Source organism: Diabrotica virgifera, chromosome 1 (genome assembly GCF_917563875.1).
Source record: "Diabrotica virgifera virgifera chromosome 1, PGI_DIABVI_V3a".
Classification (NCBI taxonomy): Eukaryota; Metazoa; Arthropoda; class Insecta; order Coleoptera; family Chrysomelidae; genus Diabrotica; species Diabrotica virgifera.
In genome coordinates, this window is record NC_065443.1 from 18,523,142 (window position 1) to 18,595,230 (window position 72,089).

At 33.1% G+C, this 72,089-nt stretch overlaps 2 protein-coding genes across 2 annotated transcripts in view; both read right to left on the reverse strand.

Annotated features, from left to right (window-relative positions):
* Window positions 1–14,300: 14,300 nt before the first annotated feature.
* Window positions 14,301–46,591, reverse strand: LOC114330277 (carboxypeptidase N subunit 2-like). Its single transcript, XM_050653638.1, has 3 exons — window positions 46,458–46,591; window positions 35,787–36,405; window positions 14,301–15,973 (listed from the first exon to the last, which is right to left on the reverse strand). The coding sequence occupies exons 1-3, from the start codon at window positions 46,589–46,591 to the stop codon at window positions 14,822–14,824; spliced, it is 1,905 nt and encodes a 634-aa protein (XP_050509595.1). The 3' UTR covers window positions 14,301–14,821.
* Window positions 46,592–70,412: 23,821 nt separating this feature from the next.
* The window catches only part of LOC114330278 (uncharacterized), a 10,359-nt gene continuing 8,682 nt past the window's right edge, over window positions 70,413–72,089 (reverse strand). The window contains exon 2 of the mRNA XM_028279604.2: window positions 70,413–70,636. Coding sequence (XP_028135405.1) covers window positions 70,465–70,636 — 172 coding nt within the window. The 3' untranslated portion in view covers window positions 70,413–70,464. The remainder of the gene's footprint in view (window positions 70,637–72,089) is intronic.

Sequence of the window (72,089 nt, forward strand, 5' to 3'; positions counted from 1 at the left end):
ATGAAATTTTCAGAGCAGTTGTCTCTAAAGTCCGAATAGCTATGAATATTGCCCACCTTCGTCGCGGAGAAGAAATATTTGTTGAGTTATTGGTTATACATACTTACTTAATATTGTTTTTATATAGTTCTTCTTTCAGCTTAGTGAGGCATTCTACAGTGAGGGGATAAAGTTTTACCTTCTCTGTTAACTCCATTATTTTAAAGATAAAACAAGATTACTCAGTCGATTCTTAACCCTAGAAGCACAACCTGAAATCACCGCTGACCTAGCCGTTTCGTTTTTCCTTTCAATAAATGTGTACGCGGTCTAGACCTCGGGCTGTGATTCCTCGTAGGTTCAGTACTGGTTAATAGTAGGTTTGTTCTGGCAAACAGTCAAACTAGTCAGAAACCGTCAGCAAACAGTTGGTCAGTGAGAGAAGATAATACAGTCACAGCATAATAAACTAAACCAGCAAGGACACTCCCTGATGCCGCCTTTGAAGTTGAAAAGTACAGGGTCGCCATTTTTCGCGTAGTACATCTCGGTGGTGATGTGATGTGTTGGTTCATCAGTGTTGCCGATGTCACCAACTTTATTACCCGTAAGAGATTCTTTTTGAATAATTTCTGGAATTTATGCAAAAGATTAACAATACAATCGCCATTCATCGTCAATATTTTGTGTTATGTCCCAATTATTGACATAATTCCCACAGGCATACGTATAAAATTATGTTAAAAAATATGAATGTCATAAAAGTTGAGTAAATCTGATAATTATGTACAAATCGGCAACACTGTCGATTTTCTACATTGTCTGGTACTACGCACAAAATGGCCGACGATCTGCGCAGTAATAGTGCGCGAACTTTTCCCGCCTACTAGTGTGTCACTGCTGTTGCGTTTTCTATGCTGTGATACAGTCATCAGTGCTATCCCCTCTACTCGCGCTGGTCGACTATTCGCTGATGGTTTCAAGCCGTTTGAAACTGATGCTAGAACAAACCTATAGTTACACCGCTGACTTTATCAGACAGTTCGTTGCCATAACTGTAAGATATAAATCATCCAGTTTATTTTTAAGCTCGCGGCAGATTATCATGCACGAATCGTTTCCAGCACGGAGCGTAGTCTCCGAAAACCTGATTTTACAAAGAAGTGTCTGAAACGATACGTTCCAGACAGTGTGAATTGTTCGTATTTAAAATGAAATAAAAATGTATACCATTTCTATTCAGTTGCAATACTGTCAAGGGAAAATTGTCTTATTTTTCACTTAGAACAGAGAGCGCAAGCAAGCACTCTATTTGGAGTCATTATCAGAGAGGCGTAGGCCTGATACTCTCTGCCCCAAGTTACGAAACTCCGAGAGCTTATCCCCGTATTGCAACTGACGTTTATGGAGTAGGTGTCTAACGACATCTGGTAACTGAAAGTCAAAGTTTTAAAGTTTTCAACCTAATGGAAATGTTAAAAATATTGAAAAATATTAAAAATATTCCTAAAAGATATTTAACTAAAAACTTATTGGACCTTTTCCTGGTAACACCTCCATGGCTTCTAAAAATTGCAAGCCAGATAGATGCTGAAAACTTTAAAACTCTTTGACTTTCAGTTACCAGATGTCGTTAGACACCTACTCCATAAACGTCAGTTGCAATGTGGGGATAAGCTCTCGGAGATTGGCCACTTGGGCAGTACAACTGTACTACATTTTCAGGTATTGCCTTGAGAAAGCTCATTTCCCAAACAACTGGAAACATGCAAAGACGATACCTCTCCTGAAGCCTAGAAAAGATGGAAGAAGACCAGAAAGCTACAGGCCAATCTCACTGCTGGAACCCTTAGGAAAAATCCTGGAGAAAATCATATTCAAGAGGCTCATCAAACACGCTGAAAGAAGAAACATCATCCAAGAAGACCAATTCGGATTCAGAAAAGGAAGAAACTGTGAACTACAATTCGCAAGAGTTGTCAGCGACACCAAAATCAGGTTCAACAGAAAACAGAAAACAGGGATGGCAATACTGGACATCGAAAAGACATATGACACGGTCTGGAAGAAAGCACTCATCTTCAAAATGGGCAAGGCTAGATTACCACATTATATAGTTAATATTTGTGACACATATTTAACTAATAGAACTTTTCATGTTACAGCTGACAAAAAGATGTCCAGGATACAACAAATTCAAGAAGGGATGCCACAAGGCAGTATTTTATCTCCTATTTTATATAACATTTTTGTTTCAGACTTACCAACAGATGCAAGAACCAGTACAGCTTTGTATGCAGATGACACAGCAATCTACACTTCAGGCAAACAGGACAGAAGGATCATCCAAACATTAGAAGGGCACCTAGAGAGGATTGCAGAATTCACGGATAAATGGAAAATCAAGATAAACGCGGAGAAGACAGAGTTCACCATCTTTACGCAGCAACCCAACCCACCAGCGGCAGAACTAACGATGAGAGGAAACGTTATACCAGCCACACCATCAGTGAAGTACCTAGGAGTCCACCTAGACAGAAAAATGAACTTCTATCTGCATACAAAGCAAATTAAGAAGAGAGCCACAGTCAGTAAAAAACTAATTCTTCCTTACATTTTCAGGTCATCACCACTATCGAAGAAGAAGAAGATCGAGCTCTATCAAGCATATGTCAGGTCGACTATGCTTTATGCAGTCCCAATATGGAGTTCAACCGCCAACAGCAACTGGAAGAGACTAGAAGCAACAGAAACGTCATGCTACAGGATAATCGACGGTACAACATGGCAGGACCGGGTGACGAATGCAACCATCCAAGAAAGGCTCCAGTATACACCACTGAGGGAGGTGGCCGAGAAAAGGACCCAGTACTTCTTCCACCAGGCCACAAGAAGACTCCTAAAGACCAGGAACATCCTCGAGAATAACAGGGCCCAGAGGATGTTTCGAGAAACACATCGTCTGATCGACCATATGATCAGACGATAGCCAGGTGGTTGCAAACCGGTCAGGAAAGTCGGTACAGAGCCAGATAAAGTACCTACAGAAGAAGACGTCCAGGACACAACAAGAGAAGAACCAACACCGAGAGGATGAAGATCAAAGGAGATGGTGCAATCGCGGAACTTCTAAGAAGAAAATAAAATATCTTAAGGTTGAAATGTACATATAAGTTAGGGCAATAAACGTTTTTATTTTTATTTTTTTATTTTTATTTTATTATACTTGGGACAGAGAGCAGCAGGCTGATGATGACTCCAAATAGAGTCGAAAATCGTCGATTTAGGGTGCTGGCTTGCGCTCTCTCTTCTAAGTGAAAAATAAGACAGTTTTGCCTTCGCATTGCAACTGAATAGAATTGGTATACATTTTTTATTTCATTTTATATTGGTTTTACTCCTTTGAGTAACTAGGTCCATTTTCCGTTGGAATTTACCAGCTGACAGACGTGGTCGTAAATTGTAAGTTTTTTGAATTTCCTCTTGTCTTCTTCGCTTTAGCATTCATCTGGCTTGCAATTTTTAGAAGCCATGGAGGTGTTACCAGGAAAACGGTCCAATAAGCTTTCGATTAAATATTTTTTAGGAATATTTTTAATATTTTTCAATATTCTTAATATTTCTGAGTGTGTGTGTGTGAAAAAATGACTTGGATGCGAGTCCGTTAGCCACAGATTTTTATTTTATTTTTACCTCAATTTAATATTTCTATTATGTTGAAAATTTTAAAACTTTGATGTTCATATTTAAAACCATTAAAATCAATATTTTTCGGAAACTAAACACTACGTGCTGGACACGATTCGTGCATGATAATCTGCCGCGACCTTTAAAGTGGATAAATTGGGTTAATCGAATAAGAAATGGAATAGTTTTACCAGAATGAAAAGCAGCACAGAAATAACAAAAACAAGAAAAATTCGAAAGTTAAATATTTCGGCATTGAAATAAGAAATCTAGGGAGGTGTAACCTTCTTCATCTCATAATAGAGGGCAAGATCGCCGGAAAAAGAGGCCCAGGCCGAAGCAGAACATCCTGGCTATGAAATCTCCGGAAGTGGTATCAAGAGAAATCCGCTAATCTGTTTAGAGCTGCCGTAGAAAAAGTTATTATTGCCAATATGATCGCCAATATTCCCGGTTTAAAACCGTCCACGCCATTAAAAAAAGTATTCTTTCTAATTAAAATAAATTTCAATGACCTCTTATATTAAAATACTAGAGGTAAAAATTAAACTGAAGAAAAAGTAAATGTAAAAGACTCACAGTTGCCATATCGTATGAACGCTCTATATACCGCAATATTAATTCTCCAACAACGACAGGGTAGAAATCTGGAAGAAACCGTTTTTATGATTAAGCCTCTTAACATTTTTTAAGAGGTTACTACATATGCCTTATCTCGCATTTTTCACAAAGTATAAAAATATGTTTTCAATTATTTTTTATTTGACTTGGTTCCGAAAGATAAAAGGGACATCAAAGTTTAATAGCTATAAATAAAATTCATCCAGAAATATTTTCGTTCCAGAGTTTAACCTTTGCGGCTCTACTCGTAGGCCAGTCGAATTTGGTGCTTTCCAAAAAGGCGGGTACTTCTTCAAAATGTATGGATAAAATTAATACGCAAACAAATTTTTGTAAAAAATAGTTTATTATAAATCGATATTTAATTTTTCTTACTAGTATTTGCACTGTTTGTGATTTTTAAAGAATAATGACAATATTTTTTTTTATATTTAAAGTTATAAAGAAAAATTATACACACCAGGGAAATAAGCAACAAATACCCTCTTCGGGACGGTGACAAATCCAGATATCTGATTTTTAAAAGTATTATAGGCTTAAAGTATTTAGGTGTCCCAAAAGTAGGGAAACGGTCGAATATTTCGCGAAATGAACATCGGATCGAAAAACTGACAAATACGTATTCAATAGTTTTCAAAAATACATCGAATGACACTAAACACGACCCCTCACTCCACCCCCTGGAGGTAGGGTGGGGGTAACTTTAAAATCTTGAACGGAAACCCCCATTTTTTATTGCAGATTTGCATTCCTTATATAAAAGTAAGCAACTTTTATTGGAGACATTTTTTCGAATTATGGACAGATGGCGCAATAATCGGTAAAAAAGATTTATCGTCATATAGGTAAATTACAGTAATGGTCTGATATCTCAAGAAATACACTTCCAAATGAAAAACAAGAAACCAAATCAAACCAAGGAATCCAAAATTGCAATAAAAAATGGGGTATATATATTTAAGATTTTAAAGTTACCCTCATCCCCGCCTCCAAGGTGTGGAGTGGGGGGTCATGTTTGGTGTTTTTCGATAGGTTTTGAAAAATATTAAACACGTATTCTTTGGTTTTTCACTTGAAAGTGTATTTATCGAGATATTATACCGTTTCTATAATTTACCTATGGTATCACCATAAACCGTTTTTACCGATTATAGCGCCATCTATCCACAATTAGAAAAAATGTCTCGAATAAAAGTTACTTAATTTTACATAAGGAATCCAAATCTGCAATAAAGAATGGCGGTTTCCATTTAATATTTTAGAGTTACCCCCACCCCACCTACAGGGGGCGGAGGGGGGTCGTGTATAGTGTCATTCGATAGATTTTTGAAAAATATTGAATACGTATATTCCGGTGGGTGTGTTGCTGGAATTAATTGAAATGAATATAATAAAACGAACGGTAAATATTTATTTATTTTCGTAACAAAAGCTATTTGCGCTTAGGTCTCTCTCGAAAAAGGACTGAACGATTTGTGTGTGATTCGTTCACCCGCTGTGTCGTGACTCAAAAGAAAACCACAACGATAATTTGTTGATGTTTCTTCCCCCTGACCAGATGACAATAAATCATTTAATCTGGCGTATACTTTGGCAGTTTTAAGAAAACACCCTTGACTGCATTAGTGAGTTGTTTACATAATGGTCTGATATGGTAATTAATTTATGAGGACTTCAGTTTGTTAAACTGCCACTCCAAAAACATATGGTCAGGGGATGCATTCGTTTCGTAAAACCAGGTCTTTCTTAGCGTCTGTTTTGTATATTAACGGTGACTTTATATGACCCATATTATTTCGTTTGGAGAAAAAATATTAAAATTAAAATTAGCAAAAATAGCTATTAAAGCGTATCGCTATAACGTATTTGACCGTTCCGCTACTTTTGGGACACCCTATAGGTATAAAGAAAACATAAACGTTGTCTTCATATTTTTCAGCGTCTTCTTTTAATTATTAACAGTTTAGTGTAAATATTGCCACTTTTCAATTTTTTACTTACATACTTTTAAAAAGCTTATTATTTGCGGTAAAATTATGAAACTTTATCTTTTTAATATAAGTAAGCTTTGAAATGGCGGCTCGTAAAATTTTATTCAAAAGCTGCAAAATAAGGCAAAAAATAGATATTTGTTATTGCGCCCAAAGTTGAGTATTGTAGCCCTTACTCTTAAAACTCTAAAATAATTTTCAGATTTATTGTTTAGATCTGGGACTTCTCATCTAATTGGAAGTATAGGTATCTCACCTCTGGTGAAATAACTCATCCACTCATAGATGGATCATTTCTGAACTGAAATGAAACATAATCTGTTTTTAATTTGTAAAATTTAATTTGATCAATTAGTTAAAAATATATATTAAATTAACTCAAACGCGGACAAAAAAACAGTGCACCAACGTTTGTGAGAGGCGTTATAAACAAAATATTATAGAAGCTTTAATTTTAGAAAAATCTTTATATAAGATTTTTTGTGTAAAATTTTCTGAACTGTTCAATGGTCAAATCAGTTTTTTTCTAAAATTTATATTTTCGTTGGTATTAAAAAAAAACAATTAATTTCGCAGTTCATTTGTTTTATAAAAAGTTAAGCACCACTTTTCAGGGACCGAAAAAATCTATCCTTAGCAAAACTCGAAATCGTCAGATTAAGATAAGGTAAGTTAAGTACATGCAAAACAGTGTATATTTCAAAAATCTGACGATTTGGGCGGAGTGTAAGGAAATGGGTGAGTCACAAGAAAAAATCGAATATTTCCCTAAATGAACGATAGATCTAAAAACTAAAAAATACGTTCTCTATATTTGTCAAAAATCTATCGAATGGTAACAAAGACGACTCCCCACGGAGAGGGGGGTAAATTTAAAATTTTAAATACGAATACCGCGATATTTCGCGAAATGAACATCAGATCGAACAACTGAAAAATACAATTATTCAATATATTTGAAAAATCTATCGAATAGCACCAAAAACCACCCTCCACGGTGGGGGTTACGTAAAAATTTTAAATAAGTGCCCCCATTTTTATTGCAGATTCGGATTACCTACGTAAAAATAAGTAACTTTTATTTGAAACATTTTTTCGAATTATGGACAATTGGGGCTATAATCGGAAAAAACGATTGTTGGAAATGGAATATTAAATTAAAGGAAAGTCGCTACTAAAATGAAAAACTTTACTTAACTTTTTTTGATTTTAGAACCTACTTTTCACAACCCAATAGGTCCCCAAAGCGCTCGAGTGACTGCACATTCAGCCTACTTTTCTCCCCCTACTATAAGAAATTTATTAGATTTTTTATTAGCTTCAATTTTAGTAATAATAACCTTTTTTGTAAAAACTGATAATAAATTTTAAATTATTTATGAAAAACCGTTAAAAACATGAATAAGTTTTACGAAAAATTGAAATCTTTGATCCAACTTAAAAAGTATTGATTTATTTTAATAACTTAAAATAACAAGTTTTGCTTAGAATTTGTCCATCTATCGATTTATAGTGTTACTTTTAATAAATTAATTTTCACCCGCGAAAAGGGGTGGCATCCATCCTTAACTTAAATCATTAATTTTCATGAAAAATAAATAAAATAATTTTGAAGAAAATCGTTAAGGGTTCAGCGAAATAGGATTTGAAAACCTTCAGTGACTGCACTAAAATGCCTTATTTCGTAATTTTATAACCAAAAAATAATTTTATTTTACCCTTTTTTAATCGAAAGTTTTTTCATGTTTTAAAAGAACACATTCGAAAGAAGTTTTGTAATTTTACCGCAAATATTATTATCAAGATATTTAGTGGTAAGCAAAAAATCGAAAAAATGGCGTTTTTTACACTAAAACACAAGAATAACGCAGAAGATTAGGAAGTAAACGCATAATAACTAAAAAAAGCAGATTTCTGGATTTGTCACAGTCCCGAGAAAAATCTTATATTTTATAAAAAACATTATCTTAATGAACAAAAATAATAATAAATAATAAAAATCATCATTATCTTATAAAATATCCGTTTACAACAAAACAAACTATTTTTGTAACAGACCAGAGCCGAAGCCTTTGTAAATGGTAAAAAAAAAATAGCAACAGGAACCCTTTGGAAAAGGACAAAATATAACAAAATTAAAGGAAACATTTTTGGGCGATCTGGGTGTTGGGAAGTTTAAGTGGATGAGTTTCTAAAAGTAAAAATTTATAAGGGTTTATCATGATTTCCGACAAACTATAAGCCCTATGGAAAATTTTTAAATAGCATAGTTTTAGATAAGAAAAAGATCTACCACCTTTTTACTTACATTTTTTATAATAACCTCAAAATTTATGCGAACAGTTTTGAAGTCTAGGGTAGATTGGTAGATCTTTCAGCTCAACCAGTTCATTAGAAAATATCTTTCATTATTTAATTTTTATTAAGTCTAAGTCAGTAATTGTCCTACATAATATTAACGACTAGCGATAAAAGGTGGTACAGTCATTAAACCATAACCAGAAATTCTGTATATACCGGCCCTAATAACTATATTAGGACACATTTGAATACATGCATAATTCATGAATTCCAGTGCTGGTTTTATTTGTTTTAATAATTAAAGTAATGAAGCCGGATAGGTAATAGTTTTAATAATAAAAAGTAACAGAATGTAATTATTGATATCAAGATTATCATTAATAAAATGTATGATATCATATTAAGTTGAATATACAACAACTTGGGATAATTGAATATTAAAGTAAAATATCGGCAAAATATCGTATACTTCTTCATTGAGAATCAATATACGATAGGTAGACTAAATAGCCTTAGTTTTAGAATAACCCTCTGTAGATTTAAATAAATAATTCATGTTAATGTTATTTCCCTAAAATGGGTCGGCAGTATTAGTAAAGAAAAATAAAATTTAAATTTTCTATAAGATACGACTGGCCAAAAGAGATTAAAGTTGTTACCCTGATGCAAAATAGCAATAAATACAAAAAAAGGGGAAACAAGCCTGTTCTTATACAATGTATTCCAACCACTTAGATTACACTTAAGAGGATCGGTACGTATTTTCGGCTGCAATGCTATTCAAATGGGGATTCATTTTTTTCGAATCCTGAGAAAACTAATAAGTATTTTTGAAAAATTTAAACGCAGAATGAAAGATCACGTTATTAGCGAGGGCCGAAAGTCCCTGAGAACTTCTATAATGTTTATTTTAATAAGTTACAGGGGTGAAAAACTAAGAGAAAATTTAGTGTGATTTTTAATTTCAAATATATCATTCAAAATAAACTTTTTATTTATTCTAAGGGACTTTCGGCCCTCGGTAATAATTTAGTCTTTCATTCTGCGTTTAAATTTTTCAAAAATATTTATTGGTTTTTTCAGGATTCGAAAAAAATAAACACAATGCCGTGGTAATATTTTCCAAATCTATCTTTGTCTTACAACGCACTCAGCCGAATATAATATTGTCAGCATATATTGTCAGTCAGACACTGACAATCAGTGAAAATTTTAAATATTTGACATTGCATCGGGAATATGTTGAGTTATTGATTAAATATTATTGAAATATAGTGTATTTGATAAATAATTGATTTAAGACGTGAACTTAATAAAAAGTTATTTATTGTGTATTATTTGTGGAAGATCCAAGCAGAGAATACATCAGGATAATATATTCTGTGATCCAAGTATTTTGTTGTTAAAGATGTTTAAAATTGTAAGCGTTCCATAACAATATATTATTAAAAAATCACTTTAACACTTTTCCTCTTTTCTCGATTGAGTATTAGTCTTTGTTGTACAAATAAATTATTACAATCACTGAATACATAGTTAGTGAAAACATTATCACATTTATTAACTGAATTAATAATTTCCAATTATAAAAATAACAGTTATCCAAGAACATTCAAAACCCATCTCTTTAAATTAATGATGACATTTTCAAGTAGAATGACATTCTAGTAATGTTTACATATCCATACCAGTGTGAATTTTACTACGCGTAATTTGCCGTGTAAAGACAGAAAAAGTAGGGATACACGTAAAATATTTGCGAATTATGTACCCATAGCCCCACTTTTAATTAAAATTAATTTAATAAATTCTGCAGAACACTTTTGTCAATAATTTTATTTCAAATTAAAATTTTTTAAATTTTTCACAACCAAAAATTAAACCATAAAGAAGCTTGCCAGTTTTTTTATATAATAATATAAAAGAGCCCCCCTCCTATCCAACTTTAGGGACTTGCAATTGTAAATTTTCATCATATAAAATTCTAAATCAATTTCATCAAAATTAATAGCAATATCAGTATTTTCTTCTTCACAATTAATAAATATTACGTTGGCAAGTTTTGCCAGTTTGCTCGTGGTAGCTAGGGCAGTAAGCGCATACTTTTAAACACACAACTGTTTTTTAGAGTACATTGGTAGTTGTATTGACTCTAAGCCTATTTTGTACATTTTCCTAACCCTTCTTTATTTCATTACCAAACTATTGCTGAACTTGGAATGTAGCTTAAAATTGGTCTGAGCAAGGTTTAACCATGCATTATATGCATGGTATAATAAAACAAGCTTCGTAATTGAGTGAATCAGTTGCTAAGGGGTACAAGTTATAAAATGGTTCGATTGAGAAAAACGAAGTCAAAGTTAATGGTTAAAGTTACATAGTAACTTCTACAGCAAATTAATCACTTATGAACTTATTTTGAATTAATTTTATACCTTTTATTTATTTAATTGTAATAGCTATTTGTATAACAAGGGAGGAAAGTGTAACTTTTCCTCCCGAGAATGAAGTTTACTGCCCGACGCGTAGCGGAGGGCAGTAATCATTCAAGGGAGGAAAAGGCACTTTACTTCCATGTTATACATATGGTTTTTCCACCTTCCTCAAATAACAAGTCATTTTTTCATTTTTACTTAATTTATTTATGTAACTAACCAACAAAATTTATTAGAACTAAAACTAACAAGTAAGTACAATATAACTGTCAACTGTCAAATATAAGTCAAATTATTAATGTAAACATTGTTAAATCAAAATAACAATTTACTGTTTTTTACCATTCTGCAAAATACAGGATGTTTTATAAATAAACGTTAAAATGTATAGATACTTCGTAATAGAAAATAGATATTATACAGGGCGTCAATAAGTTATATTTCATGAATGAAATACCATGACGTCATTTTTACTTTTCCTCCCTAGGGAGGAAAACTATTTTCCTCCCTAGGGAGGAAAAGTACAACTTTGCTCCCTACAATCAGGTCCGGAAAAGTATACTTTCGGTAGAGGTAGGTGGAAAAAGCTTTTGTAAAGTTAGTACTTATTTTCATTCAAAATATTTGAAATTAAAAAAAAACATTCGCAGTCGTACCGTTCTGCTTCAAATTTTGCACTTGTTTCTCTTTGCCACTTAAAAACCTTACGAATTTCTTAAATGCTTTAACTAAAATAAAAGAAAAATTACGTAAAAATTAAAAAATTTTATTTATGAAAACTTATTTGGTACATTTTGTGTTATTATTTCACTTGTTTTGAATATTTTTTAAGGGTTTGATTAGCAAAGATACTAAACAAATCACCAAAAATAATATCAAACACCTTACAGGCAAAGGGATACAAGTGAAGTTATACCTGTTTGCCGCAAACTGTTTTTAAATATTTCGTAAGTAGTCAAACTAGAACCTGCGATATGTCTCCACTAGTAGTTTAATTCACCTGTATCTCTTTCCCACTAAATTTTTAATACTGTATAGTATTATTCTGTGCATTTAACTCAGTTTACAATATTTTGTCACTTGTACCCCTTAGCATCTAATCCCCTCAATTACAATCGCCCAACAGCGCCAAAAAAGCATAAAAATACAGAGATGGAGAACAAATTGAACAACTTGAAAACTATAAATATCTGGGTACAATAAATTAATGAAAATCAAGAGTACACAGAAGAGATTAAACCAAGAATAGGTTAGGCACGAACAAACTGAAAAAATATTGTCTAGCGGGGCCACTACAATTTCTTTAAAGATAAAACTTCTGAGATGCTACGTGTTTTCCGTATTATTTTATGGATTGGGGGCTTGGACATTAAAGGAAGATGTTTAGGAAAGATTAGAAGCCTTTACAGTTATGAGCCTACAGAAGGTTATTAAGGATAAGCTGGATGGATAGAATCAAAATGTAGAGGTGTTGAGAAGAATGGACAAAGATAATTAAATTTAGAAAACTCCAATATCTGGCACATGTCATGAGGGCAAGCGTTATAACATGTTGCAATTAATGAAACAAGGAAGATTACAGGGTAGATGAAGTCGTGGAGTCATCTCCTGGTTAAACAATTTGAGGGCTTGGTTTAACTGCACTTTTGCTGATTTTCAACCTTTAAAGGGTTTTTACCCAAAATATTTTGGTGGCTCAGGCATGCTATTTTTTGGCTTTTAGAACACTGATGATGGATTTCTTAATCCGAAAACGTTCTGTTTTAATGTGACTCTTATTTAGGGTATTTTAAAATATACCTTTTACAACAAATCTCGTATTTTTGTGATTTATGGTATACAGCCAGCTACAGGAATTTTATTTTCCTCCTGGATTATTGAATAAGATTTGATTTTCACCCTCTTTCTTATTTATTGCTATTTTATATCAAGGGTAATAAACTAAAACACCATTTTAAATCTCCATTTTATTTCAATATCCAAAATGAGCCGTTTTAAATTTATAAGTAATAAAAGGAAATTAGTTAACTATTTTCAATGGAAAATAAGCCACAATCTTACCAAAAAATGATTTTATTAACGTTTCGACGCCCAAGTCAGGTGTCGCTGTCAAAATACAAAATAATACACCCGACTCAGGCGTCGAAACGTTAATAAAATCATTTTTTTGGTAAGATTGTGGCTTATTTCCCATTGAAAATAGTTGATTATAAAAATGCCACAAGGAAATAGCTTCATGTTGTTCTGAAGCTATTTCCTTGTGGCATTTTTTATAATCAACTATTTTTAATGGGAATAAACCACAACTTTACCAAAAATAAAATGATTTTATTAACGTTTCGAAACCCAAATCGGGTTTCGTTGTCAAAATAAAAATACTACTAAGATAAACAAAAATGTTGTTGCTAAGTAAAAAATTCTTCTAATAATTTATTTAATCTGACTCATTTATATTGGCAATTCAGACGTATATTATACATTTTAAAGTAGAAGACTTTAAAACGATATCGCCAATATTTATGAGTTGCGTTCCTGGGACGACTTTACTCAAAGATAGTTCATTCGATTACATGAAATTAATCTTAACTCAAGAATATCCGTCACAAAAAAATCATAGCATGTGATCTGTCTTTAAATCTGTCTTTAAAAAGACAACCAAATGCAACGATGACAGTAAAATTCTCGCGTTAGAGATTCCATAGTAAATCACGAGGGAAAACCAAGAAAAAAAATTATCAAAATAAAATCAAAATTTAATTTTTATTCAGTTGCAATGCGAAGGCAAAACAATCTTATTTTTCAATTAGAATACGGAGCGCAGTCCAGTCCTCTGAATCGACGATTTTCGACTCTTGTTGGAGTCTCATCGGAGAGAACGTAGGCCTGCTACTCCATACCCCAATTGACCAACACCGAGAGTTTATCCCCCACACCGCAACTGACGTAAATGGACTAGGTGACTAGCGTCATCTGGTAATTGAAAGATGAAGTAGTTTTCAATCCTAATAGCAACATTAATAATATTTAAAAATATTAAAATATTACTAAAAGATTTTTAAATTGAAAACTTAATGGTTCATTTTCTTGGTAACACCTCCAAGGCAAATTTTAGAAGCCTTGGAGGTGTTACCAAGAAAACGGACCAATAAGTTTTCAATTTAAAAATCTTTTAGTAATATTTTAATATTTTTAAATATTATTAATGTTGCAATTAGGATTGAAAACTACTTCATCTTTAAAAAAAATTATGTTTATCTTAGTAGTATTTTGTATTTTGACAACGAAACCCAATTTGGGATTCGAAACGTTAATCAAATAATTTTTTTGGTAAAATTGTGGTTTATTCCCATTAAAAATAGTTGAAATAGCTTCAGAACAACAAAAAGGAAATTAGAGACAAAAATGATATTTTTAGTCATTTTTAAATATTTTAGAAAATATTTCAGACAGAGAGAAAGTAAATTATTATTACTTATATAATAAAGTTTTCACAAAATTTTTCTGTAAATCTCAGAATGCGACTCTCACAACTAAATGTAGTAGTTTTTTCAAAGAGTGGCCCTGGTCTAAAAAAGGATCTGAGAAAAGCAATACCAAAACATAAAATGAAATGATGTCATAAAAAATTACGATATTACTTAGTCAATGCAAATACTAGTAGGTAAAATTTCAAATACATTTCGGTTGTTACAATAAAAATAATACAAAACAATGAGCCTTTGCAAACTTAATCTATATAATATGTACAAAATTCATCACATTACTGGCCTATATCCGAATCGGCCGTGTAGAAAATTTCAGTTCCTTTCAAATTCCGACCACCGTACCGTTCGGCAAACTTTGTTGTGAATCCTTTTTGATCTCATCTATAGTTGACACTGACATCTTTCTTTCTGTTAAATCTAGAGGGAATTTGAAACTTATCTCTCCCTTACAAAAAACCGCAGTGGCATTTTCGATATTATTTTCTGCCCGTTCGGTTCGTTTTCGTTGCCTTTCCAGGTTCTCCGAATGTCGTTTCATACACGAACAAACAACAAAAATAATTGAAAATATCGCGAAAACTATAATACACAACAAGCCGACCAGCAAGCTGAGTTTATCCGTAGGAATCTTGTCACTGGAACCGTTAGTCACTTCACAAGTGGTTATGTCTTCAAAGCGCAGATTCACTATTTCTTTATTCACAAGTCTAGATGGAGAGGCACATACTGAGTTTTTAAATATCGTGGTCTTGTTGATACGAAACAAAATCGCGGTTATATGACACAAATCGCAAGACCAAGGATTTCCTGTAAAATTCACGTATCTCAGCGTTTCCAACTTGACAACAACGCTGTCATTTAGGCCTTTAATTTTATTAAAAGAAATATCTAGCTCTTGTAATTGCTTAGGAAAAGTGTTGAAGTTTAAGTTGGTTATATTGTTCCACGATACATTCAGTTTCTTGATTCGATCTGGTAGGAACTTTTCTGGTAATACTGATAGTTTCATATGTGCTATTTCAAGGTGCCACACTCTATACAACGTTTGCAAGAACAACTTTATCAAAGACAAGGTAAAGTTATTCCCGCTGATCACTAGCCTTTGTAAGGTGTCTGCAATATGAGTCAACGCGAAAGGTTCTAATTTACTCAATTTATTGTAACTAATGTCCAATTCTATTAAGTTCGTAAGATTCAAAAAGGCAGTATCTGTTATCTTAGCTAACCGGTTTTTCGCTAAACACAAATATTTTAGTTGTTGTTGGTGGATGAAGGTCTTTTCTAGGATAACCGGTAAAAGGTTTCCATCTAGTTTGAGGATGTGGAGCCTACGGAGGTCGTGGAACTCGTCTTGTGATAAAAATTGAATTTGGTTGTATCCCAAGTCGAGGTGGGATAGGTAAGGCAGCAAATGGTACAGTTGTGCGTTTATTCTCTGTAGTCCGCATCCTCTAAGTTCAAGGACTCGTAGATCCTGCAACAAAATAAAACTCTATAAGCAAAAGACTTTTAGGATAAAATGCTAAGAATTTTTAATTAAACAAAAATTATCACGAATTTGGTCCATCGAGCCGGATCTTATAATTCGTTCCTAATTTTTTTTAATTACTTAAAAAATATATTTCATATTTTAATACCTTGCTTAAATTTCCAAGTTTTTTACCAATAATTGTTTTAAATAATTTATTGTTTTTACTTTTTGCAGATTAACGACTAACGATAGCCTGACCTTTTCAACCCGTTTAGGTGCAAGTATGTTTTACTAGTCGAAGGGTATATTGAATAGAATATATCCCTAGTTCTTACTTCTGTTGACTTTCACAAAGCATTTGACACAGGAGGAACAGTCCCTATCTTAAAACACTATCCGAATTCAAAATAGACTACAAGTATGCTAACAGTATTCGAAATTATACGAAAATGCGACAACTGTAAACCTTTCTTGCATGACAGAAGATAAAAATTGACAAAGGGGTGCAGTAGGGAGATTCTTTGTCGTCAAATCTACTTAGAGCAGTCATAAAGGAACAAAGGAAAATACCTCATTTAAAAGGAAAAGTTTTCAAGCACTCAGTTTTACCACTCATCATACACGGAGCAGGAACCTTAACTCTCAAAAAACATCAGCTTCAAAATTGAGAAGAACACAAAGAAAAATGCAAAATTCAATGCTTGGAATAAGCTTAAGAAATATAAAAAATTCATACAGAATTAAAAACTTCAAATTTTTGTTTTCGTTCTAATTCAGAACATCTTCACTGCATTCTGCTGAGTAGTTTGAAACTAGCACACTATTTAAAGTGGTAACCCCATAATATATGATCACCATCATTATCAATGGCACTACAACTCTTCGTGTGTCTTTGCCGCGCTTAGTATTGCCTTCCATGTTTGCTGTGCCACTAATTCCCATTGTTGCACTCCCATTTTCTCTAGATCTTCTTTGACTGCATCTTTCCACCTTTTTCTAGGCCGCCCTACAGACCTTCTTCCATCTGGCCTTTCCCAGAACACATTGTTTATAAGGCGATTGTTGTTACTGCGTATCACATGCCCTGCCCATCTGAGTCTATTAGTCTTTGTATATCTGACTAGATTTTCTTTTCCGAATAGAGACTCTAGCTCGTTATTGTATCTGCGCCTCCATTCGTTTGTCACGCTGTCTCTGCAAGGGCCATATATCATTCGAAGGATTTTACGTTCCCACACCAGCAATTTATTGACTTCTCTTTTTGTTAGCGTCCATGTTTCGCTTCCATACGCGACTGCTGGTCGTATTATGGTCTTTTATATCTGGATTTTTGCACCTCGTGAAAGAAGTTTTGACTTTATTAGACGTTTCGTTGAAAAGAAAGATCTGTTTCCTGCCATTATTCGCGTTTCAACTTCTCGCTCTAATTTGTTGTCGTTTGTGATTGTTGCTCCTGGATATTTAAATTCTTTAACCACTTCGAAGGTATGATCGTTTATAGTAATATTTTGCCTTATTCGCCGTCGTTCTTGTTTTGAGACGACCATGTATTTTGTTTTGTCTTCATTTATTTTTAGACCGATGTTTAATGCAGCTTCTTCAAAGCTCGAGAAAATATCCTTAATTTCTAATGTTGATTGTGCTACTGCGTCTACGTCATCGGCAAAGGTGAGTATGATTTTTTGTCCCCGGTTATGCCTGGTTTGAGTTTTGGATACATTTTTCGCATGACATATTCTAAGGCCAGGTTAAACAACAATGGCGACAACGGATCTCCCTGTCTTAGTCCAGAATTTACGCCGAAAGCATTTGATATTTTTACCCCTATTCTAACTTGTGCAAAGGAGTTACTTCCACACATTTTTGTTAACGCAGCTAGTTTCTTTGGTATGCCGAGCTCGATCATTGCCTTCCATAATGTTGTACGATTAATTGAATCATAAACCTGTTTGAAGTTTATAATATATCATAATATATGGTATACATAGTTATATTTTAAAAGAATATGGTGACTAAAAGTCGATGTTGTTACAACTAAGTTGGTCTATGCCCATTGAACTGGCAAGTACCTAGCATTTTCGAGCAGGGAAGCATATTGCCCTTTGAGCATGTATTTTATTATATCTAGCAACATCGATTTTTAGTCACCATATTCTTTTAAAATATAATATGTAAGCAATATATTATGGGGTTACCACTTTAAATAGTGTGCTAGTTTCAAACTACTCAGCAGAATGCACTGGAGATGTTCTGAATTAGAACGAAAACGTTTTGCAATCGATTTGGATGACATTTTAGATAGTTTTTTAATAAACGATTTTATACCAGAATTCAATTTGAAGTTTTCACTTCTGTATGAGTTTTCTAAACTATGGTATACAGCCAAATATTGGGATTTTCCCATTGATCTTAAGAAATATATTAAGAACAAGGGTGAAGAATAAGTGAAGGCCATAGGCAGACAAGCCGTGGAAGATCCTCCCCCCCCCCCCCCAATTCGAGAGAACAACTCAAAAAAATTGTGATCAATTGGACAGCAGAAGCACAGAAGACAAATAAATATAAATATCTTGAGAGCAATGAACACATCATGACTGATTGATGTTGATGTTATATTTGTTAATTGGACCCTCATTTATCTTCTTTCATGCGTGTTTTATTTTTGTCATGTGAAAAAATGAGTAGCCTGTCATGTCCTTTATTTGGTCCGACCATCGTACTGATGGTCGTCTTATAGATCTTTTGCCCACTAGAGTGCCTTCAACTATCATTCGTTCCATGCTTTCTCTTCTCCTAGTTACGTGTTCAAGATATCTCAGTATACTTTAGTTAACACTTGTGGTAAGTCTAGTGTTTATTTACATAAATTTACGTAGTTCGGTGTTTTTTGTAATATCAGCGTACTTATAGACAAAATGGAATATCCTAAAAAATAAATCATGGAAATCCAACCCAATAGCAACATCTAAAGAATTCGGAACTAAATGGAATTATTAAACAAAAGTGTAATCAAGCAAAAGAAAAAAACTAGGTAATTTCCAAATGTCAAGAGGAGAGCTTTTACGAGCTGCTTTTCTCACATATCCTATGTATATCGTACAAGGAGGATATCAAATATTTCGGATTGAAGCACCATAGAAGAAGAGGTAGACCTTGAAGATCATGGAGAGATGAAGTGGACATGACCATGGAAAGACGAGACCTTAGAGATGGAGAATGGCAAAACATAAAGGACTGGACCCGTTGGCTGAAAGAAGGAAGGCAGCGATAGCTTTAAAAACCCTTATATTTTTAAAAGTGGAGAGCGCTTTCATGCTCCGCACTGTAAACTTTTATCGCAACATTAAAGAAGTCACTATTATCACAAAGAAAGTACTTACAACATCCTTGAAATATGATGGAAAGTTGATATTGGCTCCGATAGAGCTATGCAACATATCGAGAAGTTATTCTAAAGCACTGTCTGCAGACCAGAGAGAAGATAGACAACGTGTCAAATAAGAAGAATCGCTTGGCCCAGAAATTCGGAAATCTTAAGTTTAACAAGCTCTGATAGACATGAATCATAAATATAAATATTGTTGCATTCACAGCATATTTAGAGATCTAGTTTTTTGATCTCTCTTGTGTGTTGTTACATAGGTTTTTGGACAGAATAATTTTCAGTGTTTTGTTTGTTTTTAATGTTGTATCTACTTATCTCCTATCATTTTAAATTTTTCTGATAATCTCTTTACATAATAATATGGGTTTGGTGTCATCCGTGAATCCCTTCATGTTATTGTTTCTGGATTGCTTATGGTGTTTGTTGTTTCCCTTTTCTTAATTTGTTTCTTGAAACGGAAAAATTTACTATTGTAGCTGTTGTTATAATTGAGTTATTATGCCAGAAAAATTACAGTATAACCTCCAAGTAAATAAAGATCCCCTAAAATCCCTTAGAAAATGTATAAGTGATGTTATCACTTTCTAAATAAAAGTGTAACAAAAGCACTCCCCATGTTTCGCAATAACTAAAACGAGGACTAAACTCAAATTCAATTAAACTTAACAACCTTTGATTCTTATGAAGCGCTTTTGCCGGAGTTATGCAAATACCCTTGAAGGCCCAAGAAAAGAAAACTAGAGCACGACCACTTGAAAAACTCCTAATGATATTTATTTTAGATTTTAATTTAAGGTTTTTTCAAGCAAGCAAATGAAAAGGGAAGCGTAATTATTTTTTATTTCAACTCACTTAATTCGACGCCATCTGACAAGTATAATTTGTGTAACCACTGGGACGGTGGATGGAAACCGCAGCTGACAGCGAACACAAAAGAGAAATTTAACAAACTGTTTATTTTATATAAAATATAATTATTAATAAAATTAATATACGGTGCGCTGGAATAAGTGTTCCCCCCCCCCCCCCATATTAACTTATTTATTTTTAACACGTAAGCAAAACGCTCGAACAGCTCGATGTTTAAAATAATCATAGTATATTATGTTTCGAACTTTACGCGATCCCTCTTCAGGTAACAGTCATAACTTTGATTTTTTTAATGGGAAAGTACGTCATGTGACACACCATTTAAAAGCTTTTGAATTACTAATTACAAAAATGTATAATCCTTGAGCAAAATTTCAGTCCCATGCTATTTAAATGCATTAATTTTTTTTAATCCCGAGAAAACAAAAGAAATTTTGAAAAATTTATACGCAGAATGAAAGATTACATTATTACCGAGAGCTGAAATTTCCTAAAAATTTCTATAATGTTTATTTTAATAAGTTACAGGGGTGAAAACGAAAGGAAAATTTAGTATGATTTTTAGTTTCAACTACATCATTCAAAAACTACTTTTTGTTTATTCTAAGGGACTTTCGGCCCTCGGTAATAATGTAATCTTTCATTCTGCGTTTAAATTTTTCAAAAATACTCATTTGTTTTCTCAGGATTCGAAAAAAAAAATTCATTTAAAAAGCATTCGACCGTAATTTGGTCCAAGTATTATACATTTTTGTAATCAGTATTTCAAAAGCTTTTAAGTGAGGTGTCACATGATGTATTTTTCCATTTAAAAAAATCAAAGTTATGACTGTTAACTGAAGAGGGATCGCGTAAATTTCGAAACATTGATGCTGTAATTTACTATGATTATTTTAAAAATCGACCCGTTCGAGCGTTTTGCTTATGTGCTAAAAGTAAATGAGTTAGTATGGGGGGGGGGGGGTAACACTTATTCCAGCGCACTGTATATATACTCTGGGCTACTTAGTAAAATACAAGGAAAAGTTATTTACCAGCAATTTTATTGCTGGGATCGAATCTATGAGTGTATATATTAATAATATAGGTATGCAAAGTACGCAGATAGTGTGCTACTTTTTTATAAACAAAATGGCGCCGGAAAATCGTGTTTTTTTTTCAATTTTTGCTCTATAACTCTAAAGATTTTAACTTTACACCAAAAACACCCAAATAAAAATTCACCGTAATTAAATTATGCATAGAGACGTGTTTTTCCCCATTTCATTTCGATGAAAACTTTCCCCGGAAAATGCGGATTTTTCCAACAAAATCTTTAATTTTCAACTAAAATTTTAGATAAGGTTTATCAATAATTAATTAACTTGGTAATATAAAAATTCTTTCAGTATAGATTATAATTCCAGAAGCCGATGGAAATCGAATGAACATTTTAGCAACAATTGAAATGTAAATTAAAAATTTACCGTCGCTGTAATAACCACAATAATTATGATACATAAGAATAACTATGATTTTTGTATAAATATCACTGTACCTATCTAACGTGTACTTTACAGAATTGAAATTGGACTATTTAACCGGTCTCAGGAATATTTTAAAATTATAAACAATTTTTAAGCTTATAATCAAATAGAATATCTCGGAAAATATTGAACTAAATTAAATCATGAAAACGGTATTGGTAAAGAATTGGCAGGACGCTTATTTTAAAAGAAAAACGTCTAATTCTGATCAGTGGTTCCTGAGATACGACCGGTCAAATTTTATCGGAATTTACGGCAAGGGTATGAACAATAGAATCATAAATTTCAAATCGTCACCTTTTTATTTTTGTCCTCTTCCTCCACACCAATTTTCGTATCTTTAAAATACTGATAACTTATATTATTATAGTAAAAACTATCGATATTACGAGTGAAAATTGCCAAAAATAGCAAAATTCCAATCAAAAATTAGGTTGGAGAAAATGTAATCAATCTCAAAGTTCAAAATCGGTATACGTTAAAAAAATGCATTTTCTCGGCTTCCCATGGAGCAATTTTCTTCATTCTTTTTTTGTTCCCAAGTAACTCGAGTAGAGCCATCTAAATAACGCAGTATTAAATGTCAAACTTGCTTTTGTTTTGTTATAATATATTCATTTTTTTATAAGAAAAGAAAACTACATATTTTTTCCAGTTGTAGACTTTTTCTAGATAAACTTCCTACAAGTGTACCTTTTAACCTTAAAAACACAAATATTCTCATTTGAAAGCTGTATAATTATTTTAACAATCTTTATTTAAACAAATTAAAATTTTTTGTTATAATAAATAAATTAATTTATTATAACAAAACAAAAGCAACTTTGACATTTAATAATGAGTTAGTTAGATGGCTCTACTCGAGTTACTTGGGAACAAATAAAGAATGAAGAAAATTGCTCCATGGGAAGCCCAATAATTTGGCCAGGTACTGTACTTCTTGTTTATAATAAAGTTGATTGTTAAACCAGCAGCCAAGATATTTGTATTGGTCTACATCCTCAAGCTGTTGGTGGTTCATATAAATTGGAAGCGGTACATTTTTGTTCTTTGATATTTTCATAACATTGATTTTCGCAGTATTGGTCTTCATTCCCACTTTTTCGCAATTCTCAGTGACCCTGAGACACCGACCCTTAACAGAATCTGCAGTCTATGGTCTGAATCAGTCATTAAAAAAGAGTCATCTGTATAGCTAATGCTATTTACTCTCTGTCCGATATCCTGATACCTTCTGAGGAACGCGATACGGCGTTTGCAAATATTACTCCGAGTAGACGTTAAACAGTATCGGTGACAGCACACAACCCTGTCTGACACCTCGTTGTATTTCAATTGACCTTGACCTATTACTATTGACCTTTATGATTGCTGTATGATTCCAATAAATAGCTTCTATATTTTGAGAATCTCTTTTGTTGACTCCAATGTCTTTCAGTCTTTCAATCGAGGTCCTGAACTTCACCCAGTCGAACGACTTTTCAAAATCTATAAAACAGACAAAAAGGTCTGCTTGTTGATCTACCTGTGTGCCAGAGTTTAAAGACAGAATATTGCTTCTCGTCTCCCCATGCTTTTACTGAAGCCAAATTGTTTTTGATCGGTGACTTCGTCACATCTTCTATATAGTCTGTCCCAGTGGCGGCTCGTGACATCTGCTATAGGGTGTGCTGCATGAACCACGGCCAATATAAAATAATAGAAATAGAATAACATACGAAAACAAAAACAATAAAATTAGCTTTAATACTAATTAATAGTAACTAATAACGACATGCTATAAAAATCTGATTAACTTACATTTATTGCATTTTTCTAAATTGGAAATTAATACGCCGGTCCTTTTTTGTCGCAAACTTTTCGATTACTTTATCGTTACCTAAGAATTTCTAAACACGGCACAGATGCAACGGTCACGAATAACTGTCGTGAATTGCAGCTCGCAAACACATTTCCGAGGCCGTTAATCAGCCGATTGCCGAAGCACATCGGCTAAGATCGCCGTTTGCCTAATAAATGCATTTTACCGCTGCCAGTGTTTCGGTTCTTATCGACGCGGCTTCACTGGAGCAGCAAATACGTAAAAAGATTGCTTCACTGGAGCACCAAATACGTAAAAAAATTATACGGTTTCACTAGAGGAGTAAATACGTAAAAAAAATAATATTAATCATCGTTGTTGGTGAATTATTATTAACAGTTGATGTTTAATATGATAATATGGCAGATTTGAAATAAAACTATATTAATTATTCTTTAATAATTAAGATTTGCTATGGTTGTTTGGTAGTTCTGCAGCTCAGCAGCACATAAAGAAAAGCCGCCACTGGTCTGTCCTGTAATGATTCGCAAGAAAGCTTTCAGAATGTTAATGAAAGTATTAGCGTAGGAAATTGTTCAAATAGTCACCCTGTACTTTATTGCTCATTTCCATCTATTGTTCTAATTTTATTAAGTCCTCTTTTGTTTCTGAACCGTTAAAAAAATTATAAAACAAAGGATTTTAAAGTACATATTATAAACAATAATTTTTGCTGATAACATCCATTAAAAGTGCCTGGCAACTTAAATTCATTAATATTAAAGAAACTTTTTTTTAAGATTCAAAGGGTTGCTTCGTTAATTTTAGCCTGCAGATTTATACTGCCATTATGGTGAGTTCGGAGACAATTAGTATTTTCCAGGCTTAAGGAAAGTGGCCTAAAAGCAATAATTATTCTTTTATTTTTCTCTTTTTTGCTTAAAACTTTTAACCATATTTTATTTGAAATAATTTGTCGTTCCAACATTAATAACATTTAATGTCTGGTAATTTAGACGAAGGACTTGCAAGATTTTGCATACGAGGGTATTCTTATATTTTAAAAATATCACAAGGAAAAATTCCTGTACTGGCTGTATACCATAAATCACAAAAAATAAAAACCTTATCTTGTAAAAGGTATATTTAAAATCCCCAAAAAGGGCTGTATCACAACAAAACGTTTTTCTGAATCAATATTCTATCATCAGTGTTATCACAGGTTTACATGCTTTAAACCACCAAAATATACGGGTAAAAACCCTTAAATTGATTTGAAACAACTCCTGTTGTTGTCATCTAAACTCTGCCATGTAAGGTTCTACCTACAATTTCCCAACCAATATGGTTGATGTCATGTGATGCCATGGGTTAATCTGGAAATATTTTTAACATCCTTTAAAATTGGATAATATAATGTAACCCCAACTGTTTAAAATCCATTTAAGTGTTTTTACCCGTACATTTTTTTGACTAAGGCACATCAAAGAAACATGAAAGGTAAATTATGTTTCATGGAAATAAACCACTGCTAAACAAATATATGTCCGGCCATTTATGAAACTCTCCGAAAATAAAAATGTGTCATGAGCATGAATCACACTCGTTTCATTGGTAGGCGGATTTTGAGATTTGTTTAGCAGTGTTTTCTTTTCATGAAACATGTTTTTCGTTTCATGTTTCATGTTTTTCGTTTCGTGTTTCTTTGGTGTGCGGCTTGGCTTAAAGCAGGTAAACCTGTGATAACACTTATGAGGGAAATTAAACTTCTTGTAATTAGACATATTTTTTCTTATAATATTCCTTTTTGTTTGTAGCATTATGTAGCTCCGATGATGACAATTTTGACGAAAGCGCTTAGCTAAGAAAATAAATACTGTTTACAAACTTTAATATACAATTTTTTCACTTTCTTGATTAAAGTCTTGGCAACAATGAGCGCTGTGAGGTGTCAGTTGATTTTTTTCATTGGAAATGTTGTCATTTTTGATGTAATATTCAGAACTTTTCTTATCTTAGCTTCGTTTTTATTATTTAGAGCCTATTAAAAATTTTGTCTTGAAGGCAAAATTAAATTAACTCGTCAAAATTTTCTTTCATTAATTGATTAGGCTTTCGCAGTAATTTCATAGAACCTTGACGAGGCTTATCAAGATATAACATTAGTCAATTTACTTCCACTTTCGGTGATAACATTTTATCCTTTCCTAGTAAAAAACGTTATTATAATCCACTTAATATTATCACAATCGCTAACCGACGAGAGTGTTAGTCTTTAAAAAAAATATTTTGTATCACAAATCAATAATGCTCTGCAATAATTAATCTTTTTCTTAAGGTGCTTAATTATTTCAAATCTGTTGCTCTAAAAAACTGCTAGACGAGCAATTAAGCCATTCTAAGATTGTGCAGCCGTGACATTGTCACCTTTAACGCTATACTCTCCTAAGGTCTTTCCTGCATAAGATTTTGCAGAACCTGGTATTTTTTCCTCTCATCACGTGGTGGCTAAAAGGTATTTTAGTCTTCGTATCTTTATTTCATTATTTAGTTATACGTTTCTTTCTCTCACTTCTTTATGAATTGCTTCTTTCTCAATTGTTCTTGGTCTATCTCGTTTTCTCTTGCCTTCTGATTGGAATTTTAGTATTTCCTTTGGCATTTGATGTTTACACACTCTTTCTACATATCCGAACCATATAAGTTGTTTTTTTTTGACATGTCATCTGAGATTGTTCGTCTGGTTCCCATTACATCTTTAATGTTTTCGTTGTTAATCCTTTCTCTTTTGTATCTTCCTGCCAATCTTCTCCAAAAATCACAGTTTTATATTTGTTTTATATAGGGTGTCCCAAAAGTAGCGTAACGGTCGAATATTTCGCGAACTAAACATCGGATCGAAAAACTGAAAAATACGTGTTTAATCATTTTCAAAAATCTATCCAATGACACCAAACACCAATCCCCACTACACCCCCTGGAGGTGGGGTGGGGGGTAACTTTAAAATCTCAAATGGAAACCCTCAGTTTTTCTTGCAAATTTGGATTCGTTACGTAAAAGTAGGCAACTTTTATTCAAGCCATTTTTTCGAACTGTGGATAGATGTCGCTATAATTGGGAAATACGATTTATCCTGATACCATAGGTAAATTATAGAAACGGTCTAATATCTCACGAAATACACTTCCAAATGAGAAACCAAAAAACAGATTTTTAATATTTTTCGAAACCCTATCGAATAACACCAAATATGGCCCTCCAACCCACCCCCTGGAGGTGGGGTGGGGGGTAACTTTAAAATCTTAAATAGCAACCCCCACTTTTTATTGCAGAGTCGGATTCGTCATAAAAAATTAAGCAACATTTATTCGAAAGATTTTTCTTAATTTTTGATAGATGGCGCTAATAAATCGTATTTTTCCAATTAAAGCGCCATTTATTAACAGTTCTAAAAAATGTTTCGAATAAATGTTGCTTAATTTTTCATGACGGATCCGAATCTGTAATAAAAAGTTACTTTAAAAAGTCTATTTAAGATTTTAAAGTTACCCCCCACCCCACCTCCAGGCGGTAGGTTGGAGGGTCACGTTTGATGTTATTCGAAAGGTTTTCGAAAAAGACTAAAAATCTGTTTTTTAGTTTCTTATTTGGAAGTGCATTTCGTGAGATACTAGACCGTTTCTATAATTTACCTATGGTATCAGGATAAATCGTTTTTCCCAATTATAGCGCCATCTATCCACAGTTCGAGAAAATGTCTTGAATAAAAGCTGCTTACTTTTACGTAACGAATTAAAATCTGCAAGAAAAACTGGGCGTTTCCATTTAAGATTTTAAAGTTACCCCCCACCCCACCCCCAGGGGGTGTAGTGGGGGTTGGTGTTTGGTGTCATTGGATAGATTTTTAAAAATGATTGAACACTTATTTTTCAGTTTTTCGAACCGATGTTTAGTTCGCGAAATATTCGACCGTTCCACTACTTTTGGGACAATTTGTATATTGATACTTTCCACTATAGTCTCAAATATCCACTTTTATTTTTTTGTGCGATGAAAAGAAAAGAGCGTTGTTTCTTCTAGACAATGTACCTACTCACACGAGCATTATCACAATGGAAAAACTCATGAGTTGCACTTCGAATGGCTTTTTTATGCGGGTTATTCTCTTGGTTTTCCACCTTCGATTATTATGTGTTCCCAAATCTGAAGAGTTACCTAGCTCGTAAATAAAAAATTCAGATTAAGCTCCTTTAATCGTATTTTTGGGACGCATAAATAAGTTGGAAAATAACTGGAATCGTAACATTGAGCTAAAATGAGACTATATCGATTAAAAAAGTTTCTAGAAAAACATGTTTTTCGTTTTAATGTGGGTTACTTATCATAACATCTAGTAATTTGCCATAGTTAACAAAAATATAAATAAAATCGAAGTTCAACAACCTCTCTATTAAGTGATTTTAAAACAACTTTATACCATGAAACTACCGAAAGTCAATCATTGAGATTGCCATTTTTCCTGGAACTTTAATTAAATGAAGGCAATAATGATCGTTGGAATAAATTAACTTTTAAAACAAGTTTGAAACGAACCTATAATTAGTTTTTGAGTACTTGAATGGGATTCCATTTATAGCGGCAAATTAATTTTTTCCAAATTTGTAATAGAGGTACACCTACTTTACAATAAAGTTTTCTTCATTTCGCGCCTTTTAACTGATAGACACGTAAGGGTTTTGGTAAAGTTTTGAGACGGAAAAATTTTGTGGATCTGGATATATTACGATAATGATTTAAGTTTTCCTTTTGAGTGAAGTTGATGATAGCATAGAAGAGGCCAGAACAAAATACATGGTCGTTTCACAACAAGAACGACGACGAATAAGTCGAAATGTTACTATAAACAATCATAACTTCAAACTGGTAGAATTTAAATGTCAAAGAGCACCAATGAGAATAAAGTAGAACAAGAAGTTGAAATGTGAATACTGGCAGAAAATAGATCTTTCTTTGCAATGCAATATTTAATGAAGATAAAACTTCTCTCACGTAGTGCACAAATCTAATGACAATCTCTTTATAAAACCATGCGTTTTAGCAAAGATCAGATGGGAGAAGGTCTGTAGGATGGCCTAGAAAAAGGCGGAAAGATGTTGTCAGAGAGGATCTGGAGGAAATAGGAGTGAGACAATGGAAATAATGGCACAGGACTGACAAACATGAAAGGCAATAGTAAACGCGGCTAAGACTAACAAAGAGTTATAATGCCATTGATAATGACGACGATGATGATGATGATACCACTATGATTTTTTATCCGCTCAACTCTTGCAGATGGTCAAGTAAGGGTGGCTCACGATTATGAAGACTATATTGAGATATGTTTCGAACATTAATTGAAGAGTACGCTATATGAGGTCTATGGTTGATAATCCTTAGAATTTTCAGATCATATTCCACTTTTTCTTATAATATCTAAGCTTGGGTCTTTCTTTTCGCGATTGTTCTTCCTAGCTACTCTTTTTCTGACTCAATCCCATCAGCACCATAACATTTATTCTAATTTTAGGTTAAATATAATATAAGTAATTATGGTTTAGTGCCATATAAAATGTGAATTAAAATGTTCTCATTACAATCAATTGTCGTGTAATCCTATATAAATACAAACATCTTTACAATTTCTTTAAGTTCTTGGTATTTTTCATTACCTCTTCATTCATCTATTGTATTTTTTAGAGTTCGTCTATTTTCATAACATGTGTCTATATAGCTACACATATAGACCTGTATCCCGCGTACCAAAAAAAGTTGATTAATAGCAAGCTGAAAATTTGTTAATAGCTTAACGGTGTCTATTCGGACAAACTTTGATGTATGGGAACACTGGAACAGGGGAAGTTTTAATTGTGGAACAGGTTAAAAATTTGGAACGTCAGACTACGAAAACGTTCAATGTATTTTGTCGGACAGGACTTTCAATTGATTTGTTACCATTTCAGTAAACTCTCATGCAAAAATCAGACTGGTGTTTATCACCAACTGGGCATTTTAATGAGTGGAACACGAGGAACATGTCAAATGACAGGAATCATGTTGGTTAGTAATAACAGTCTGATTTTTGCATGAGAGTTTAATGAAAGAGTAACAAATCAATTGGATGTTCTGTCTGACACAATACATGGGACGTTTTCGTAATCTGACATTCTAAATTTTTAAACTGTTGCACAATTAAAACTTCCCCTGTTGTTGCAGTGTTCCCGTACATCAAAGTTTGTCCGACTTGACATGGTTAAGCTATTAACACATTTTCAGCTTGCTATTAATTAACTTTTTTTGGTACGCGGGATCCAGGTCTAATACACCCAAAATCCCAATAGAGAAAGAAGTCATCAATGCAATACAAAAATAAATTGAAAGAAAACAAAGCTTCTGAGCTTTTAAAACAGCGCAAAAAGTCTGAATTGTTGTATGAGTAGGCTAGTGAAACTGATTTGGATGCAGGTAAAACTACCAGAGGACTGGAACGTACAATAATTGTACCTATTCACAAGAAACGTAATTGGATATTCATCATTTGTTTGTGAATTTTAGATGTTGGTATGATTTTATTCCAAGTAGCTGTAGTACAGTTTCTTATATTTGATATTCAATTCTATTTTTTTCTTTTTTATGTATACTTTTCATTGAAGCCTGACATCTATATTCATTCTCAGATATTTTGCTGTATTGTCATATGGGATATTAGTATCAAAATAAACGAGCATGAAACACACATTAAAAACAGAGACTTCGACAAATCTTATATATGCAAGGATGCCTGAGACAATGAACAAAGTGCACAATAGTAAGACACATCAAATGTACAGTGGAGATGACAAATAAGGAAGGAATGGAGCAGGATTTTATATAAATAAAAAACTGACAAACAACAAATTAAAGTTTAATCCGATAGACGGGAGGATGGCCACACTGAGACCAAAGATGGAAAAACACTACATAACATTAATAAATATATATGCTACAACTGAAACATCTGATCCGATAGAAAAAGATGAATTCTATGAAAACTTAAATAAAGCATGCGACGATATACCAAAAAAAGACATGCTACTAATACTGGGAGACGCAAACGCACAACTAGGGAAAGAAGGATAACTCAACGACCTAATCGGAAACGGAAAAGGAACGATACACGAAAAAACAAATGATAATGGTCACATAATCTGTCAACTCGCAGTAACTAAAAACGACCTTCCTATCGACAAAATTTGAGCATTCAAGAATACATAAGACAACCTGGAGGCACCCGTCTGGTAGTGAAAATCAAATCGATCACGTCTGAGCAACCAAAGACTTAGTACAAAAAACATTGGACACACGATCTTACAGAGGAGCAAATGCGGATACGGACCACTGGTACTAAAAAAATGAGCGCTCTCAAACGGAAAAAAGATATCAATCTAAAACAAACTCTAATAAATGGAACCTAGGAGCATTAGAAGAGACTGAAACAAGAGAAAAATTCGAACAATAGATAAATGAAAAAATATCCAACCTTAATAGTCAAATAACAAATATAAACGAAAGATAGCAAGAAATAAAAAGCAAAATAAATGAAAAAACAAACGAAGTAATAGGAAAGAAAGAAACAACAAAAGAAATAAAAACTGGTACGATCAAGACTGCGAAACAGACAGAACTTTAAAAAACTCAGCCAGAATGACATGGATCAACAACCCGTCAGAACAAAATAGGGAAGAATACAAAATAGCGAGAAACAAAGCCAACGCACCAGAAAAAAAGAAGAAAAATGACTGGTTAAATGAAAAGCTGGAGGATATTGAACAAGACAGGAAAAATCATAAAATATCACAATTTTACAAAAAAGTCAGAGCAACAAAAAATAACACCAGCATTAAAACAAGAGGACTAAAAAACCAAAAAGGAGAAACTGTTTTTGAAGACAAACAGATCAGTAGAATATGGGAAGAATATTTAAAAAAAATGCTATTCACTACGGAGGAAGCACACCGCGATGAAGAAGTAAGACCAATAATACAAGGTAATGACGAAGTAGAAATTCTCACAGAAGAAGAGGTACTAAAAGAAATTAAAAACCTCCAAAACGGAAAAGCAGCAGTAGAAGATGAAATAGCAGTGGAATTATTAAAATACGGAGGAAGAGAATTACATAAAGAAATAAACCAGCTAATACAACAAATATGGACACAAAACAGAATACCAGATGAGTGGAACAGAGGTATAATAGTAACTGTATATAAAAAAAGAGATCGGGAGGAGTGCGAGAATTACAGAGCAATAACTTTATTGAACACCGCATATAAAATTCTAGCAAACATCCAGTGGCGTAGCGTAGTGGAAGCGGCAGGGGCGGCCCGCCCCGGGCGGCACTTTTTAGGGGGCGGCAAAATTTAACAATAAATAATAAAAATATTTTGTAAATATTTGAACCACTTTATATTTTTATCGCAACTGCAAATTCGGACCGATTAAAAGGAGCACGGAATTTTTCCTTACTTATTTTGTGACGAATTCGGGGAATTCCTTTTCTTTGAATGATATTTATTCCCCGTTTATGACTAACAATCAGCACAACTTTTTTTCGGCACTTTAGAACGTTGCTAGTCTTTTTTTTTCTCATCCACACATCGTTGGGAAGTTCTGATAGCAGCTACAGGCAAAAGAAGGATTCAAGACACGCGGTGGAGTGCAAGAGGCTATGCCGTAAATGTGACATGGCATCATTACAAAGACATTCTCGTTACTTTGGAAAAACTGACAGAGGCAGGTGAAAGCTTAAACACTAGAATAGATGCAGGTGCTTTACTAGTTTCGATGTAATCATTTTCCTTTCATTGTTTTTTGGGCCTGTGGCAACCGGTGCTACATGAAGTGAATGATACAAAAATATTTACAAACAAGGGGACTTGACATAAGATTGTGCGCTCAGAAAGTAAATGCTTTGCAGATGATATTGACAGAGAAAAGAGAGGAATGGGCAAATGGCGCTGTAGGTTATGCAAAAATATGTGTGAAGAACTTGGAGTTTCCATAAAACCTCGGAGGCGCATAACAAGAAAGCATATTTTCGATGACGGAAAAATGAACGAAAGCTGTTTTTTTCGTTAGATAGAGTTACTGTAGAAGTTCGTGAGAATTTTCAACAGCAACAACACTGAATGTAATCTAGGCTACGCATCTGACGAAATTGACGAGCAGGGTTTCAAGCTGGAGAAACTTCGACTGCGGACTTTCGTTGCTACTACAGGCAACGAAACTGATTAATGCAGACTCACTTGAATTATTTAAATTTATTGTTAAATCCAAGCTGGAAGATACTCTGCCGAATATTTTAATAAAGTCCGAATATTTTTCATAGTTGCTATAAGCAATGCCAGCTGTGAAAGGAGTTTTCCAACATTGAAAATGATTAAAAATCATTTAAGATCGACAATGAGTACTCTAAGACTAACTAATTTGGCTATTTTGTTTATTGAGCAAGAGGTGTGTGATTGTGCAATAAAAGATGTTGCTCTTAAAAAAAGTATACGTATAATTTTTTTAAATGAAGACGGAAGTTTTGTTTTTAATTCTAACAAAAATACTCATATTACTTTTCACTAAAAATAAAATATAACATTACAGTATCGTTCTAGTTCTAATTAAAAATTTATTTTATTTAATTTTTTCGATCATCAAGGTGTACCTAATCTTACATAAGTGATAGGTACAGCTGGTTCCTAAAAAAACTGATACGACTCTTAAAGTGTATTTTGTAGAAAATTGAGCAGTGTATTTTGTTTGAAGGATAAAAATACTTATTATTTACATAATGTCACTGTCACTGCTAAATCTTAAAATTTGTTAGATAATTTATTCTGTTCAACCTCAAAAAATGGCTTCACATGCTAGCAAAGGACTAAAAGCAAGAATTGTAACGAAATTAGAAGATGTTTGGTCACTATCTGCAGTAGCGAACCATTTTAACGTAAGCAAAACAATAGTTTTTAATATTAATAAAATATGGAAAGAACAAGAAACTCTCTAAAGAAAGCAAGGATCTGGAAGAACAAAAATATCTACCGCTCATAAAGATCATACGCTTTTGAAGAGATTAGAAGAGAATCCTTTTGAACATGCGAAAACTGCAAGAATCATGTCACAGTTTCCGGGAAGAAAGACAACAACTTGGGGCAGAATTAAAGCATCGCATCTTAGGTACCGAACTGCAGCAAAAATTACTTGTTTATGAATAATTATTACAATTTTTTGTTTTTTTTTACTTAATAATTATTACAATTTTGAATTAACATATTATGTAATTAGTTGTTTGTTGTTTGTTTGTTTATTTTATTATTTGTCTGTCATAATAAATATAATATAATGTCAGAAAAATCAAATACACTGCTCAAAATGATCAAATCTTACTAAGAGTCGTATCAGTTTTTTTAGGAACCAGCTGTACCTAAGTTATATCAATATATCTAATTGGTTAAAGTAAAATAATTTTTGTATTAATAAACGTGATTGTAAAACTTAAATAAACTTTTTGTTTAAAATCCAACCTGTATAATGCAAAATAATGATGACTGTTCTTGCCGAAAAGTTCTCTATAATGTAATACAATAAATTAAAATACCTAAATAAGAAGGCGGCAAAATTGTCTTCCGCCCCGGGCGGCCGACACTCACGCTACGCCACTGCAAACATCATAAACATGAGACTTAAAGTATGCGCTGAACGAATATTAGGAGAATACCAAATATTAGGTTCAGACCGGGAAGATCGACAATTAACTCCATACATACAGTGGAGCAAATAATCCAAAAATCGAGAGAATACAACAGACAAATACACCTAATATTCATAGATTTCAAAAGCGCTTTTGACACAATTAATCGACCGAAAATTATGGAGGATCTAGAGAATCTTGGAATCCCAGAAAAATTAAGACATGTGCTAACAGTGAGCCTAAAGAACACCACAGCAAAGATCAGCTTCAACGGAACAACTTCTAACGAAATCAATATAAACAAAGGCGTGAAACAAGGTAACACTATCTCACCGACACTATTTAACCTGATGTTGGAAGTAATAATAAGGAGGACAAACTTTGCAAACAAAAACATTATTACAGATCAACTTCAACTAGTAGCATATGCAGACGATCTAGTCATAAAAGCGAAGAAGAAGATGACACTTACAAAAGCCGTTGAAAAATTAAATAGGGAAGCGAAGAGAATAGGGCTACAGATAAACCAGCACAAAACAAAATACATGACGCTAGGGAAGGACGACACAACAAATCAGGAATATCTAATAACACAGAACCATAAATTTGAAACTGTATCCACCTTTAGCTACCTGGGAGCAACAATAGGGAAAACTGGAAAAGAGAGAACTGAAATGAATAGAAATCTGCTGAGAAGCAAGACCCTGAGCAAGAGAACCAAGATAAACCTATATAAGACCTTAATAAGTCCTGTTGTTACATATGGGATGAAAACAACAACGATTAACAAGAAAGAAGAAGATAGTCTTCTGAAATTTGAAAGAAAAATAATGAGAACAATACTGGGCCACAATGTAACAAGAGAGGGAGAAATACGAATGAAAACAAATGCCGAAATTGAATTAAAGATAGAAAACATAGTCAGATACATAAAATCGCTTCGTTTAGAATGGATAGGACATATACAGAGACGCCCACAATAAGATATGTTGAGAAGGATAACTAACTGGACACAACTAGAGTCCAGGTATAGAGGAAGACCCAGAAGAAGAGGGCTGGATGATGTAGAAGAAGACATAAGAGCAATGCATGTGAAAGACTGGAAAGTTCAGTGCAAGGACAAGAAGAAATGGAAAAAAGTCACGAGAACAGCAAAGACACACAGCAAGCTATAAAATGACGGAGGACTAATCCACCTCACCCAAGAATAGGATTTTAAACGCCATGACGTTAGCTATAATCCCAAGGGATTTTGATGCTTAATGAATGAATGGATGAATAAAAATAATACACTGAGAATTTTCAAGTAAATGCATGGCTATTTGCCTACAAGATCGAGGTCAATGTAGTCACCCCTTAAGTTTGGAAAATTGTGGGTTAATCCTATACAAACATAACATACTTATACATGCTGTAAGAAAACAGTGTCAGAATCTTTTTAAAATATTTTCCCCTAAAAATAAAAGAAAAATCTTACCGATATATCTTTGAACACTTCTGGATTAAGTTCTTCAGTAAACTTGTTCTCACTTAATTTTAAAATATGCAGCTTCACTAATTTTAAGAATATCCTTGGTTCCAAATCACTGATTAAATTATTTTTTAAGGTCAACATTCTCAATTCCGTTAGATGTTTAAACACTCCCACCGACAGTCGTTCGATCCGATTAAAATCCAAATTTAATTCCACTAAATTCACTAACCCCCGAAAGTTATGATCGTACACGGCACTGATGTTATTATGACTTAAATCTAGAAGGCGTATCGTAGGTACTCCCCAGAATGGATGAACTCCGATTTGATGGATGTTTGATCGTTTAATGCTAATCTCCTCCAAACGTTTAAATTGTTGGAAAATGGGGCTGATTGACAAGGTATTGGGATTATCCTTTGGAGCTGATATCTCGAGAACCTCCATGCCGAGGTCGATTTCGGAGACTGGAAGAGGGTCCCGCATGCCTCCCTTGACGCACGATACTTTTCTTTGGCCCTTTTCTGATTGTCTACAGTAGCAGGACTCGGGGCAGAGCGATTCAGTTGAACATAACCACAAAATTATTAGGCTCGGTGATATGAGGTGCCAGGATACGAGCATCCTGCAACAAGAGAAATAAAAATTAATATTATATCTAAAAAACATTATTACATCTAACAAAAATCCAGATTATAATTCTACTATACATTGATGAGCGCTATGATAACCGACAAAATAACGCAAAAGATGGAAAACATTAAGTTGTGAGATAAAAAGATATGAAACTGGTGGAGGTGGGAGATTTAGCGATAAAAACCTATAACCTTACATTCTATTTATTGTTTGTCACCTTTAGACGTATCAGAGGAGTATGTCAACTAAAACTGTCACTGTGACAGTGGCTGTTGCCAAACTCGTCCGATACGACTAAAAGTGGGAAACAATAAGTAGAATGTAAATTTATATAAAGTTTTATCGCGAAATCTCCCACCTCCACTAGTTTCATTTCGTGGTATCTCACAATTTAATTAGGCTATTAATTATGTATTTTAGAAAGGAACTACAAAGTTAACGGGGTTTTATTGTTTCATATAGTCAATGGCTTCTTAATATGAAAAAACCGCCGAGTGCTATCATTTAAAGAGGTGCGTTTTTGAGAAAGGGGTGAATTAGTCCCTAGGCACAGGGCGAATTAGGGGGAGCTCTGTGCACTTTTGGTGCAAACACATCTACAGGAAAATTGTTCCAGGTTAAATCTACTATTGAAATATTACATTTTAAAGTGAAAAATATTTTTTTTTACAAAAACATATTCAAAAGAATATCAAGAAAAAACACAAAAGAAAGCAGCTTTGTTTTTTGTCCATAACATTTTTCTGCGGGGATACAGTTATAGGTATTGCTTCACAGAAAAAAGCTTCAGTCTTTCCTCTTTAAAATGACGTTTGGTAGAAGTCTCTACGATTTTTATTTTCCAAAATATGATTTTTTAAAATTCGCCACTCACAGCGATTTTGCGACATTTTCCTTGTTACTTCCCAAACATTGTTTTGTAACTTTTTTCTACGCAGTTTTAGGTATATACAATGTCACATTTCCTATCAAGAAAAATCAATTACTTTTAAAGTGGTCTATTGTAGAACGCTGTGTGGCTATTTTTAAGCAAGATATGGTTTTTCAAAGTTTTATACTTTTAAGAGGATGGGTACGTATTTTCGGCTGCAATGCTATTCAAATTGGGGATTCATTTTTTTCGAATCCTGAGAAAACTAATAAGTATTTTTGAAAAATTTAAACTCAGAATGAAAGATTACGTTATTAGCGAGGGTCGAGAGTCCCTGATAACTTATATAATGTTTATTTTAATAAGTTACAGGGGTGAAAAACTAAGAGAAAATTTAGGGGGTTTTTTAATTTCAAATATCTGATTCAAAATAAACTTTTTATTTATTCTAAGGGACTTTCGGTCCTCGGCAATAATTTAGTCTCTCATTCTGCGTTTTAATTTTTCAAAAATATTTATTGGTTTTTTCAAGATTTGAAAAAAATGAACACAATATCCGTGGTAATATTTTCCAAATCTGTCTTTATCTTACAACGCACTCAGTCGAATAGAATATTGTCAGCATATTGTCAGTCAGACAGTGTCAATCAGTGACAATTTTAAATATTTGACATGGCATCGGGAATATTTTGAGTTGTTGATTAAATATTATTGATATATAGTGAATTTGATAAATAATTGATTTAAGACGTGAAGTGAAATATCCAAACAGAGAATACATCACGATAATATATTCTGTGATCCAAGTATTTTGTTACTAAGGATGTTCAAAATTATAAGCGTTCCATAGTAACAGTATATTATTAAAAAATCACTTTAACACTTTTCCTCTTTTCTCGATTGAGTATTAGTTTTTGTTGTACATATAAATTATTATAATCACTGAATACATAGTTAGTGAAAAAATTATCACATTTACTAACTGAATTAATAATTTGCATTTATACAAATAACAGTTATACAAGAACATTCAAAAGCCATCTTTTAAGTTAATGATGACATTTTCAAGTAGAATGACATTCTAGTAATGTTTACATATCCATACCAGTGTGAATTTTACTACACGTAATTTGCCGTGTAAAGACAGAAAAAGTAGGGATAGCCGTAAAATATTTGCGAATTATGTAACCATGGCCTTAATGTTTTTTGATATATTTTACATTTATTTTTTTAAGTTTCACTTTTCTTATTGTATATTTAAGTATATACGTTGTGCAATAAAAAAGAAATATTATTTTTAATACGCTTATTTTTAAGCAAGATAATAATATGCTTTTTCAAAATGTGACATATACACGTGCAAGTCCCACTAAGTTGGAACCATATGGAAAACTTGTTTATTATTAACTTTTTGAAGAAAATGTATTCTTTATAAAATGCTCTGCATAGTTTAAAACGTAAGATACAATCATCAGATATATAACTTTATCAATACTGTACGAGGTATGTTAAAAAATATGAATTTCTCTCAAGAGTAAAGTACCCTTAATATTTCACAATATCGAAAAGTGTTATTAAGAAAAGCTATTTGGAATTAAAAATTATGTTATAATATGCAATTATATTCTTCTAGTTGAAAAAAATAAAAAAAATTTAAATTTTTCTTAAATTACGGAGACCCTTGGATATACTACGTATATCTTGTTTAAAATGGTCCTAGAATTTTTTGCAATACACCATTTTGAAATAAAGAAAATATGTTATTTTTTCAATGTATATACCTAAATATACAAGAAAAAGAGTCATAATGAAAAATTCAAAAAATAATCATAAAAAATATCAAAAATCCTTAAATGTATAAAACTTTGCAAAACACAACTTGCTTAAAAATAGTCGTACAACCTTATACAATAGACCATTTTAAAGGTAATTGACTTCTATTTCTACTAAATGTACCATTGTATATACCTAGAAATGCGTAGAAAAAAGTTAAAAAACAGTGTTTGCGAAATAATGGGGAAAATGGCCCAAAAATGCTGTGAGCGGCAAACTTTGAAAAACCCTGTTTCGGAAATTATAAATCCTCAAAACTTCTGCCAAACGTCATTTTAAAGAGGAAGGATGGAGGTTATTTTTCGCTGAAGCAATACCTATACCTATGTCCCTGTGGAAAACAGTTACGAGGCAAAAAACAAAATTCATAAACATTGAATAAATTGGAAGTAGATACGATAAAATAGGAGATTGTCACAAAAAATTTAGTGAAATGGCTGTAGAAGGCAACCTTAAATACGCAGTTTGGTTTCGTTTCGATTTAGAGAATTCATGTAGCCCCACGGCAGACGTCTGAAGAGACAGAAACAGCTGTCTTTGGATGGTTGGCCATCCCTGAGTCGAAAAGAAACATAAACTGTCTTTCACTTTTACCTTTACTCAGATTTTGAGTACCTACTTCGAACAATCTTTCGGACCTTTTCCTAAACGAGTAAGGAGGAATATCACTGCATATTGTAGAGTCCTCTTCGCTTTGTTTATTGGTCGCCTGTTGTCTTATAATTTTATAAGTCTCTGTCTAAGTCAGAGATTAAGGATGTTACCAGAAACGGTTCCACGAAAAGTTTCAGATTTAAATTATTATTTATTATTTTTAGTAAAGAATTTTGCATCTGGGAGATTTCATCTTTTCTTTACAAAGTTTAAACTATTCTAATAATAATAATTCTAATATGTTAATAATACTACATAAAAATTTTGATCAAGTGTTTTATGGAGCACTGCGGTTGATGTATTGGAATACGAATTATTTAAACATATCGTTAAGAATTAATTTGTTTTTATATTTCAGAATAATGTATCCATTCTGATATTTACACCATTTAAATATTAAACGAGCAGGTTGTTTCTATTTTGCATAACAATCTGATCTCGGAATCTAAATTTAAATCACCAAGTGAGAAAGAAGTCCCATGCAATTAACGGAACTGCTAAAATGCCGGACATTTACTTTCCATTAGCGAACTCTCTTTTTATATAATTATCACGAACCCTTTTTTGTTTAAGAGCTCTTATCCGAGCATCTCATCCCATGATAATGTTTGTGGTTACATGCAACTCTCCCTAATTCGCTGCTTAACAAACATATATACAGAACTAGGTAACTCCATTTGTGGTCCCCGGGGTCTAAATTTTCAACTTGTGCAAGGTGTTTTTGCCTCTATACGTTCGAGAGATAAAAAAGTGTATTTATAGCCGTTGGTGCATGTTGAGGAAACAAAAAATGCAAGCTATTTATGATATTAACCAAAGGCATGTTTGATAATTACAGAGATTTGCATTTATTTTATCTATAAAATAAAAAAGTCTTTGATTTTGGTCTTAGTGGGGGACTTATGACATTAAATTGTTTACATAAAGATGTTGTATTTTGTATGCATTCCCTAACAACACAAAACATTTCAGGAATTTACTATCAACGTTCTATTAATGTTTGAATGTCCTGGACATTCAAGGAACATTCGGTGAGCATCTGATTAAATTATTGGTGGAATGTTACCATAAGACATTCTATGAACATACTACCAATGTACTATATTTTAAGTGATACCATTTACTATTCAATTTGCGTTCATTTTCAAATTTACCGCGCGTTTATCTATGTATTAGGCAGGCAATCCAAACCACGTGACTTCTAGTTGGCATACAAAAAGTTACAGAGGTTATGTTATGTTTGTAATATTTTTCATTATTTATTGTCGTATTTTGTCAATTTTGGATTCATTTGGATTTCGTTTGCTGTATTTTGTGAACTTTATAAACTTTACCACAATTCAAAGTGATTATTTAAGGAAATTATTATTGGATACTCCAGATGCTGAAGGTAGGGGAAACAATTTTTATTTACTGTTTATGTTTCCCTGATATTTATCAGTATTGATGAATTTTGCGAGCAAATAACATTATTTCTTTTACTGTTTTAGAAATTTATTGAAGCTGAAAATAATTGGGGATTTAGATCCATATACAATTCAGTCAGAATTGGATTTTACAGTAAAGTGTATTCCACCAAATTACTAATATAGATATTTATACATATCTGGTGGAGTCTCACAGTTACTACTCTAAGCAGCAGATAAAAGCATATTAAAGCTTTCAGGTACATAAATATTTTACAGCTGGATTTGTTTTTAAAGTTGGAAGTCACGAGCAACAACTTCATAAGTACCTACAAGAATATTGAGGAAATCCAGCTCCTCGATACTACTGGGCAAACTAGAAAATTGAAGAGGAAAAGGCTTCCTTTTGGACTAGTTTGAGTGATAGGTGATACTGAAAAACAGAGCATAGTGCCTCTGTGCGGCGGGTGTAATTTCCTCACCAAAATAGTCTTATACCTGAGTTTGGAAGGGTATGTCATAATCCGACAGGTATTTTCCTCACCAAAACTGAAATGGTTGTTTCAGGTAGATTTTACTAAAAGGCATTCAAGGAAGTTATTTATCTACTATAAAATTACAGTAGGTACCTATAATAATTAATTAATTAATTTTATAGTATTTTATTTTTAGTCATAATTGGAATTTTGACAAAAATGGCATGTTTAATAGAAAGTAATCTCGGTATTTGAAAATTTTATTTTTTATAAGGTGAAAGTTTTAGAAAGTGAAGAAGTGTTCTGAAGGCAATAAAATAACTTTTAGTGCGAAATTGAATACTATTGGGGCAAATTTTACAATAACTAGAAGTAGTCTACAACATAATCATGAACCAGATCTGCAGAAGATAGATCAAAAAATTGTTTCTAACTCTTGTAAACGTAGAGCTGAAGAGAATATACTGAAAAACCGCCAAAAATCATTCGCCAAGAGCTTGCAGCTAATTTGCCTGAAACAATTACTACGATTGATGTCTGTTACATAAGAAAAAATATATATAATTATCGACGAAAATGATGCCTGGTCGACTTCCTATTCCTTCCAATATTGATGAGGTTCAAAAATTTGTGAAGAGCTGTGCTCAAAAAACAACCAAGGAGGAAAATTTTCCCTTTATAAATTGTGTCAAAAGTAAGATAACTGTATTTAGTTGTGAATGTGAAACAAATATAAGATTTTTAGCAAAATTGAATTTTATACAGAGAGGGGCAAAATTATGGAATATATTCATTTTCTCTAAAATGGACGATTTTGGACAAAAAACCCCGAACCACGTCGATTTTTATTTTTAAATCACAATTTTTTGGTATATCTATATTTCATATTAGTGACGTCATCAATCAAGCAATTAATCAATCAATCAATAATTACATTAATGTTAATATTACTGAATAGAGAATATAACACCCTTTCAAATAAGCTACCACACGACCCCTATTCCCATTTAAAAAAATCATTGATTACGTGATCACGCACAGTTAGATGACGTTACTACTATGAAAATATAGGCCAAAAAATTGTAATTTAAAAATAAAAATCGACCTGTTTCGGGGTTTTTCTCCAAAATCGTCCGTTTTAGAGAAAATTAATTTATTCCATAATTTTGCCCCTCTCGTATATTATATGTATGGCACAATTACCGTACCACATATTATTTGCAATTATTCACTATTCATGGGCCAATTAATGGGCATTACAGTCGGAAAAATGAAAGAATACCCATGAACGAACATATAAAACACGCTGTATTTTCCTGTCACCGTGTCAAAAAGAAAATTGTCCAGTGCAAGTACATGTAACAATAATTATTACATGTACTTGCGCTGGCCAATTTTTTGTGTGACATGGTGACAGGAAAATACAGCGTGTTTTATATGTTCGTTCATGGGTATTCTTTCATTTTTCCTGCTGTATATTTCTTTATTATACTGTTTACTGTCAAACAAAAACAAAACAGAAACTTAAAAAAATCTTTTCTATTTGTTAAAATGAGAAATTTTTAAAGCTCTCGAAATTGAGTTTAATCCTAATAGTAAAGTTTTTGTGGATTTTGAAAAGGCTATATTTATACATAATGCAATCATTCAAATGTGTCCAAACACTGAAATACATTATTGAAGATTTCACCTAAGCACACCATACTTGGTATAGAAAATTCAGTCTCTTGATTTAACATCAGAATGTACAAATGATTCTGAAGTAGGCTCAAACATACTTTTGGCCTTACATTATATAAAACCGGAAGACGTATCAGATTGTTTTGTGTTTGATTTAATGTCATGCAAACTATAAAATGAATTTTCTTTATTACTGCAGTCTGCAAGTAAGCTGAGAAAAATATAACGTACGACTGGTCTATTATTTGACAAATAATGACATTATTTTGAAGTCTATTAAATACGATATAACGCCCAAGGGGGTGTTATAGAAAAATAACGCCCTATCGCCTATTAAATTTAAATAACGGGTTAAAGTTAAATACTGTCAAGTTGACAAATAAAACTCTAAGTAAAACTATGGTTACCACAATTACGTTACGACTATTTCTGGTAAATGTACTTATTCGAAAACTAATTAATTCAAAATTTATTCAAATTTTTTGCATATAAAGAATAATTTAGTAGGACATTAAACGTTGAAGGCATAGGTTAAGATGGTTCGGTCATGTTCAACGTCGAGACGTTAATCACCCAATACGAAGAATAGCTGAAGTGCAGATTCCTGGAAGGAGTAGGAGAGGAAGACCAAAGAAGACCTGGGGGGAGGCGATAAGGCAGGACATGTTGGTAAAGGGGATTAACATTGATATGACCCAAGACAGAATTGTGTGGAGAAATGCAATTAGGGAAGCCGACCCCGCATAGGGATAAGGCAAAGAGAATGATGATGATTAAACGTTGAAGGCATCACGGGTATTATAATAATAAAATAATAACGCTTTCGGTCAACGTATATACCTCGGGCCGAAGGCCCTCGGTCTATACACTATTGACCTCAAGCGTTATTATCCTTATAATACCCTTGGTACCTTAATAACTATAATAAGTTATCAGTCTAATCAAATGACTATAATGGATTTTGTAAAGTGTGTTTCTTACTATAGTAAATAATAAATACTTAATAAGTTATACGTTTTGCACATTATCTATGTTATAAACTATTATTACAACGTAAGGAAATTAATGTCTTTTATTCTGATTTCGGATGCTTTCATAATAATCATTCTTAAATTACATCTATATTTTTTATTTTATTACCTGAGTGAGTTGGCGAGGAAAATACCTACCGGATTAATACGAACCCTTAAACTTGGTGAGGAAAATACCTGTGGGATTATATGGTTCTACTGGTTTGTGAGGAATTTACCTCTGCCCCCTCTGTGTATGTTAGAATAGTGCACGATATTGTTAGATTAGATAAAAGACGCTATGGGGTAAGCTCTTCATTTTAAGGAACAGTAGTAATTTAGGATTAATTAAATTTGCTCATTGGTAATTTATGACCAGATTGTAATTGTAATGTACAATTCAATAAAATGAATCATCATTGTAGTGATGATTATGGAAAAAAATATAAGACAAGATTTTGTGCAATACAAATGTTTATATTTATTTATCAAGGATGTATTATTTGGTATTGCCACATATACCTACTTCTAGTAGGTATATCATCGGTGATGTGACAATACCTCCTATCTGCTTTTTCATGAATTTTGTAGGAGACGAAAAACCATTTTTAGGGTCATCTCTTGTTTTCACATGTAAATTTTGACCTGTTTTGTAGTAAATAGATAGTTGAATTTACTATAAAACATGTCAAAAAATATCATATGAAAATTGGAGGTGACTGTAAAAAAGTTCTTAGTCTCTCTTACAAAACTCATGAAAAAACAAATCGGAGGTATTATGTCACATCAGCGACTATATCCAGTGAATGTATAAAAAATATACTGTGAATGTTCAAAGAACATTCGTAGACATTCATGGAATGTTCCAACAAGACATTCAAGGAATGTTTAAAATGCTGACAGAGGACATTCCTGGGACATTTAGGGGACATTCTTGTGCTTTTGAGGACATTCCAGGAATGTTTTCAATATCCTGTGTGTACATTCTAGGAACATACATGGAATGTTTGGTGTTATTAGGGTTCTTTTGCGTAAGTTCGCTAAATCTTTGCACATTGTCATCATTCGTATTAAAGAAATTAAACCAAAACCTGTGAGCTACACTTAAGTAAATTAAAGTTTCTTCACCACTTCCGCTCTCTATGGTTTTTAACTATGGAGTCTGGCCCTCGCGTTCTACTTCGCGCCGACAGAATCGATAAGTTCCTCTGATCACATGGTCTTCTTGGGAGGACGTCAACATTTCTACGACATCTTCCTGCTCATTGGCTATGAAGAAGTCCTTAGAAAAATAAACTGCAACTACCTACTTCGTCGTTTTGTAGACATTGATAATATGGAGTCTTGGAGTAGAGTACCTTACGTGGGCCTTTTTTTCTTGGGTTCTACTAGGTTATCCAAACTTGTCCACCTCATAATACAAAGCAAGATTACCGGAAGAAGAGGCCCAGGCTGAAGGATAACATCCTGGCTCCGAAATATCCGTGAGTGGTATCAAGAGACCACCGCTAATCTGTTTACAGCTGCTGTAAACAAAGTGTTCTGATGGTAGGTTACGGAATCAATTTAAAAGTTAGTATAAACAATAAAAATAATATATTTATTTATTTTGGGTAAACAAGCGTGCTTCGTTTATTATCTCTTAAGGGTTTGTAAACGAGGATGTGTCTGAATCGTTCGCCTGCTGTGTCGATACTGCCAGACCACGACACTCTTTATGCCATCATGCTTGCGGTTTTACACTATGGCTAAAAAGGCAATAGATTACTAACATCTGCGTTTTAAAAGATGAAAAACTTTCTGTATTTTAAGAAGTTGACATAAAGAGCGTGGCAATCTGGCCTCGGAATCTGTTAGTGTTTCCTTGAAAATAAACATTAATTTTATACAATCTGCTTAGGGATACATTCCCTTAACGGCCCTTGTTAGCACGTGGTTTGTATATTAAATGTTATTTCGTTTTAAGAAACGTGTTTAAAAATTTAGCAAAAATAGTAATTAAAGCGTATCGCTATAAAAGTTATTATTGCCAATATAATCGCCTACGTTCGATAATTGGACAGGATACTGAGAGAAGAAGATCCAAACTGCGTTGTTCTTGTGTAGATTACCTGCGGGTCGATTTCCTGTCCTGTGATCTTGTATGCTGTCTGCAATCATGCCAAAGGTCAGCTACTGGGCCCAGGTATTTCTCAAATGTGGCAGCTAATACCCGGGGAAATGTATTTAGACCGTCATCTTCCATTTTGTCAACACCTCTTACTTGATGGACTGGCGAGAATGGCGGAACACATTAATCGTGGCTTTACAATCCAAGGCAGCGAAAATGGTCTCCTAAAATATTTGGCAGCATCCTAGATCTGGTTGCAATAACTGCTGGACGTCTACATTGCTCAATCCATCGAAGAAAGAACTTTATGGTGAATAGGTGAACTTTTCCGGGTCTCCGGGCTCCGCAAGTCGTGCCATATTTGCTACCTCCGCTCCGTACTCTTGCACAGATTCATGGGAGCCTTGACACACACTTGACATACACGTTTACTTGACTCGGATAGATATGTGACATGTAAAACAAGTCAACAACGGAAAGCAGATTCTGATATAAGCTTAAACTCAGTGGCATCACCCTTAAAGATGTTTCTATAAGAAAAGCCCCAGGTTTCGACCTGAATGTATACTCAACTGCGGGAAATACACACAAATCTGCCTAGCCTATGTCTTCACAAAAATCGTTCAGACCGGTCGAATCTCAAGGAAATTTAAACATTCAAAAGATATAGCAGTACTAAAACCGGATAAACTAGCTGACCACCCAAAAAACTATCGACCAATTGCTTTACTGTAAATAACATATAAATTACTCAAAAGAATAACTTAACAGAATAAGCCTAATAATCCGTCAAAGCTGTTCCAGTGAAACAATCAAGTTTTAGACCATATCGATGTTACACCGACCAGGTCTTATCTTTCTGTACTTACATAGAAGCCGGTTTTCAAAGAAAAGTAAAGAGTTCTGCTGCTTTCATAAATCTCTTAGCAGCATCAAATTTTATAGGCGAACGTGATACAGCTGTCTGTTGTTTCTCTTGATTTTCCGATATTTCTCTGAGATTAACGAGATAAACGAAGTATTCTGTTCGACACTTTATGGACAACTGACATTTTGACAACGATACAACTACTTCTCAGCGGTCAATAAATGTACTACCTTTATGACATTTTTCCGTCCGAAAAAATGGCACATTCTGATTTTTTGGCACATTTAATGTAAAACTGGAAAAAACTGCACTTACGTCATTGTTCCTCTGGATAAGCAATATCATTTTCAAGGGGCGACTTCTATCTGTCTTGATTTAAATAATTTCGTTATCTCTATACATAAAAACGTGAGCAATAGAAAAACTTTCTTTAAAATTTTTATCTTTGGCTAAACTCGTGCAAGTAGTTTCCATTACATCTATCCAAAGCATAATTTATTGGTTTCCCCGGCAGAAAAGGAGAGTTAGAGTTAGGAGAGACTTGACGGGGACTTCGAAAAGCTTTATTTTTGTTTTGGTGGTGTTAGAAGAGAAAGACACTTTGAGTAATAGGCTTTTTATGGCCATTTTATGTCGCTTCTGTTTTGAATCTAAAAAGTTAAGCTTACATACTGGTTTCAGATTTGTGAGGGAATAGTGGTTTTATAAATTGCTCTGTAGTTTTTACTGAAATGTGAAAGATTGTATCAATTAGCTAAAGCTTTTAAAAACAATACTATGTTTTAAAATAATTGTCAAACGGATTTTTCTTTTATCGGAGAGAGAAAATGCAGAGACAAGAGACAAGAGATGAAAAATTCAAAAATACTAATTCATTTTTTTATCCTCTTACTTTCTTTTTCACGCACATCTTCGCATATCTCTATTAGGTCTGGATCCCGCGTATGAAAAAAAGTTGATTAATAGCAAGCTGAAAATTTAGGTTAAGGTTGTATAGTCGGACAAACTTTGATATATGGGAACACTGGAAGAGGGGAAGTTTTAATTGTGGAACAGGTTAAAAATTTGGAACGGTCAGACCACGAAAACGGCACATGTATTTTGTCCGACAGAACTTTTAATTGATTTGTTACCCTTTCATTAAACTCTCATGCAAAAATCAGACTGCTATTTATCACCTGTCATAATTCCTGTCATTTGACATATTCTACGTGTTCCACTCATTATAATTCCCATTTCGTGATAAATAGCAGCCTGATTTTTGCATGAGAGTTTAATGAAAGGGTAACAAATCAATTGGAAGTTCTGTCGGACAAAATACATGTGACGTTTTCGTGATCTGACCGTTCCAAATTTTTAACCAGTTCTACAATTAAAACTTTCACTGTTCCAGTGTTCCTCTATATCAAAGTTTGTCCGACTAGACACCCTTAAGCTATTAACAAATTTTCAGCTTGCTATTAATCACCTTTTTTTTCATACGCGTGATCCAGACGTATACAGAGAGAGTCTGTAATTTGGAATAAATTCAATATCTCAAATACTAATTGTTTCTTTGAAAAATGCTCAGACCCGTCGATTAGTATTTCAAATTGTCCTTTTTGACATACAATAATAATGTATACAGGTTGTCCCAATTTAGAGATATGACGTCATCGTTGATTTTCTTAAATGGCAACACTGTCATTTTGACAGCTATTTTGATAGGGTGTGTAAAGTTATACACAACTGCAAAATATCAAATTTTTATTCTCTACCATTTACAAGATAATAGAAAATAACAAAGTTATATCTGTAATTTGAAATAAATTCAATAATTAAAATACTAATTGTTTTTTTTTGAAAAATGCTCAGACCCGTCGATTAGTATTTCAAATTGTCATTTTTGGCATACAATAATAATGTACACAGGGTGTCCCAATTCAGAGATATGACGTCATCGTTGAGTTTCTTAAATGGCAACACTGTCATTTTGATAGTTATTTTGATAGGGTGTGTAAATTTATACACAACTGCAAAATTTCAAATTTTTGTTCCCTATTATTTACAATATAATAAAAAATAACAAAGTTATGAAAAACAAGTAATCAAATAATAATTGAATTTAATTATTTCAAATAAGCAAATGCTCATAACGTTGCCCATTGACAATTTGACAATACTTGAGGGCCAACATTATGAGTATTTGCTTAATTGGAATAATTAAATTCAATTATTATTTGATTACTTGTTTTTCATAACTTTGTTCTTTTTTATTTTCTTGTAAATGATAGGGAACCTATCAAAATGAGAGTATTGCCATTTAAGAAAATAAACGATGACGTCATATCTCTAAATTGGGACAGCCTGTATACATTATTATTGTATGTCAAAAATGACAGTTTAAAATACTAATCGACGGGTCTGAGCATTCTTCAAAAAAACAATTATTATTTTAATTATTGAATTTATTCCAAATTACAGATATAACTTTGTTATTTTCTATTATCTTGTAAATGGTAGAGAATAAAAATTTGATATTTTGCAGTTATGTATAACTTTATACACCCTATCAAAATAGCTATCAAAATTATAGTGTTGCCATTTAAGAAAATCAACGATGACGTCATATCTCTAAATTGGGACACCCTGTATACATCATAATTGCATGTCAAAAAGGACAATATGAAATACTAATCGACAGTTCTGAGCATTTTTCAAAAAAACAATTAGTATTTGAGATATTGAATTTATTCCAAATTACAGACTCTCTCTGTATATAAAATATTCATTCACCGAAAAAGATAACTTAAAAATCTTTCAAATCAACGAAAGTGGCCAACTTAGTCAATTTCGCCTAAAGGCGTGACATGTCTGATTGGAGAATATCAGAATATAGCTTGTCTTTATATAGTGATTAGTACGCCAGTAACCGGGGAAATAACACAAAAGACGGAAAACATAATACGTTGTGAATAAAAAGAGATGAAACTGTAGAGGTGGGAAATTATCAATAGAAACTTATAAATTGACATTATATTGTTAGTTTCCCTGTAGACCTGTAGACGTATCCGAGGAGTTTAGCAACTGCCACTGTGACAGCAGATAATTTTATAAAATTCTCCTGTGACAGTTTGACTCCGAGACGTCTAAATATCAATATATTGCAAATATATATTTCCATTAATTACTTCATTCATAGATACTCTGACCAATAGAAACATACAAGAACAAAAATTACAGCGGTTATTATTTAATGATATAGTTTCCAATCGTGTAGTTAGGCTCATCTTTAAATGAACATTACAAATACTCTGTCCTTGCCCTACTAAGTTTTAAACCTTTTTCTTCCAGAGCTCGTGTCCACTGTTCCAGTTTTTGTTCTTAGTCTCTTTCACTATTTCCTATTAACACGACATCATCAGCATACATTAAGCACCATGGAACGTTACCCTCTAGTTTCGCTGTTATCTGGTGCAAAACTAATGAGAATAAATACGGACTAAGCACCGAGTCTGGGTGCAATCCTACTTTCACATGAAATTTATCAGTCTCTCCCAGACCTGTTTTAACACTAGTCGTTACTCCCTCATACATATCCCTCACAATCCTTACATATGCACCAGGGACTCCTCTCTTATTGAGTGCCCACCATAGAATCTCTCAAAAACTCTATCATTTGCTTTCTCAAGATCAATGAATACCATATAGAGCGTTTGTTTCTTTACTCCTGTATTTTTCCATCAACTGCTTTGTAATTAAAATTGCGTCTGTTGTTGATCTGCCCTGCATAAAGCCAAATTGATTCTCGGATATGTCGGTCTCTTCACGTATCCGTCTATCAATTACTCTCTCCCATATTTTCATGGTGTGCCTAAGCAGTTTTATAGCCCTGTAGTTTGTACACTGCTGTATATCTCCCTTGTTTTTGTAAACAGGTACTAGTATACTGCTCCTCCATTCGTCTGGCATTTGTTCAACTTCCATAATTCTATTAAATAAACCTGCTATGGCCATTCCACGAACATACGCCTGTTTTGGATTACTTCGACAACGAATATTCTACTGTGCAACATAAGAAGTACAAAAGTAAATGGCGCTAATAGTTATTCCAATAAACAACAATGTAATTTGCAATTTACTTTCGTTCTTCTTATTTTGCACAGTAAAATATTCGTTGTCGAAGTAATCCAAAACAGGCGTATGTTCGTGGTATAGCCACCTTCTTCCTGTCTCTCCCAATGCTTTCAATACTTCCCCAGGAATATCAACTGGTCCTACCGCTTTTCCTTTCTTTATTTTTTGAAGCGCTTGAGCCACTTCCTCGTTTGTTATTTTGGTGACCATTGCTGCTACTGTCTCCGTTGACTCCACAGGCTATCTGTCAAATTCTTCATTTAATAAGCTGTCAAAGTACTTTCTCCATCTCTTTTTGACATCCCTTTCGTGAACTAGTACTTTATTTTTTTCATCTCGGATACATCTAATCTGATTAAAATCTTTTGCTTTATTTGCTCTCTGTTTGAATATTTTATATATTATCTTCGTTTCGCCTTCCCTGGTATCAAGTTGATCGTATAGGTTTGAATACGCTTCTGCTTTAGCTTTTGCTATTGCTACTTTCGCTTCCTTTTTCGCGACCATATAGTTTTGAAGATCTGTGTTAGATCTGGTCTCTTCACACTTTTTATATAATTTTACATTTTTTTTTATTTTTCCTTGAACTTCTTTTGACCACCACCAAGTCTCTTTATCCTCAAACTTTTTTCCTGACGTTTTCCCCAGTATTTCAATAGCAGTTTCTCTAATACTACTGGCCATTTTTCTTCAAATTGTCGTAGGGCTTCCTTTCATGTTCCAACATATATTTTCTCAACTATTCTTTCCCTGAATAGACCTTCTTTCTCATCTTTTAGCATCCATCACTTGATTTTTTGTGATCCTCTCCGATATTTTGGTTTAGTTTCACTTTTTACTTCGATGTCCAGAACAAGCAGCTTATGTTGTTGGCTTACTGTCTCACTTACTATTACCTTGCAGTTCTTGAATTCACGTATATCTTCTTTCCTTATCATGAAATAGTCTATTTGGGATTGATGTTATCCACTTTTGTACGTGATAAGTTTAGTTTCTCTCTTTTTAAAGAATGTGTTAACAATCGCCATATCTAGTGCTGTTGCTAATTCAAGCATATCATCTCCAGCTTCATTTGTAGTTCCAAAGCCTAAGCCCCCTTATATTGATTCTTATCCTGCCTTGGCTTGGCCCACATGTGCATTGAAATCACCTCCTATTATAACTTTCTCCTCTGACGGAATATCACTCAGGACGTCTCCTAATTGGTCATAGAAAGCTCTTCTTTCATTCTCACCCAGACCTGTTTGAGGAGCATACACACACAATATTCAATACCTCTTTGTCAATTACAAATTTCACTGACATCATTCTATCACTCGTTGTTACAACTTCCACTACGTTATCTTTCATTTTACTATCAGCAATTATACCAACTCCATTTCTAGTGTTACTACTCCCTGTATACCACAATTTGTGGCCTTCACATAGTTATTTTTCCCTTTGTCCTTTCCATCTAGTTTCTTGAATGCAAGCAATTTGAACTCTCCTTCTTTGAGCGCATCCACTAACTCCAGACTCTTACCTGTAAGACTACCAAAATTTCACGACCCTATCCTGATTTTTCTAACCTGCAATGGTGTTCCCCCTGAGATAGTGCTCACCCGGAAATCCGAACGGAGGCTCATTTTACTTCTGGCACATTTTACCTCAGGAGATGCCATCATTTCAGTATAAGTTTTTTATATCATTGGAGAAGTTCTTTTCATTATTATGGCCTGAAAAGATTTTTTGGATATTTGATGCCTGAATGCCTTTTCTATCAGCACCATACCGTGCCCTGCACGTTTAGCCAATACACCACCAATGTAGCCAAAGTGCAGTATTACCCCACACCCGCCAGCATTTTTCTGTATAGGCCAGGATCCCTACTGTAAGGACTGCCCTATAAGCCAATGTATTGTTGCGCGTATCTTGCAACTAGGAGGCACGTACTTTATTCGGGACACTCCCCCCCCAAAAAAAAACAACTACAAAAACTCCACAAAAATCAAACTAATTTGATTAAATTCATATAGGTAATAAACAACTGTCAAAAGTTTATGGTGTAAACGTTCAGTTGGTTTATGTTCCCACATGACAGATAAGCGAAGGTGGCGCAATAGGAAAGCACTTTGATTTTCGATCGGGGGGATCGACGGGAAGTGGGTTCGATCCCCAATGCAAGTTACTATTTTTTATTTTTTTTATACAGTTTATGATTGTAAGTATATTATTATATAATTTTTTTCAGCAAATACATATTTAGTTAAAATTTTTGGCAACAATTATTGTTCAGAAATCATTTCTTTGTGGCAATTTTCAATGCGTTTGTGTGTTTTATTTTTTTATTTTTTTAATTTTTGGTATTGTTTTAATAAAATTTTTTGGAAAGTAGTAAGTATTAAAATTAGTTTAATATTTAAATTAAATATAAATAATCTGTTTAAAGTATATTGATTTCGTTGAAATCATATAATAGAAGTATAACTTCTTACGTGCGTACAAAGTCCACACATTCTTTTTTTATCATTGGAAGAACTGTATTCTGTAATGCACTTTAGTTAGTTTAAATCCAAGTTGTCTAGCAAAAATCGCAAGCCAATACGAAATACATTTTATTTATACGTTCAAAGTCTTTATTTTCTTATATTAACATTATTTTATCGACATTTTTGCAATTCTTTCATAAAATATATTCCTTTCATCCTATTTATAGTATACTGCAAGATATTTCAAGTTCTAAAAGTCGATATATTTCGTAATATTATTAAACGCTTCAATGCAGAAGCCTCTCAAAATAGAATACCTGCCGTATTCTGTAAAGAACAAATACAAAAATTGGATGGATTCTACTTTTATTTTTAGTCTTCTGCAGATAAATAGATCAATGTACAATAGAGGCTTGCTGTAAAATAACTATTCAAGTCCTTAAAATTAGAAAATAATTTATGAAGATGGAATGAAGGGATTACAATGGAAGCTATAAAGTTGAAATTAGGTATAATAAATATGTACACGAACTTAATTTATAATGAAATGAAATATTATGTAGGTATACTGACAACAATATATAGGGTGAGGCAGATAAAGGGTCTATTAGAAATTTCTCGACAATTAAAGGTAAGAGAATCATGAAAAATGGAATACAGGGGTTTTGAGGTATGAACTATTTAATGAAAATATTTTGGTCTCTTTGCTACTTCCGGTTATACCGGAAGTTGATTGTAACTTCGTTTTTTTAAATAGGACACCCTGTATATTTTTACATTTCTGGATTCTGATCAATGCCTTCTTTCTTAAAATATGAGGTTTTGTAATATTATACAGGGTAGTTTAAAAGATAATTACGGTTTTTTATAAATTTTGTAGCAAACTTCACACCCTGTAGAATTGTCCTGATTTGATATCAAAATCTCCATTTATATTCAAGTGATTTTTAATATAGTCTATTATTATTAAAAATTATTAATATAGCGAAATGTTTAATTTTAGTATACAGGGTTGGTCGAAACTCGGAATGAGTATTATCTGAGTTTTCTTAAATGGAACACCCTGTATTTTAGTACTGTAGTGAAATGATATTTTATAGTACTTTTTTATTTCTTAAGCATTCCCTATACCTAACTGCTTTAATTTGTATGGTATTCGTAGTTCTTTAAGCCAAACATCATTTGCAACAAAAATTACGTGAAATTTTATTAAGTTTGCCGTGAAAATAATCAATTATATTCAAATGGGAAATAAGCCACAATTTTACCTAAAAATGATTTTATTCTGCGAACAGTTCTATTTTATTCTACCCAGTTCGCAGAATAAAATCATTTTTAGGTAAAATTGTGGCTTATTTCCCATTTGAATATACTTGATTATAAAAATGCCACAAGAAAATAGCTTCAGAACAACAAAATAATTAATCATAAATAATTTTTTGAAAATAAGTACATGTTAATCTAGAATGATCCTTAATTTATTAATATTGGATAAGATACCAAAATGCCTACGTTGTTAAGATGTTGGTGCATAAAATATTAATTAAATACCATTAAACCATTTAAATACAAACAAACCATATTCTACCCAGTTGGCTATGGCTTTGACACTAAACTTGATTAAACATTAGACATTATATTATTTTTATAGTTCCAGTTGCTTTGTTTCATTACTAATATAAATTTTTGTAATGTGGAACTGATTAAATAAAGTTTTTGTTTTAGGAGAGTATAACAAAAATGTACTACTAGCAATAAGAATTTATCATCTGCATCTCCCTGATAGATGACAGCCAAGAAGAGAAACTTTTCAAAGTTTACTAGAATAGTGTCGACGTACTAGACACCTAGATTACGAGAACGTTCATAATAATATGCAGATTCTCAGTGACACTAACATTTAATTCATTTTAATCATTTAAAATAGTTTTTGTTCGATAAGATTTCTCGTAATCTAAACTTCCAGTTCGTCGAAACCGCTCTAGTACCTAAATTTTGAAAAGTTTCTCTTTTTGGTTGCCATCTATCATGGAATTGCTGATCATAAATTCTTATTCCTAGTAGCACATTTTTATTTGGTAAGCTCTCCTAGAACAAAAAAACATCTGACTGAATCAGTTCCTCATTAGAAAAATTCATATTAGCAATGATAGCAAAGCAACTGGAATTTCAAAAATAGTAGAATGTAAAGCAAATGTTTAAGCATATTTATTGTCAAAGTCATAGCCAACTAGATAGAATATTGTATGTTTTTATTAATATTAAACGCACCAACAATCTTAACTGCGTAGTTATTTTGATATATCAACCAGTATTAATAAATTAAGGGTCAGTCGAGATTAATATGTATTTATTTTCGAAAAATTATTTATGATTGAATATTTTCACGGCAAACCTAATAAAATTTCACGTAATTTTTGTTGCAATTAATGTTTGGCTTAAAGAACGACGAATAACTTACAAATTAAAGCATTAAGGTATAGGGAATGCTTAAGAAATAAAAAAGTACTATAAAATATCATTTTACTACAATACTAAAATACAGGGTGTTCTATTTAAGAAAACTCAGATAATACTCATTCCGAGTTTCGACCAACCCTGTATACTAAAATTAAACATTTCGTTATATTAATAATTTTTAATAATGATAGACTATATCAAAAATCACTTGAACATAAATGGAGTTTTTGATATCAAACCAGTACAATTCTACAGGGTGTGAAGTTTGATACAAAATTTATAAAAAACCGTTATTATCTCTTAAACTACCCTATATAATATTACAAAATCTCATATTTTAAGAAAGAAGACATCGAGCAGAATCCAAAAATGTAAAAATATATAGGGTGTCCCATTTGAAAAAACGAAGTTACAATCAACTTCCGGTATAACCGGAAGTAGCAAAGAAACCAAAATATTTTCATTAAATAGTTGTATCGAAATCCCTGTATTCCAATTTTCATGATTCTCTTACCTTTAGTTCTCAAGATATTTCTAATAGGCCCTTTATCTGCCTCACCCTGTATAACTACTCCTTTTTAAACTATGAGGAGTACCTAACTCAAATTTACCGCGCCGTAATGCTTCTTTGTAATTGAAATTTACGGAAATAAAAGGCAGATATCGAGCACTGAATTTACTTAATCTTGCCCAAGCCTATACTTTTGCTATCTAGAGCATCTTCAGGGGCATTTCGTCAATTAAAAGAAGGTATTATCCTCGAATCTCGAATGTCATATAATATTAAATAGTTTGGTGGCAACTTAAATTAACACATAAATACACACTTAACAAAGCACAAAACAGATAAATTTAAGTGCATGGTAAGTTTTGCAAGATGGGAGCAGAATGAGGCTTCCATCATTTCATTTTGCTTCCATCTTGCTAAAATGTAGAACCTCACCAGGCACTAAAATTTATCTGTTTTGTGCTTTGTTAAGTGTCTATTTATGTGTTAATTTAAGTTGCCACTAAACTATTTTATATTAGATGACATTCGAGGATAATACCTTCTTTTTATTGACGAAATGCCCCTGACGATGCTCTAGATAGCGAAAGTATACGTGGGCAAGATTAAATAAATTCAGTGCTCGATATCTGCCTTTTATTTCCGCTTTCATATATTCGAGCATTCAACCATTTCCTATTTTTCTTTTAGTCCTGTCGCCAGGGGGGGTACAACGGCCTCCTTAATTCAGATGGACTTACCCAAGTTTTTTTTATATATTTTGACCCACAGAATACGAATTTTTTGGGTAACAGTTGATCCGGATGTCGATAAGATTGTTATAGACAAAGAACTTGAGGAATTACATAACAGCGATTTCTCGCAAAACAAAATATCTTTTTGTATTTTTTGGGTCATTTTAAGCAAAAAATATTTCTACAAGTTTTTTCGTAGAATGCATAGTTTTCGAGATAACCGCGGTTGAACTTTCAAAAAATCGAAAATTTGTAATTTTTGAAACCGAATAACTTTTGATTAAAAAATAAAGTAGCAATTCTGCTTACCGCATTTGAAAGTTTAAGTCAAATTATATCGGTTTTGATTATCTGCATTGCTAGAAATTTATTATTTTATTGTTAATCAAAGCTCTAAACACCTAGTATGTGAGTGATGTTTTCAATGATTTCTCATTTAAAATCGAACGAGTAGGTAGAGTAGCCACGAGTGCAAGCGATGCAATTTCTATGGAGCATGCGTTAAAACGCATGTATTAGGCACGGGAAACACTATGTGTTTATAGATTAGTTTAACAATAAAAAAATTAATTTTTAGCAATGCAAATAATCAAAACCGATATAATTTGACTTTAACTTTCAAATGCGGTAAGCAGAATTGCCACTTTATTTTTTAATCAAAAGTTATTCGGGTTCAAAAATTGCAATTTTTCTATTTTTTGAAAGTTCAACCGCGGTTATCTCGAAAACTATGCATTCTACGAAAAAACTTGTAGGAATATTTTTTGCTTAAAATGACCCAAAAAATACAAAAAGATGTTTTTTTTTGCGAGAAATCGCTGTTATGTAATTCCTCAAGTTCTTTGTCTATAACAATCTTATCGACATCCGGATCAACTGTTACCCAAAAAATTCGTATTCTACGGGTCAAAATATATAAAAAAAACTTGGGTAAGTCCATCTGAATTAAGGAGGCCGTTGTACCCCCCTTGGCGACAGGACTATTTGTAATTGGTTCAACCGCAAGCTAGTTTACTCTACTAATTTATGAAATTTTGACACTATTGACATTTACCAAATTTTGACACTAATGGCATTTAAAACAGATACGTTATAATAGATATGTTAAAACAGATAAGTTATATCTGCGATTTTTTTGTGTTTTCTGCGTTATTCCTTTAATTTTTAGATTTTTAGTCTGCATTTATATAAAAAACAGTTGTTTTGAGGACTCTTTAGCGACGCCGACGTGTTAGTATAATATATTATTTATGGATTGCAATCGCAGGCCGAAATCTTCTTCTTCTTCTTCTTCTTCTTCTTCTTCTTCTTCTTCTTCTTCTTCTTCCTACTTTATAAATAAGCTCATGCCTGTTTTACTTCGGTTTTTAGCCTCAATTGACGTTGTTTGACCAAATTTTCCTTGATCGTCCCAATGATCTTCCAATTGGCGATTTGTCTCTTGTTATTCTTACTTCTCTATTTTCTGTCATTCTTTCTATGTGTTGATTCGATTTTATTTTTCTTCTTTTCATACACATGTTTATTTCCTCTATACCACATCTCGCTCCTATTTTCTCACTTCTTACTCTGTCTTTTAGAGTTTGGTTTGTTATTTTTAGTAAGACTTTCATTTCTGATGTTTCCAGCAGTTTTATTATTTTCGCCGTATGTGCTATTGTTTCCGCTGTATACGTCATTATCGGTCTTATTGTTGATTTATATATCCTGGTTTTCGTTTCCGTTGTGAGATATTTGATTTTTCAGATTGTGTTATTGAGACATCCTGCTACTCTTTTCGCCATGTTCACCTGTTTTTGTACTTCTTCTTCCACTTTTCCGTAGCTTGACAGTTTTATTCCCAAGTATTCCGCTTCCATAACTTGATATGTTATTTTGTTATTTACGACCAGTTTACATCGTCTCGGTTCCGCTGATATCACTATCGATTTAATTTTCTCTGTTAAGATCACTATGTTGTATATATGTATAACCGACGTGTCTTCGAATTCTTTAATTAATACGAAGTACGAAGCAAGTTTTCAATCCTAATAGCAAATAATTAATATTGAAAAATATCAAAAATCACTAAAAGATTTTTAAATTGAAAACTTACTGGTACATCCCCATGTATACGCCTCCAAGACTTCTACAATTTGCAAGTCATATGGATGCTGCAGTAAAGACGATAGGGAAGGAATTCTAAACCTTGCAATTCAAATCCCCCGTCTGCAGCCGGCTAGGAACTGAAAGATGCACCATAGTTACTCTACCGAGTAATACGAAAATAAAATAATAAAAATGTGTACCATTTTTATTCGGCTGCAATACGAAGGAAAAACAATCTTACTTTTTAATTAGAATAAGGAGTGCAGCCAGTCCCTTTAACTGCAGTTTTCTGCTCTTATTGGAGCGTCATCAGAAGGAACGTAGGCACTGTTCTCCTTAATCCAATCAAATTGCATCGAAAGGTTTTCCCAAATATTGCAGCCAAAGTGATGGTAATGGGTGGCTAGCGCCATCTGGCCGTAAAAATACGAAGCAAGTTTTCAATCCTAATAGCAAATAATTAATATTGAAAAATATCAAAAATCACTAAAAGATTTTTAAATTGAAAACTTACTGGTACATCCCCATGTATACGCCTCCAAGACTTCTACAATTTGCAAGTCATATGGATGCTGCAGTAAAGACGATAGGGAAGGAATTCTAAACCTTGCAATTCAAATCCCCCGTCTGCAGCCGGCTAGGAACTGAAAGATGCACCATAGTTACTCTACTGAGTAATACGAAAATAAAATAATAAAAATGTGTACCATTTTTATTCGGCTGCAATACGAAGGAAAAACAATCTTACTTTTTAATTAGAATAAGGAGTGCAGCCAGTCCCTTTAACTGCAGTTTTCTGCTCTTATTGGAGCGTCATCTTTAATTAATCTGTGTATGTTATCTTCAATGAGAACATCAGAAATGAGAACGCTGAGGTCAATAACTGGGAAAACACTGAGAGACAAAATACCGAACGACAAAATAAGAGATCTCTGAGAGACCAATAGGAAGGCCCTTTAAAAGGTGGCGAGATAGCTGGCAGTCAACATCACAGCTACGAATACAAGCGCAAAATCGGTAAGGAACAGGCCAAGAGGCCTATTATAAGAAGAAGAAGAAGAAGAAGGTTATATTCATTTTTGGCTGTTATTATGGCGTCGTCGGCGTAGCAAATTATCTTTATTTCCTTTTCTCCCATTTTATATCCTCTTCTTTTTTTAACTTTCTTTACGACGGTCGAAATGATTAACCAAGAAAGAAGATTAATTTGGTGATTTGTCTAGTGACATTATTGGGTGTGAATATGTTTTTTGAGTTTACTCCTCCTAGTTTAGAAACAGGCTGTAATGTGGTCACTCGTGTGTTTGGTTAGAGGTGAAAGCCACCCCTTCTGGAACACTCAAAAAAATTTAGTTCGTAATTATTGATTAACAGTGATTATTGAATAGTATTTCATTGTAACAACAATTTAATTTGTTGTTTCAACGAACTTTTAGACATTGACGAATGTATTTGATTATTGTCACAATGATTGACTAATAATTGTAAAAATAACTAGAGTACATTAATCATTTATAATGCATTAATCATTAATAACACTCAATTTATTCAGCCAATAACTTAGTTTCGTATATTTAATAAATAATATTAATTGTGGCAGCAACTCACTTTCTTGATTTCGTACATGACAAGCAATTACCTTGGATTATCGTGACAACGTACAGATTTCATTAAAACAATATACAAATGTTGTTAATATAGAGTAATATATGATTATTGTATAGATATAAGCTGATTGTTGTGACAACGAATGCATTAATCAATCTACTACTGCGTTTAATACCCACAATCAATGCGTTCATTGTGAGAATAAGCGTAGTTTGTTGAGACAATAAATGTTTTACTTGACCATTTGAAATATAACGGCTTTTCCTTATCGTGATACCCCTAGCTTCTCTAGGTTACCATTGTTTAAGAAAGAATTCTTTGTTAAACAATGCTGTTACCTCTACCGAAGTGCCGAATAATAAATTCCATTTCGTTTCCAAGTGTAGTCCGTAGTAGAAGGAAGTTTTTGTGTGTCTCTTATCGTGAGAAAACTAATTAGTATTTTTGAAAATTTAAACGCAGAATAAAATATTACAGTATTATCGAGGGTCTGAAGTTCCTGAGAACTTCTATAATGATTATTTTAATAAGTCACAGGAGTAAAAAAGAAAAAATTTCGTAAGATTTTTAATTTCAAATATACCATTCAAAAGAAACTTTTTGTTTATTCTAAGGGACTTTTTGCCCTCGGTAATAATGTAATCTTTTATTCTGCGTTTAAATTTTTCAAAAATACTTATTATTTTTCTCAGGATTAAAAAAAATGAATGCGTTTAAAAAGAATTCGATCAAAATTTTGCACCTGCGCTCTCAAAAAGGAGTAAAGTGTTATACATTTTTGGAATCACTATTTTAAACGCTTTTAAATGAGCTGTCACATGACGTACTTTCCCGTTTAAAAAAATCAAAGTTACGCCTGTCACCTGAAGAGGGATAGTGTAAAGTTCGAAACATTGATGTTATAATATACTATAATTATTTTAAAAATCGACCTGACCGAGCGTTTTGCTTACGTGCTAAAAATAAATAAGTTAATAAGGGGGTGGGGGAAGTGTAACACTTATTCCAGTGTACTGTATAAGTGAAAACATATGAGAAATCACACAGTGTAAAGTCCATTAGGTTAAGGACAAAAAAGGAGGATTTAAAAAATTATTATTAATGAATTAATATCATACATTGGGCTAATGCATTCAGTAATTATTAATATAAATTTGTTCATAGTAGGAATGAACGAAACTGATTGTAAGAATGAATAGAATTGCTTGTAAGAAAAACCGTATTTATTGTGGGAATGAGCGGAATTAATTGTAACAATAAACGGAAATAATTATAGAAATAAACGAAATACGTTGGGAGAAATAACACTGTTATTGACACAAAGAATAGTCTTCGTCGGTCAATTAACGACGTTGTTGTTTCAATAAATAGTGTTCGTTGACTCAGTGAACAGAGTTCGTAATACCAATAAAGTGAAATTATGGTATACATAATGAATGTTCATCCATTCAATAAACGTAATACATTGGCTCAACTAAGGAAAATAATGAATTGATGAACATCGCTTTGTTGTTCCAATAAAACCAAGAATTGGACAAATTTTAAGTATTGCGTTTGTTGTCTGAATTAACATTTTTATTGATATTACGTACCTTTTTCGTTGAGTGAAATTGGAAATAATTTTATTTAAAATAATCTTAGCATTTGATACAAATTTTTTTTGGATACTCAAATTTGATACAAAGTATAAATTGTCCCATAAGGGTTTTTTTGTATAGTTAATACTTTAAAGGATACTGGCGTCTAAAAATAGTCCTTGATAGGCAAAAGGATTATATTTTTGGACGATTTCTTGCAAATACCTATTTTAGAAAATACAAGTTTTTAAAAAAATGATAAGTGAAAATAGAACTTATGCAATAACAAATACTTTTTCCAAAAACTAAAGTGGTATATTTGCAAAAACGTGATCTTAACGACTACATTAAAATTAGAAACATCCCATCTATTAAACGCTTAGGTTTCCTAAGTTATGCGACGTCGGTTTTTAACGGAATATAAACAAAGCGAACTGCAGACAACAATACAACACAAAAAGCCATTTACATCAAAGTGGCTTCTCTAGAACCGCTAAAATAAGAATGAAAAGAGGAAACTCCTCAAACTTCACGCCAAGTTCCGCTTTTCTCCTGAGTAAACCGATTAATGGAATTACAGTTGGCAGCAAAACCGCTTGATTTGGTAATGATCTGGGGAAACTGGAAACTTTTTCAAAAAGTCTAAGTGAACGGAATATATTGGTATTTGAATCAATACGACACAGTAAAAAATATAGCAATTTATATTAATATATAAGAGAAAAATCAACTACTTTTAATAAATACATTATATTTTGAATTATATAATTCTATAATATTAGGGCCGTGCAAGTTCGAAAGAGCAACACCTGGTGTCATAGCTCAGTAACATTTGTAGTACTTTTAATTATATCGGCCGATTATATTAGTCCTGGTTACTGAATAATTGTCGGTCTTGACGGTCCAGTTAGCTGGGGCTCAGTCGATCGACAAGTTTAGTGGATTTACGATTTGCGGTCGCTGGTTCGAGCCTCAGCTAGGTCATGAAATTTATAAAAGGCCAACGCCGTAGTATAAAACTCAATAGAGTCTACGGCTTGGTCTGGAATAAACTGGCGTCTGATCGGCCTATGGAGGAGCGGTACGGGAAGGGATAAGGGCTTCCGGCTTGGTGATACTCCTCCATAGATCCCTACCGAAGGGCGTTGACGCCTAAGAACGGTGTATACATACATACTGAATAATTGTGAAGGCTATAGCCCAAAATAGAATAAGAAGAACAAGTAAAATTGAGGTTATATTATTAAAAGGTAAACATTGTATAGAAATCCACTTTTCTGTTTGCATTAATTTGTGCTTAGAAGTTGGAAACGAATATAACTTAAATTGACAGGATTTCGTTGTATTTTTACAATTTATAACACAGCACTTGCGAAATCACAATTTCTTCAATGACATCAGGTATGAAATATGAGAAATTCAATTGGCAATATAGATTAAAGAGAGTTGCAAGTACATGCACACAGCGAATATTATTATTATTATTATTATTATTACATAACAAGTAAAGGCAGAGGAGCAAGCTCCTACTATGCCCAAAAACAAAGAAAAATAACAATGTAAAATAACTACTGACAGTTACATAAAATAAGAGATATTAGTAAAATATCCATAGAAAATTTAACATCGTGCAATTTTTATGTATGAAATATTGTCGTATCCAGTCTGTTTTTAAACGTATTCACTGTAGTTGCTGATATGGTGTCTCGATCTAAATTATTCCAAATATTAAATATCCTGTTAGGCAAGAAGTTTACTCTGGACCGTGCTATTGCCTGCTCCTTCTTTAATTTGTATTGGTGGCCTCTTAATCTATCATCTCGGTTTATGGTAAACATGGTATTTAGGTTTCCAAAGTTGTATTTCAGAATTCGGAAGCACAAAATTAGATCACCTCGAAGACGTCGACGCTCGAAAGTCGTTAGATGAGCCATGGTGAGTATATCTTCATAACAAGGTCTTACGCGGCCGAATGCGAGTCTTGTAGCTTTACGCTGCACATTTTCGATTAATACCTTGTCACGAGCGAGATCTGGATTCCAAACCGGTCCTGCAAACTCAAGAGTAGGTCTGACGTATATTGAATAAAGTCTGCACATGGAATTTAAAGAAATACGTGTAAAACACTTACGTATCAGAAATAGTTTCGAGTTTGCACGTTTACACACCGACCAATTTAAGTCACTGTTAATTATCACTCCGAGGTCGTTGTGGGAGGTTACCGAGCTTAAGGGATGTCCATTTATAAAGTACGGTAGTGACGGGTTGTTCTTGCCAATGTGTAGTACAACGCATTTCTCAATGTTTAGAGGAAGCAACCATTCCAAGGACCACTTCAATACTGTATCGAGATCATGTTGAAGAACATGTTGGTTAACAATAGGATTAACGTACAACTTGGTATCATCAGCGTAAATGGAAACCTTACTAGATATAATGAGTGGAAGATCGCTTGTATAGACACAGAAGAGAAGTGGTCCAAGTACCGATCCTTGTGGAACTCCGCTCTTGACAGGTTTATCTGATGAATATGCTTCCCCAACACGAACTCGGAAATACCTATCAGATAGGAAATTCTGAATCCAAAGGTTTAACTTTCCGCGGATACCAAAGTGATCCAATTTAGCTAGTAGTCGACGCTTGGGAACACGGTCTAAAGCTTTGGAGAAGTCTAAGTAGACTACGTCAACAGGATGCCGATCGTTTAAAGATGACGACCAATCGTTAACACAACGGAGTAAATTCGTGATTGCTGAACGACCTTTAATAAAACCATGTTGTTGGTGAGGAATCACATTTTCGTGAAGGAGAAACTCAGACATAGCTTCAGAAATAATGGCTTCCATGATCTTGCTGACAATAGGTACTAGGCTGATTGGGCGATAATTATTGCAATCAAGTTTATTGCCTTTCTTAAAAATAGGAGTAACCGAAGCCAATTTCCACGATGAAGGGAGATAACCCTGATTAAAGGAAGTATTCATCATAAGGGATAGAGGGATTACTACAGAATCTGCGCATTGTTTTAGGAAAAAGGAGGTTAGTCCGTCCAAGCCAGGCGATGAATTGTTGCGTAGTTTCCGTAAATGTTGTTTAATTACCTCCGGTGTGAAAGAGATGTCATTAAGAGTTGCATGCAAACGTGGACACATTATTTGAGGAACGGCATCATTAGGTTCATCTGTAAAAACCTGAGTGAAAAACAGCGATAAAGCATCAGAGGATTCTTTATTCGAAGAACATAAAGACCCGTCGGCTTTTTGGAGCAATGGTATGGAGACTTTAGATGATAAAGATGTGCGAATGTACCGGAAAATTTTCTTACTATTATCACTTGCAATGATAGATTCTTCAAAATCTTTCCTTAGGTTTAGCAAAGATTGTTTTACTCTATTGGAAAATCTACGGTGAACAAGAAAATCATCAAGGGAACCTGTGCGTTTATAAGATTGCCAAAGCTTCCGTTTATGTCGAATTAAGCGTGTAGCGGCAAGGTTGATCCAAGGTTTTAATTGATTTCTAAACAGCTGACGTTCAGTTGTATGAACTGAAATAGTTCTAGTTGTTCTATATAATATTTCTATATTATAATGTTCTATATAATAGTTCTAGTAATATGTAAATCCAATCCTGTTACTCCCTGAAGAAGCATAGGGCATCCACAAAGCTTCTCCATTTCTGTGTATTTCTGGAAAGGTGCTGTTGGTTTATAGTTTGCTTTGTTTCAGTTTCGTTGAGTTTTGAATATAAAGTGAGTTATCAGTTAGGGATGGAAAAAACCTACCGGTTTTAACCTAAAACCGGTTTTTTACTTCGCAATAACCGGTTGTTTTTTTGTCCCGGTTATAACCGGTTTTTTCTTTTTAAAGTAAAAACCGGTTATTAGGTTTTTACGGTGATTAGGATTAGGTTAGGATTAGGATTAGGATTACAACAACTAATCTATTTAAAGCATCAGTTAATAAAATAATTTTAGCCAGAATGATCGCCAATATTCGAAACGAATAGGCACTAAAAGAAGAAGAGTTATTCCAAACAAAACCATAATTCAAATTTTATTTTATAAATAGGTACAGAAGCAAACTGAAAGTGCAAACTCACATCAGCCAGAAACAATTAAGTTTTATTATAATATTTCGTTGAAAAGGTATTTGTAATCATAGGTATTTACATAAGAAGTGATCTGGTTGAAGTAGACGCAAACATCATCTATTTTTCACACTTGACTCTTGACATTGAAAGTGGATGAATGACTTTTTGTGATTACCGAAAATAATGTTCTGACTATGAATATCGAATTACCGATTACGAATACGAATCTCCAAGGATTTCCCTACGTTTTCAAAACGATACACCCATACAGGAAGTATTAAATGCGTTAAAATGTACCTATTATACAAATATACAAACGTGTTAAAGAAATACATAATACATTTTTTTTATGATAGTAAAAATAAAAGGTAAATTGCATTATCCAATTTATTTTTAAGTAAAATATTTATGTTGATTATTTTTTTAAATCCCATTTGAAAGAGTCTGAGAAATTTTTTATAAGTTGAAATGGTTGGGTTAAAGTGTATACATATTATGTATATATTAATCTTACGCTATATTATATTTAATAATAATCAATAAATATATAATAATAATAAAATAATAAATAAATATAATAATTAATAGAATAAAACGGTTTTATTAAAAATTGTGCTTTATTTATATTGATATTTATGTTTTTTCGATAGTACTAATTTTGGTCATATCGATATCGAGTATCGAGTCGAGTGGAGTATCGCAAACTAAAGTGCATTGTAAATGTAACATTGTAACCTATTGGATTAAAAAAACAAAAAACAGGTTTTTGGAAAAAGCGGTTTTTTTGGCCGGTTATAACCGCCAGGTTTAACCGTAAGCAAAAAAACGGTACAACCGAAAACCGGTGTTTTGTCAAAAACCGCCATCCCTTATCAGCTCTCTGCATCCTAGAGTCCGTTTCTTCTTCCTGATTCTCTTCATCATTTTTTTCTTTTTCGATTCTATTTCTGTTTGATTTTTGCATTTTTCTTGTAGCTCGTTTTTCTTCTCGGTTTTCAAAATTCTTTGCCTAGTCGTGATCTTATTTCCCGGTCTTGTTTCCACCTTGAGTTTATTGAGTTTACATCAGACTTGTTTGCTTTTGTGAGGTTCTGGTATCTATGATACCACTTCATTTTCTCCCATTCGTTTATTTTTTAAGCCCACTCTTACATTAGTAACCTTTTTCTTTTCTTCTCTAGATATATCACTTCTTTTTCTGCATTTTTTGTTAATTTCTTGTAAGTTCTCCGTCTGTGAAAATGTCTCTTCACTTCAACTTTGCTTTTTCTTGTAATATCTTTATTTTATCTTTCCATTCAGTCATTTCAACTTTGCATCTATCTTGCTCTATCTTCTGGGTTCTTCGCATGGTAGCTTTCAACAAGAGTTCTTTCTAAAACATTAATTCTAAAGCTTCCTTGAGTATACTTTAATTTTCGGCATCCATTGTAATTCCAGTTATTGTTATAACTATAAGTTATAAGTTATAAGTTATTTGGAATTTTTTGTCTTTATGTCCTTTCCATCCTGTCTTCCAACTCTTTAACTTTACTATGTAGTTCTTCTCTTCCCTTTGTTCAATCTTCCTTCATTTGGATGACCTCCTCGGCCATATTTTTCATTTCTGCTCTATTCTTCTGTATCTCTTTTTTAGTTTCTTTTTATCTTCTTTCTCATTTTCCTGAGGTGGTTTTTAGTTTCTTTCCTATTTCTGCCATTCCAGCTTCCTAACATCAATAATCTTCTAAGTTGCTTGGTTTCAGTAGAAATTTTCCACTTCTTAGTTGATTTGTTACAGTTATTTTAAAACCGCAGGAAAACACCAGCCCTGTCTTCTGTTGAGCCATATCATCATGAAAAAGTCTATATTTGTTCACTGCTGAACGTAGGCCTCCCGTAAAATTTTCCACCCCTCTCTGTCTTGAGCTTTTTGCATCCAATTTGTGGTGATGTGCTTTATATCATGCATCCATCTAGTTGGTGGTCGTCGTCTCCTTTGATATGCCTCTTGCCTTGCTCGCCATTCCAGAATCTTTCTAGTCCGTGAGGTATAAATCTACTGAACACCGCACTTATTCTAACCTCAAAAGTCCTAACCAACAAAATCAATAAACTAACAACTTTATCAGATGAACAACAAGGATTCAGATCCGGAAGATCCTGCGTAGATGGCGTATTTGTACTGAGACAAATCACAGAATAGGACATTGAGTACAATAAACCAGCATATCTATGTTTCATAGACCTGACAGAGGCTTTCGATCGCATCCAAGTAGAAGACATCTTACATTTACTGTATAGAAGACACATACCAATCATTATTATACACACCATCGAAAACATCTACTTTCATAATCGAATACAGGCAAAGATAAATGGAAAACTAACTCAGTTTACACCAGTACAAAGCGGAGTCAGAAAAGGTAACTCATTAAGCTCACTGCTCTTTAATATAATAATGGACGAAATAATAAAAGCAGTACGTAAAGCTCATGGTTATAGAATGGGAAACAAAGAAATCCGAATATTATGTTATGCAGACGACGCCGCAGTAATCGACGAGACAGAAGACGAGACAAGACAGACACTACGATGTAAAATCGAATTGATGGGAAAATAATAAAGCAGGAAGCAAGGTTTAGATATCTGGGAATAGATATAACCAGTTACGGAGATGTTGAAGAGGAAGTACGACAACAAAGATTAAAAGCAAGTAAAGTGGCGGGATCTCTTAATGACACAATCTGGAAGAACAAACACCTAATACACGACACAAAAGCAAGAAACTATAGAGCAGCAATTAGACTTATATTGACATACACAGCGGAGACAAGACCTGACACATCTAAAACGAGACGACTACTAGAAACAACAGAGATGAAAATACTCCGACGAATATCAGGGAAAAGTCGGTTGGATAGAGAGAGAAGCGAAAACATAAGATCATGCAATGTAGAAGACATAAATGGATGGGTAACACAAAACGGAAACAGGAGTGGAACGAACACATTAGTAGGATGGCAGAGGATAGGATAGTACGAAGAGCACGAGATAAGTCACCAAATGGACTAAGAAGTATTGGCAGACCAAGAAAAAGATAGTGCGATAATTTAAACAATTTAGGAGGCTAACATTGAAGAAGAAACAGGCTTTAAAGCCTACATACAAGAAGGAAGAAGAAGAAGAAGAAGAAGAAGAAGAAGAAGAAGAAGAAGAAGAAGAAGAAGAAGAAGAAGAAGAAGAAGAAGAAGAAGAAGAAGAAGAGTTGTTAATTTTAAGACCAATTGTTTTTGACGATTCATAGACAGCTTCTAGCATTTTTTAGCGTTTAGATCCTCTCCATTGACCTACTTCAGTTGGCCTACGTACATCTATTAATTTGAATGGTAGAAGTTGATATAACGTGAATAAATAACCATTATCCGGTGAGCACAGGTTATAATAAAAACAAACGCTTTTTTAATTGTAATACATCTTTTATTTTTGCACATAATATCATACATACATTTAGTTGTAACCATATACCTCAATCATGACTCTCGGATCTACAAAAGCTCCAAGTTTTAAGACAACTCGAGTATCCCCTCCTGCCACCTCAATGCTATAACAGAAAGCCCGTTCTCTTCCAAAGTTAAGACATCTGACTGATGATATGGTAGTTTCAGGTATATTAGCGATCCTATAATTTAAAAAAATATCTAAAAATATTGAAAATTATAAGTTTTACTTTAATAAAATTAAAAATAATATCAAAAATAAAACTTTTATTGAGACCAAGTTTCTGGTAACGCCTTCGTGGTTTCTACAATTTACAAACCAACCGAATGCTGAAAAAGGAAGGTCAGGGGAAATTTATAAATTGCATGCTCACTTCTTGCCTGTTCAGGGTGGCAAAACGGTTTGCCGTGTGTTGTGGCTGTATCGGGTCTTGTTTCTGATGCATACTACTCCAGGGAAATAAGGCAAAAATATACCATGTTCGGGACACTTGAGCAGCCAGGTTGCAAATAGGTTTTTTGGGTACTATATACCTAATACATTATACATACAAAAATGCCCGTCACAGTTCGGACGACAAATTTAGTTATTAACAAATAAGTGTCAAAAATGGCAGTTTTCTCGTTTAAATCGCTACGGGTAAAAATAGGGTAATTAAATATCTTATTTATACTGTTGTTCTTTTAGCAGATCAGCCAAGGTTTAAAATGGCAGTTTTTGAATTTCGGTTCGATCATTTGTTGCTTCAGAAATTTCAAAATAAAACTAAAATTTTGAAAATAAAAAAATTGCTATAACTTTTGTGAAAATGGCCTTAAGACTTTCATATTGAACAAAAAGTTGAGACAATCAGTCCATATAATGCACAAAAAATTTTAAGACGATTCGTCAATTAGTTTAAATTTTATTCAATTTGTTTATCCCAATGAGCTTTTTCTTCGCAATATTGTTGTTCAGAAAATAGTAATGTAATATATAATGTAAATATAATAGCAATTCTGTGAAAACCACATGAAAGAAGAAAAGTCATGTTTTCAAAGGTTTTTAAAAAAATCATTAAAAAGTAATTTTTATCATTCCGAAAACATTTTATTAAAGTAGGGTAATTTTTAGTTCAAAAACAATTTGAATAACTTTATTAATATTGACTGTAGATTAAAACTGCTTTGGGATTTGAAAATCTAGTATTTTTGTACGAATTTTCAAAAAAGCACTTTTTGCCTACGTTAATTACAGTCAAAGTTAGCCACTTTTTTTATTTAATTGACAGCTACTTTGTTTATAACAATTAAGCAACCCAACTAGCGCCATTTCGAAGTTGAAGGTATATAGTTTATGTGTAAAAGTTTGAGTAAACTTTAAACTTCAACAGAGTTGCTAATAAAGCTTTAAAAATAACGTTCTAACGAAATCGATTTGTGGTCGGTGGAAATGAATTATTAAAATCCGTGCACTCAAAAAATGAAACTGATTCTTCAAACATATGCTGCGATTAATACCTCCAGAGCTTTTTGATGGATTTTGATCATAATTTTTTTAAATTGTATGTACTCGTAGTCTTATAGAGTACGTTATGTACGTAAATCCCCACCTAATATTTCAAAATATTAGGGGGGAGTTCCCCTTATCACTCA

Coding starts and splice junctions, on each gene's coding strand:
- LOC114330277 (XM_050653638.1), bottom strand. CDS start 46,591: ATGGAAGATGACGGTCTAAATACATTTCCCCGGGTATTAGCTGCCACA. Junction 36,406..46,457: donor GACAGGAAATCGACCCGCAG/GTAATCTACACA, acceptor CTCTTGTTGCAG/GATGCTCGTATCCTGGCACC. Junction 15,974..35,786: donor AAGTGTTCAAAGATATATCG/GTAAGATTTTTC, acceptor ATTTTGTTGCAG/GATCTACGAGTCCTTGAACT.